Genomic DNA, 60,948 nt, shown 5'->3' with positions numbered 1-60,948 from the left:
AAAAAAAAAAGATGATTTGTAACAAAACCTCAAAGTTCCAGTCCTACAGAAGTAAAGTGATTCTGGATCATGACATTGCATTAAATTCAGTTCCTAAAATGTTTTCAGGTACTAGCAGGGCAGTTTTGTTTAAAATGATTACAAACTGCTGTAATTTCAAGAACAAGTTATTTCTAAGATCAATTGGATCTTATATTTTTGAAACAGTACAGCAATAAAACTATTTTCCACTCAAATGCAATGTATGTATATTATTCATACTAGGAAATTAAGCACTTTTTTAAAGTTTGAAGGCTTTTTGTCCAGCTTTAAGTTCTACACAAGACATCCAAATTCATGACTTCCATATTCAACGGCAAAATTCTCTATTGACAGCTTTTATTGTGTTACACAATATGTGAACAGCATATCTACAAAATGAGTACAAAAATGTATAAATTCCTCGTTAAGAGCTCACTGTCTTTTTTTAATTTGATGTCCGTGTTTGGTTGGGGTTGAGGGTGGTGAGGTGACACCAAACTCTGACAAAACACTGCGGTCCAAAATCTCATCCTTGGCAGCGGTGAAGCAGTGGATCCCTGGAAACATCATCTGGAGGCCTTGCCATTTTCGTGAACATCCATCCTGTAGGATGAGAAAATGTCAAGTCTGATTAGGACATAGGAAGTAATTTGCACACATTCAATGCCAGAGGAATATTACGCCCAGAAAGTGACAGTTGATAGATATTTCACACACACACACCCATTCTCGTCTTTGAGCTGCTGGTACAACTCAAACTTGTTGTTGACGGAGCTCACTCTTCCAACAAACTCTTGGTGCTTCCTGGAATTGGCTACAGTGATGCGATTGCTCCACATGGTGAGGAGCGAGACAGGACCTGAAGCAACAGTGAGATAAAGCCACAGATGAAAACACACATAACCCAGTAGGGCCCGAGTGATGGCTTAAGGCAGTTGGTATTTGCTGGAATAAGCTCTCATTGGCACACGCTCATACAAGTAGTTATCAGTGCTATTCTGACACTGATCTGGCTGGTTTGTCAATGATTTCATGGAGTGGCTTCTATTAGAAGAAAAAAAAAAAAAGTATAATAGTTAGTACCTTTTGCTCTCTCTGGAGGCTGAACCTCCTCCGTGCACAGGCGCGGCTTCTTGTTGAGTGGCTCTGGAGAGTCCGGGGAATCCTTGATCACCTCAGACTCCTGCTCTTCTTTATCCAGCAAACCCTTTAGTCTTCAGGTGAAAAAATAAAAAGACAGTGTGGCATGAGAGACTAGAAAATGTAGTGACACATCCCAATCCAAAAGCCACGGTAAAGATTATTTTTTGCTACTAAATTTAGGTTATTTACAGGAATGAATACATAAGACGTCCGAGCACCACTGACCTCTCCGACTCCTGCCAGCTTTTGTCGTCTGTGTCCTTGCTGCCATTTTTCTCTGTCTTGTCTTCCCTCTCCTCCCTCTTCCTCCCTCTCTTCTTCCTCTCCTCCTCCTCGGGGGGTTTGCTGCGACAGGCGATGATGCAGTCCAATACCCGCTGGTGTCTGTCCGTGGCTCCGGCGTGAGTTTTCACCAATGTCTCCAGCTCGTTCCACATTATACGATACTGTTCATCTCTGGGGAATGACAACAACAACGCAGAACCATTAGTGACTCTGCCGATTGTTTACTCTCATGAATTGTGATTTTGGAATAAATACCTCTTGGGGCCTTTGCCTCTGGATCCCACGGTGGAAATAGGGAGAGGGTCGTTCTTTCTCTCCATGTCTACCAGGTTGTAAACCGTCTTCTGGCAGGTCAGAACGTCCTCCTCAGACAAAGTCTCTTTCACTATCAGGTTAGCTAATGGAACCACCTAGTGGAGGAAAACAGTAAGGCACAGGAATGAAGGTTGAATGCTGTGGGCCAACAGGCAAAGGAGGCGTGGAAACATGGAAAACGGCATGGTGCAAATTCAGTATATATTTGGGAGCGTGATGAGAACTTCACTTGTATGATAAAAGTCTTTGGCGGATGGAAATAAGAGTGAACTCTAGAAGAACTCTGGTATCGCTGCATGCTGCTCACTCACTGCCTGCATGTTGAAGATGGTGGTCTGGGAGATGATCATTGGCCAGTATCGAGTGTGGCGTTCCAGCTGAGCTTTGGCCCTCTCAGCTGGTAGTTTCCCAGAGGGATCATGGGAAGACTCTGAAACAGGCATGAGCCGGTTCTCCCTCATAAATTCACCAAAATCCTGAAACAGAAAAAAAAAAAAAAACAGTTACCATTTGAAGATTTTTTGTATGTATATTGCAACAGTGGGTGTGAGCTAAACGTACAGTGATGCGGTAGTCTGTCACTCGGCCCCCACAGCCCTCGCTGATGGAGGGCGGGTCCTCCAGGGTGGAGCGGTTGCTGTTGAGCACGTGCAGGAAGATCTCGCCTCCGTGGCTGCTGAGCATGTGGCTGATGACCTTTGACCCTGACTTCCTCGGCTGCTCCAGCAGCACCGATCGACCTGTGGTCAGTTAGGAAGAGAAGTAGTCGACCAACAAGCCAAAAAGTTAAGTCTGCAGATCAATTCGGGGCAAGGAAATGTTGGTGGTCACAAGTAAATGTCAATTAAGGGGCTAGATAAAAGACAGATTAAAAAGAGGTTTTGTCCAGCTTACCGTTGAGGAGAAAGTTTGTTAAACATGATGAGGGACGACTGTTTACGTCTGTGGGGGAGATGCGATAGGCTCCTGTGCAGTAATGCAGCTCTGAGGGGGGGAAAGAAAAACAAATAGATTGGCTCAGTCAATGCTGCAATGAATAACTGTTCTTCACAAATACACCCTTCAATGCCTAAAGGGATATTTTCCACAAAAAAAAAAAAGCTTAATACAGTAATAAAGTTGTTTTCTAAATCCCAACTACTTCAAAATAAAGCTGCAACAAAAATCTAAAATGTAATGGCTAAAGGATGAAAAATGGGGAAAATGTCTCCCTGAATAGTGTTTAAAGCTTAAAACTCTTATCAAATGACAAATAAGAACTTCAGCTGTTTATGCCTCTACTGTACCTATGCTGTTGGTTCGTGGAGTGCACCATTTCAGTGTAATCGTGTCTTTCAGTCCACTTCCTCGACCGTGCGTCGATACGACCATGTCACAATTCGGTCCTGCAGATCACACAAGAGGAGAAGAATATGATCTGATTCCTGCTGATAACAAGGATGTCAAAGATCAGGATGTCGAATTCGTGCCTCATAATTTAAACAATTAAATCTACTTTGAGCCCAATTTATTTATTTAGGTTATTTAGGTCATAGAGCAAAGTGAGGATTTTGGCTCAAACCCGACTCAAATGCCTCGTTTTGCTTTCATTTCTTTATCCAAACAGTACTTGCCGCTTTTAAAGAACTCCAGGTGGGCGTCTCTGTGATGCAGGAGCTCAACGTCATAATTGGCCGACGTGTTGGCGTGCTGCTCTTCCTGTCCATCCGCCGAGAAAATAACAAATACAGGTCAGTATGAAGTCAGCTCCTAAAATGTGCTAACTAATACACATGCACAAACACACATTAACACTGCTGATTTCATGTTTCAAAGGCTAAATGATAATGAACAAAGTAAAAAAAAAGAAAAAGCTCTCTGGGTGACATGTTTTTTTTCTATTCACATTAGAGACTAGTATTTAACGTAAATGTCCTTAAATTCACACAACACCGAGCCTACACTTGTTAGACATTAATCATGGATTCCCGATCTTACAAAAGCAGCTTTATATAGTTTGGGCCCAAGTCCAAAAGTGGGGCCTGGCAATTGCTGATCTAAAAACTCTTTAAATCATAAGTTCTGATTTTAACAACTTTCTACACCTAGAAAAAATGCAGTTTTAGGACAGCTAAAAGGTGGAATCACGTTTGAAAAACTAGTTATCCAGACAGCACAATGGACCACACCAAGACACTGAAGGGGGAGTGAATGGGAACTAATGGGGGAAACAGAGACAAGTGGCAAATTTGGACAACTTTTAAGGTGTAACAACTGACAGACACTAACAGTATTTGATAACTCAGAAGAGGCAACACTGGTTAAAGATATTTGGACATAAAGACAGATGAATGCAGTGTTCTTATTCTGCATTTTATATCAGCCTTTGGCTGACATTGTTGATTTTCCCAGAACAATTTTAATTATTTCAAAACAAATGGTGAGTCAGTGTAGTTGTAACTATTTTTTTTTTTTTTTTTTTTTTAAAAGAGTTAAATTTCAGGTGTGCAGGCTTTACGCTTTTCAGCAGACCCCAAACTCTGCATTCCCTGGGTGTCCACATAAGACCAGAGTTGCCTGTCCTTTACTGGAGCCTCACCAGCAAACCTGGAGACCAATTGTCACATCAAAACAAATTAATGACACTGTAATGTAAGCCTGTTGCAAAAGTAGAGCTCAAAACATACATTGTACACTACGTGGTGTAAACTCTGACCCTTCCTCACTTTGATGTGTGTGTGATAAGAGTACTAACCTGGTCGCAAACATTTAATGTGGGCTAGCAAAACAGAAAATACAGCATGAAACCAGCAGCAGAGTCACAGTCAAATCAACATGCAGATGAGATAAACAAAAAGATGAGACTGTAAAGTTTCATGAGTATTTATCGATGAGGAAGGGCTCATAAAGATTAAGCAAGCAAAAAATAGTGTGAAGGCTGTGAGAGAAAAGGAAAAAATAAAACAAAGTAAAAAGAGGGAGTGGTTCACTGCATTCTGGACATGAAAACACTTGTACTAGCATAAAAAGAAAAAATATTTTCAAAGTTTATGTGAGTTTTAATCGTGGCGAGGCATGTGGCAGACGATGGGCAGGAAGCCCCTTACCTTCATGGGGATGTTTGTTATTGTGGTGGAAGCCAAGTCAAAGTGCTGCTGGACCAGGATGTTGAGTTTGGTGGCCAGGTGCCGCCCTGCACGAACACTGTGAACCTCGCTGGTGAGCAGGGGGGAGATCTGAGAAAACGAGAGGAAACTGCAGTGAGAACTAACAGCTGTGCCATGGTGCTAGCATTAGGTGTTAGGTTATCACACAACCTCATGTTCAAGTCTTCCTTGGTAGCACCCACCTCTTTCTTTGGTCGGTCAGACACCAGCGCGTCATCACCCTGTGGGTGGATGTGAATTAGAACCAGGTCACACTGCTGGATGGCCATCAGCCTAAAATACAAAAGTTGGATATAAAAAAATAAAAACACCAAATGAGTCATTTATCGCTTTCTCAAAAGTGATGAGAATCTCTACAAAAACACTGACGTATGTATAAGAGAAAGTTATCAATTCTGTATTTCAGCCTATTTTATCCTATTTCAACCACATTAAAATCATAATAATTTTAACGAGAGTGACCTTTCTTTATACATCATCCGATACTGACCTGTCTGAGCCTGCTGCCAGCTTGTTTTGTTCTAAAATAGTTTCTTGAATGCAGTCTTCCAACATGCGCACATGAGTATCACTGTATGATAAAACACAAAAAGAGCAATGCATTAACACAATCTTAAATGACATAACACATACCAAGAGCTTATTTTATAATTATAAACTATAGAGTAAATGATGACCATAAGATAAGACCATACATGTACACATACAATACATGTGAAGTACAAAGTTGCTAAGAGGCATATGAATCTATCAACATCTGGTCGATGGCTGCTGTTAATATTCCGCCATGTTAATGCCAGCGTTTACCTTTTAGCATTGGTTAGGCAGATAATACGACCCCTATTGGCAACTCTCTCAGCTGTGTCCATCAGAGTGGTGCGCCTCTCGTGCTGCAGCTCTGTGATCTTGCATAACGACTCCACGGCAGCAACCAGCCCGTGCAGGATGCTGCAACACTCGGGGTCCTCACGCGGGTTTGGTGGCCCAACAGCTGCCAGAGCGGACATGAGCTGCCAGACAGGAGGAGAAACTGCATAAACATATCGCAAGTCCAATTCTGAAGAAGACTTTTGCAAACATGTGGTCACTGGTGTTTAAATGTGGAAATTTGGAGCTGCTGAAAACATAGCTTGAACATGCAATGATAGTCACTGTATGACCTACTGTATACTAACAGTCATATTATATTGTAATTGTTACTATGTGACTGAGTTTTTGTGGGCAGTGGATTACCTCATGAGTGCTCTGGTCTTCCTGCCTCCAGCTATTCAAGATGTGGAACTCTGAATCACTCACGATGTAATTAATCTGTAAAATAAAGAGGTGACAGAAAATGTTGCCATTGGTTCACTATAACTACATTGACTAACCCTTTCTAAGCATATCTGATGTCAGGTTTCTTTCTGCTATATTTCATCTCTGTTTTTTGTTACATTACTTAGGTGAAACCAATGGTGGAGAAACCAGCTTGATCTAATTTCAGCCTGAGTTAAAAACAGGAAGCGTACAAGTTTGTGCAGTGGATAAACATCGTAGAGGATCCGGCAGTACTCCATGGAACACTCCACAGCACAGGTCCACAGGGACTTTGACACAGGGGCCAAAGGAATAACCCCTTGACCTCGACTCTTCGTCAGCACATCGCACTCCACCTGCTGACGACTTGACTCTGCCATGTAGGGACAGTGGTCCACCACAAAAACGGTCTTGTGAGACACTGAGAACATCTTCATTTTGCAAATCTGCAGTGAGTATCCTCCTGATCTGTAGGATAAAAGAAAAGCACACCAGCGTGAGATTTAAATAAATACATAAATCATACATAGAAGTCAACACCTAACTAACACCACAACAAAACAATGCCTGGGTATACAGCATGTTGTAGGTGTAGTGTTATCTGTATGACAGCGATCACATTTACATTAGATAAACACAGGAACATTGTACAAACATTATATACTTATAAAATGTATATTATACAACATACCACCACGTCATTAACATTTATTGTAATACTATGTATTAATAATATATTTAAATTATTTTTCAAGTACATTTACAGATACTAGGAATTTATCCTCTGCATTTAACCTATCCCACTAATTAGAAGAAGTGGGTAGCTATAGTCCCTAGTACGTCAAGGGCAATGGCAGAAGTTACCTAGCAAACTCCACACAGAAAGGCCCTGCCCGGACCGCGGATTGATACGAGTACTCCAGCATGATAACAGTATTACTTGACGTGGTTGTTGATAGTGGATAGCTACATCAACTACCACGTTTAACATTTCTAAATATTGCCTGATGGTCAGCGAATGTCAACTCACCTGGAAAAAAATAAAAATAAATCTTCAAATGGTCTGAACCGGCTGAAAACCGGGGTTGCTCAAGTTAGGTTAAGTTTTGACCAATAAAAGGACTATCTGACTACCGAACCAGAATTAGTCTCAGGACACGCTATTTACTAATAACTCAAAATCGTTAGCAAGCTAACATGACTGACGTTAACGGTTACTTTGCTAAAGGAGCATGTCGCTGGCCGCCGCGTTAGCCTTTTAGCTAACACAAGCCAGAATCATTGTTTGCTGATTCACGCTTATTAATAGCGTCATATCGTTACAAATTCACCCATTGTGGTACTTTTCTAATACTAAACGGAATATTTTATATTTGATCCACCTCCAGATGATCGTTACCTAACAATTTTTACACACTTGGAATGACGAGCACAAACAATACAATACAATTAAAAACCGTGTCAAGCTAGCAGGTTTGTTATTGGCGGAAATATGCATTGACAATATGTCCTGTGGTGTTCCGTCACCGTTTTCCTTCCCCTGATCACGGAAACTGGTTGCCAAGAGTGTGGACCGTACTGTTAAATAGTTCCTGACCCCATTTGTTACTTGGAGATTCAGCAAAAAAAAAAATATATATATATATATTTTTTTATGTTTACCTGTTATACAGCAACGGATTGAAACTTGAAATATTGGATTTGAATGTTGGCGTCGCCCCAGACAAATATGTTATCATTACGGGCAGAACGAAAATATATTTTTAAGATTCAACCAGCCGCCGCTGTGCCTTGGTGATTCCCATACTCAAACTATTTCACTCACTTTCATGTTTTCAAGAAAGAAATTGGGCTATATATTAAGACAATAACTTCGGCAAACAAAAACAACAAAGCTACAAAAATTGTAATTATGCTCATGTTTTTACTTAATTTATTTTCTATTTATTCTTTGCTGATCCCTGGCACATTTTGTGTTTATTTTATTTTTATATTTGCTTTTCTTGTGATTTGCTTTTATGTTTTGTTGTTTTATGTATCTGGTTGAAAATAAGTAAGGTTATTTGTTTGCATAACGCTGAGGTCGGTGATGGTGCTGATCTTGCCAAACATCTCGCACTATTATCTTAAAAATATGTAGTTTGTTTAGGAGAATGTTACGTAGGCCTACACACAATAATATAAAAGTAATAGGCCTAGATTTTCCACCACTTCGATGCCACATGTGTCAACGCGTCGGTATGCTATACAACTTCTTCAGAGGAAAGAAGTGGGCGTACCTTGATCTGTCTAATGTGGCAAAACTACATTAACACCCTCCTCCTCCTCCTCCTCCTCCTCCTCTTGTATTCTTCTCCGCCTCCTGCGACCCCACCCGTATGATTTTATATTCTCTCAAGTCTCAACTTGAGCAAAACGTTATGTGGCTGAGTAGGCTATATGTTGAGAAATAAAGCAAGAATGCGCGGAGGACGAGGCTGCGCTTTAAAGCCATAGTAATAGGCTCCAGCAGGCTGTCGGTAAAGTAAAGTTTAGTTGTTTTCGGTAATGTGATTCAAACCCCCCCCCCGACAAGGACTATGAGCGATAACGACATCTTCGAGATGGACTCCATGTGTGAGACGGATGAGTTCGAGGGTGAAACTGACGTCGGCATGATAGACGAGGAAGTTGGTAAAAAGAACGGTTTTGAGATTTGTTGTCTTGGTGTGCATGCTGTGTGGGTTAATTGGCGCTGTGTGGATTTGATCACAGCTATCTGGTGTACTGTAACGTTACATGTTGAAATAATACATCCATTATTATGCCATATACCATATAGGTTACAATGTGCCATACTCACCTCTGGGTAAGTTACAGTAGCATCCACCCACCTACTCATTCATCACTGGGCCTACTCAATAGAGATTCCTTAATGGGTGTAACCCCCCCCCCCTTTCTTTTCTTGAGTATTTTTATTTTCTCCCAACTTTTTTCACTACATTTCAGATGAAAATGCTCTACTTTTCACTCCACTACATCTATTAGAAATTAGGTTACTGCCATACATTGATTTTATATACAAAACATATGGTCAATTAAAAATTGCAGTTTTATTTACTACTCATCTGTGTTTAAAGTAGCCTAGTTTAAATTAGCTTCAGCCAATAGAAAATGACACTGACACACACCATTACACTGCCTTATAAGGGGCTTTTACTTTTGTGGGTTTTTTTTGTTTGTTTTTTTACGAAATGCATGGTTCATGATTTCCCTGTCATGTTTAAAGACTAGATGGTAATAGAAGTAAATGATCAAAAGCAATGAGGAGTCTGTTCAACAAGATCATCCCCGCTGCATGTGTAGCAGAACAACTGTGGAGGTGTGGTGTACACATTTTCAAGAGGCTTACACCACCATTTCTGCATTACAAATAAATACAGATAACAGTTGGGCAATCATCAGTTTGAAAGGAACTGCCCAAAACAGAGCGCTTCTGCTTATTTCATAAATGTCTGATGTGGGTCCTTAAAGGCTAGAACTGATAGCATCTCTCCACACTGTTTTGTTTCTTACATTCCTGACGCTAAAATCTGAAACAGTAACTTAACTTTGGAATAGAGTGACCATAGTGTTAGAAGCCTACACCTGCAGTACAGTATGTTGCAGTGTCTGTACAGCTGCCAGCCCCTACACTTGTCCTTTATGGGAAAGATTTCTCAAAACAATAAGCTCCTTTGAGTCTTGTCTTGCCTTGTCTTGTCCATAATCGCATACTGTCTAGTAATGCATGCATTTTTGTACTCACCGCTCAGTGAGAGACAAATGGTCCTTTGGGTTAAATTTAACAGTCGTGAGAAATATGTAGAAGGCCGTTGACCATATGGAAATGACTAATGCTTTTCACGCTGGATCACAAAGGGCATGCCAAAGTGTGCTTTATTTAACTGTGCCTTTTCACTTGTTATGAATTATTAACGTTCACACTTTGTTGCAACCTTTGATGCTGTGATAAAGAGTAAAAATCACTGGCTCAGATACTACTTTATTTCAGTTCATAGTTTGTTTCATGTGCAAAATAAATACTATGGTGATACAGGAAATCAGAACATGTAGCCACGACATTGTTGCAGTAAACCACGTAGGTTTGCCAGGGTTACTGTAGGTCAGTGCATATTTTGAGAGAGCTAGGTCTCCACTGCTGGAAGCATGTTTCAAATAAAACGTATTATCGGTTATCTTATTTGACATGCAAAACAGACAATTATAGGAACTAACCGCTAATACTTAAACAATATGTTAGGGCTGATTTTGTTCTTGTAAAATACATTACACTCTGCTTCTATCAAATGTCATCAAATGCCCCAGTGTTTGATGCAGAAAGCATTTCCTGTCAGAGGATAAGGACACTTAAGCTCGAAGATTTAAGTGTTTTCCTTTTAGATAAAATAAAATGTGTATCATGCACCTTCATGCTGCACAAAATTAAAAACAGAATCCAGTTTGGCACAGCTGTTTCTGTTAAAGGATTACAGTATGTTGGTTTGTTCTGCCTTTATTATTTTGTGTGTCATGGAATATGTTCTCTGGAGAGGAAGTGAGATGTTTGTTGCGGACAGCTTTGGGCCATTCAGTGCTTATCAAAAGAATCATACTCACTGTAGGTTACAGATGCTTCCTGATAAATAGTAAGCAGCTGTTAATAAATGTATTTATATGGTTCATGTCTTATGTCAAAATACTTCTGGACTTTTGTAGAATATCAAGCTTTGACTGTTAGCCTGCTAGAGGACTCTTCTGAAGGAAAATTTTTCATTTGATTATTTGAACAGTGATTCCACAGTGAAAGTTTCCCAGTGTGTTACTAAGGCCAGTGTTTTGAAAACAACATCTGTCTTCAGTTAAGTTTGTCATAGCTCTTCGCTTTATATGGAAAGATTACAGGACTTTCCATATTGGATGTAATGTCATCTGTTTAGTAAAAAAAAAAGAAAAGAAAAAAAGGGCTTCATAATGTAATGAGGCATAAAACAATGCATAAAGTAGCTGATGATATTGTTTTTGTTTGTGGTCAGTGGTGTGAATACTGAGTCCAGATTTCTTAATGAATATTTGCTGCAGTACATGCTGTTAATCGGCCGTGTTGACCACACTGCATTGGTGGTGGTGAGCTATTTCTTCTTTTTCTTTCCAGGGAGTAACGTAAGATTGTGTGAAAGGCAGTACAAAAAAAGCAGCAATAACAGCATGAGGTTTGGTAAGACAGGCTCCTAAAAGGAGGGTCACTGGTTCCAACCCTCAGACTGTTTTGGAAATGAGTAACAGTAACACTTTGTGCTGCTTCAGTGGGCACCTCTGAGGCAATACATGAATATTTTCCTGGTCTGACTATAGGAATGTTAGAATGAGCAGGGATGTGAAGGACTTGTCAGCAGCGCCTCCACTGGCACGTAAAGATATAACAAGACAGCCATGCTCAAAGCTCTGTGAGGCAGGATAGGCAAAGTGGCAGTCTGATAACAGTACATCAGCTGCTAGCCTTTATAATGTATGTAAACACATAACATCACTTGTGTCGTACTTGCTGTGTCGCTTAGCGTCTGATTAGCTTAGCTGTTGTTTAGAACTGGTTCAGTTAAATCAGAACCTGTAAAAGGTTTTAAACCATAGCTGGGTGCTAAGTTGGACGCAATTTTATGGAAATCGCAATATGAACTAGTACAATATCCAAATCGCAGGGGGGCGCACATTTTTTTTTAAAGGCAAAATATGTTTCAAACCATTCTAAAATAAAGTATTGTGGTGCTGCAGAGACATCCCGGCCTACAAATCATAACCTACAGACTAAAGAAAAAAATATTTGTTTTGGTACAGATCCTCGCAAAAAAATCACACTTTTTTTTTTTTTTTTCAATGAAAATGAGAATAATGATACAAAAATGATCATTCCCTCCAATATCGTGAATCATATCACAATCGCAATATCAGTCAAAATAATCACAATTAGTTATTTTCCTAATATTGTGCAGCCCTAGACCTGGTTGCTCTGTTGTAACAAGGAGAGCTTCTGCTGAACTGCAGGTAAATGCCTGTGTGCCCCCCAGGTGACTCAGAGGAGGGTCACATAATAATTGACCTCTCTAATTTTCCATTGAACCCTAGGAAAGGAAGTTGGTAGAGCTGCAAAGATTAATCGATAAGTTGTCAACTATTAAATAATCACCAACTATTTTGATAATCTATTAATCAGTTTGAGTCCTTTTTTTTATGAAAAAAAGGTTAAAAATCTCTGATTCCAGCTTTTTAAATGTTTTTGTAGTTTCTTCACTCCTAAATACAAATACTGATGACATTTTTCACCAAAAGACCAATCAACTAATTGATTAATCGAGAAACTAATCAACAGATTAGTTGACTATGAAAATAATGGCTAGTTGCAGCCTAGAAGTTAGAAATACCGTCTTTTGCCCCTACAATAATAACTGTTTACAAGGTAGTGCAATATCAATCATCTTGAAAATACAATAGAATTAACATAAGAAGCTGCATCCAGACTAGTTTATTGATAGCCATAGAGATTATTTTAAGAGGATGGAAGAATGAAGGGGATCCGTTAATCCAGAAGTGGGCTTGTAAGATGGCTAGGGTGGTGGCGTTTGAAAAAATTCAAAGTTCATGTTGCAAGTTTTATGTTTTGTATTTTATTTTTTTTAAAGTTAATCCCCCCCCCAAAAAAAATACAATAGTCTTATAGAATTACAGGGGCAGTTGGTCTTACAATACATCCATTATTTTAGTTTTTTCACGTATAGCCTCGGGTGAGTAAACAGCTCACAGGTTGCTTAAGTGCCTTCACTTCTGACAAACAGACCTCAACCAACAAAGTTTGTCAAATAAGCAGTAACTTTTCTCTCTTGCATTCAAAATTATTTCAGATGTGTTTTTACATAATATTACATTAGTTATGATACATCAATTAGCACTATAATAGTGTTGCCTTCATTAGATCATACAAAGATAAACATTTTAAACTTTTGGAAATGAATACAAAATAAAAATATCTGCCAGTAAACGTTGTATTTTATTAGTTACTGCATTTCCTTTTTGCATACATGCAGATAATGATACATCTGTGATATCAGCATTATCCACTGTCGAGCTCAAGGAAATATCCATCTAGTTTTGGGTTTCTTTGTTTATTATTGTGCCTGTATTCTCATTTATGTGTTTGTTCTTATTTTCACAGTTTACTCTGAGGAGTTCTTACCAATATATCACAGTTTTGAAGACGGAACAACAGTCGCCAAAGCACATCTGGTGAGTCAGCACAATAATGTTGGTGTCAGCTAAAGTAGCAGCAGATAAATGAAATGTATATATGTATATATACTGTATATATGGGGTGTAGATTGACTGATTGATCTTTTAATTGAGTTTTCATAGTGTTCTGGTGCCTAGCCTACATGCAGGAAGACATATCACTTGTATGTTATAAAATATAATTTGCATAATATATACCTGTGTACCTTTTTTTAAACTCTAACAAAACAAAAAAAAAAAAATAAAATTAAAAAAAAAAAAAAAAAAAAAAAAAAAACAAAAAAAAAAAAAATTGAATTTATAATTTTTTTTTTTATTTTTTTTTTTTTATTTTTTTCTAAAAACATTTTTTTTATTAAAAAAAAAAATATTACAAAACCCCCCACGTTGTGAAACTATGCATGTAGTTATATACGCTTACAAGATCTGTATTTACTCTGATTGTGTGGAGAGGAAGAGAGAGAAAAAGGGCGGGTATGATAATGTTTGTTGACGCTTCCTACTTTTCCTGCATGGCCCACATCGCATATCTCTTCCCAGACTCTCCACACACAGACCTTCCTCTCTTCTCTCTGTTCAGCATGTATGGTACTATGGAGGAAGAGGAGTACGAGTTTCACGCAGTAGACTTACCTGATGAGCCTTATTTTTGCCCTCAGGTAGAGTTTAATAACAAACCAGACTCCTTATTCTTCAATGACGGCGTGAGGAGGATTGACTTCATCCTGGTCTATGAAGATGAGGATAAGAAGGAGTTTGAGAAGAGGCATGTGTTCCAGCGGCGCAAGGTAGGTCTCTCATTTTTAAAATCTTTTTCAGTTGGGTGGTTCAGTACACTACATCAGATTTGTATTTTAAGTATTGCAAACGATGCTCACATAAAACTTAGTACAAAGTATTCTACTCACAAAAAAAAAAATCCGTAAAAGGTGATATGCTTTTTTAATAGTATTTGTAAAGTATTTTTTGTCTTTATTAGACGGCGTACAGTAGATAGATGACAGAAAGTGTGGGGAGAGAAAGGAAGGGGGTGACATGGCCACAGCCGGACTCAAACCTGGCAGCCTTCCAAATCCTGAGGTGTCCAGAGTTTTTAAATAAAGTTTTGGAAGCAAATCATTAGTCTTAATGAATAACATACTGTATTTCTCTCAATGGAAGTGGTAGTTTTCTCATAAACTGCCTTGTGTGTTTTATTATTAGACATACAAACTCTATTGTTTCTGTCTATTTGTAAAGGGAGTTTTCATTTGCAGCAGGATGGCTGTCTATGACTTTAAAGAGACTGCACTTGGCACTCAGAACATAAGTTAGCAGTAAACTAACGTTTGGCGTCCTGAGCAGAGAATGAAGTCACACTTCACATGAATATTGATATTTGACGAGTCGGGAAACGGTCTGTGGAGACAATCTCAGACCACTTTTTTTTTACAAAACAAATGAGTAAATTCAGTTGGTGCATGATTGAACAGAGTGAAGTGGTTTAACTACGTGTATATTTAGTGCATTACTATCATAGATATTCATCACAAGTCTAGATTTCAGGGATATTACACAAATTAAGGATACTGAGACTGAGACATAATGACATACCCAGATGTGTTGTTTGTTGCTACATGTACCATTGTCTTTCACAATAGGTTTCCAGTGAGGGATGTGTAATATAATGCTTAGATACACAGACTTTAAAAACCGTTACCTGCAGTGTTGAAACCGTAACCCTGCAAGGGTTTTTGAAGTGGAGACTGTGCCCTGTGGAGGCTTAAAATTATAGTTGGTAACAGTTGACAAAAGCTTAGGGGTTAAATGGGTGAAAAAATGTACTCCTAAGATAGATACATGATGGATATGCAGCACTGAATGGATGTGATGGGTGTTGGCATGCGTTGCAGCTCCCAGACGCACTTCTATAGAAGCTGATAAGCCAGTTTCAGCCAGTTCTTCTGAAAAAGGCCGGCTGGTAGAGCCGTTGCAAGTCCAAGCTCATGAGCTTCCTCACCACAGATCCACTGGGTCTGAGGCAACTCCACGTTCATAGTCATCTCAAAGCAAACTAAATCCACCAGGGGATGAGGAGTGCAACAGTCTCTAGCAGGCAACCCCTTTAATTTGTTTTTCCAGAAGCTAACCTGGTCAAGCATAAGTTGCAAAACCCCTTTTTTGAGCTTGACAGCTGGAGGGGCGTGGTTCATTTCAGATAGTGATAGGCTAAATTGTTATTTTAAAAGGTTACGTTATTGTCAAAATATTCGTGCACTTGTATTTCCTGTTTGTTAGGATAAATCTACCTGAAAGCAAGGTTGGCTAAACAACCTGATGGTATTTGACTTTTACTTTGTCAGCAGTCTCTCAACGGTATTTCTTAGAATGGGGCTGACATCATAGGGTTAAAAATGTATAAAGGTGTCACATTAAAGTTTGTATTCATTCGGAAAGACTGAATTGCCTTGGATGATGATGACACCAACTAATCAAATAACTCATCTAAAAGTTTAAAAGCATTTTGATTAGCTCCTTTCTATATTATTTGAATATGTTTAATACTTGTTCATGCTAATTCAGTGTGTTTTTTGGGAAAGCTGCTCTCAGTTCAGAAAGTGTACCCAGGACAAGACGTGCAGTAGTGACATTTGCGTGCAGTATCACCACTGTGCAGTGTAAATAATGCCTTGGTTATGGAAAAAATGTCCAAATAAATGAGCTGTGAAGTCTGCCATTTCTGCCTTTACATAAACATAATTAGAGGTCATTTGAAAGCAACAGTATTGACACATTGGATCTTATAAAGGTTATGAAGGTGATTATGTGTTGGCACATTATTTACATGCAATTCTACAATATAAATAAATAATGGACTTCCGTGTAGATACAGATGATCACCCTTGGCAGTCCTTTGACAAATGCTCACAGTATTTATACTGCAGGCTTGGCACATAAGTCATAACGTCAGGACATCCGGTACAGAAATTAAATCATATTGACCAGAGAGCATTAAATCAGAAAGCTCTTTGAAACCTTTTTTTGTGTTCTTCTTGTAGAGGCGGCGAGAAAACTTTGAGGCCAGCTTGATGAAGATGGGAATGGAGCTGGAGGCGACACAATCTGTAAGTAGATTACACTTTGTGGAAGGTTCTCTTACTGTATCGCATACTTAAAGCACTCCTTTGTGTTCTGCAGGTGACCGATGAGAAACTGATGTTTTTGAAAGTCCACATGCCGTGGGACACGCTGTGCACATACGCCGAGGTCCTGCACATCAAGCTTCCCATCCAGCCCAACGACCTGTCGTCTCGCCCCTCCCCATGGCGCTTTTTCTCCTTCATTACCAAGCACTTCTACCCCAACGAAGACCTGATCACCAAGGAGGCCGAGTTCTTCACCGCCCCCTTTGAGAAAAAACGTCTGGAGTACTTCCACATGAGGGACAAAGATGTCTTCTTCACTGCGGCCATGAGGAGCAGGATGGCAAGTTGTCACATGTTGTTGCAGTCAGTTCAGGCTGCCTGCCACTTCTTTTCATACTTCAGTTTTATTTTGAAGGATGTAGTTGTATGGTTGCAAACATCCTGTGCTCAACAGATGAATCGATTTCATGTGCACATATTATGCTTTTTGGCTTTTTCCCTTTCCTTTATTGTGTTTTATATTTTTTTTGTTCATGTTATAGGTTTACAAAGTGAAAAAGCCCAAAGTCCACCCCAAAGGCACTTACCATCTCCAATAGAAAACACTGTTCACAAACTGCTCCAAACAGCTCTATTGTAGTCCAGCCTTTACTTCTGTGACAAACGTGCGTCACTTTGTAACACACGTTATAATACTCGCCTAGCTGCTAGCTCGGCACGCCCTCATTCTCTGCTTCTTATTGGCTAGTTGTTCTTACCTAGCTACTGCGCATTGTGACTCCCAAAAAAGATGGTACAGAAGTGAGATGCCTCACTCTGTAGCTAGAACAGAGAGCTCAACACATAGGGGGGAAAAGAGGAGTTGCAGCAATGTGCAGTATAACAAATATATGGTGTTTTTTATTTTTTATTAATCCATGTAAACCTAATCTTGTACAACCTCTAAATGCAATTATGATTAAATAATATGAGTACTTTAAAACTCATAAATCATAAGAGCAGCTTAAGAATCATGTTTTCCAAACTGTATTATACTCTATGATTGTTTGATAATATTGTATAAACAGATTATTAGCATAAAAATGAAAAACCTCATCTTCTTCTAGGCGTATTACATCCTGAGTCGTGCCCCCTTTGAAATACGGGGGAGCATAAAGAAGTTTGGCGTCACCAAACTGCTGGATGCTGGAGTGTACAAAGCTGCCTATCCCCTCCATGACGTAAGTTACATCTTACAGTCATATTAGGTATGGCTTATGCTTTTATTTGGTTTGTAACAATCATATTTAGCATGGTATTATGCTATCAGTGAACAAATAATTTACTGAAAATTCCTACTGGATATTTCCCTGTTGGCTATTTCAGTGCAGGTTCAATGTCAAGTCCAGAGAGGAGGGCTGCCCCAACGAGCGATACCTGCTCTACGAAGAGTGGGCTCATCCCAAAAGCTTCTACAAGATGCAACCACTAAACCTCATTAGGTGAACACAGTCTTTTGTGTTCTCGTAACAAGAATGAACTTAAAGTAGGAGAATGACTCTTTCATTGCAGTGTTTCACTGAAAAGCCATCCGGCTCCGTGTCTTGTCAATGAAATGTGTTCCCCATGTGTTCAAGCAGGAACAAACAAAATCCTTTTTGTGACAAAGTGAATAGTAGAGCCAAAGTAGATAAAACATATTTATTTTTATTTTCCATAGGAAGTATTATGGGGAGAAGGTTGGCATTTACTTTGCCTGGTTGGGTTTCTACACGAGAATGCTCGCTCTGGCTGCCGTTGTTGGACTGTGTTGTTTCATTTATGGATACACGACTCAAGAAACCAGCACCTGGAGGTACATTTCCTCATAGATTTCAAATGTTGAACTTGTAAATAAATGATGTGTCAGATTTTGGAGATTTCCCTGTCTAATAATCTCTGTTTTGTGTTTGGATGACGGCAGCAAAGAGGTGTGCGACCCTGAAATTGGAGGAAAGATTGTGATGTGTCCACAGTGTGACAGAGAATGCCAATACTGGATGTTGAACAGCACATGTGAAGCTTCGAAAGTAAGTGTTATTTTTTTCAACGGTAAATTGGAATTTCAAGAAAGTCTTTCACTTTTCTACTCCCCTTAATGCCGCTCAATATGCAATGGACAAAATTAAGAATTTTTGTGTTAAAGGCAGTTCTTACTGCACAGTGCGTGATACAGTTGCAGACTTTGCATATATGTATATATATGTGTGGCCGCTATTATTCAGTGGCACAGCAACAGTTTTGTTTGGAACTGATTTGCATGTAAGCAGGATAGAACTGTGATAAGTTTGACAGCCATGTTTCTCTTTTTTTGCTATTTTCTTTTAGAAACTTTGCATATTTGATAACTTTGGAACCTTGGTGTTTGCAGTTTTCATGTCAGTCTGGGGTAAGTTGTATACAATGTCAAAAAGATGCCAGGTGGTGGCTTCTTTCAAGTTCAAGTTTCCCATAGAGCATATGCAGCCATGCTTATATCACTAACTTTGAGAGTTTTATTTAGAAGTATTCTATATCCACGACCTTCCACTTGTCCTTTTTGGCCGGATGCCCGTTACCTTCTGCTTTCTGTTGGAATTTTAAACTCCGGTGGATTTATGAGGACTATAGTTAAGTGCTCCTCAGATCTCTGCAGGGTAAATCCAGACAGCTAGCTAGACTATCTGTCCAATCTGAGTTTTCTGTTGCACGACTAAAACAACTTTTCAACATACACATGTTCCACCAAAACAAGTTCCTTCCCGAGGCTATTTTGCAGCCGCACCGGGACTCCGTGCGGTTTTTAGCACCGCCCAAGACGATTGTGATTGGTTTAAAGAAAAGCCAATAAACCAGAGCACGTTTTTCTCCCATCCCAGAATGCTGTGTGGACTAGCCAGACCCTCCTCCGCAGTGCTGTGGAGGAAGGTCTGGCAATGCAAGACTAATTTAGAAGTGACTATGTGAAATGTTTATTTTGTCCTCATCAGGCAAAACAATAACAGGAAGACGCAGAGAATACTGTGTATATTTAGACGTTTCCTTCTTTCTCATTATTGCCCTGTCTGTTTTCTTTCTTTAGTAACTTTGTTCCTGGAGTTTTGGAAGCGCTACCAGGCGGAGCTGGAGTACACGTGGGACACTGTTGAGTTTCTGGAGCAGGAAGAGCTGCCTCGTCCGGAATATGAGGCCAAGTGTATCTATGAGAGGAAAAACCCTGTCACAGGGGTAAATCACACACACAGACTATTTCTCTATTATATTATTTTACTCGTTTTGAAGCTAATAAGGTCGAACTAAACCAGCCAAAAAAAAAACAAAGATGGGTTTAAAATAGGGATTCAAACTGGTTTACTCAGTTTTGTTCAAAAAGTATCAAACTATTTGGGGATACTATGTTGACATAAATGATATTTTAAGTCATGCCATGATGTTGTTAAAGTTCAGTATTTCACAGTGTTTGTGTGTGATTTAGGTAAAAGAAAAGGTGCCCTTTACAGCCTGTGGACAATGTGTTCGGGTGTCGATAGGAATTGGGACAGTCTTTTTCTGGGTAATGTACATAAATGTCATTTTTATTTCAAATAGTTTTTTTTTGCTAACATTGTATTTTACCTGTTTGTAATTTACTAAGAATTTCCTATGAATAAAATATGTAATTTGGTACTAATTAAGGGATAAATAAAAATGTATTTGACAGAAAAGGTCGATTTAAACCAATGTAAATATTTATTCATTACTTATTTATTATTGAAAACTTAACTCTCCATATATATAGAATTGTTTCTGTAGCTGACATGGTGTGCACTGAATAAATGACTCTTAAGTTATTGTAATTGTTTATTTTATTAATTAGAAGTATAGTAATTGAACATAATCTCTACTTTACTTACAATTAGTATCAAATTCAGTGTTGTGTAGTGAAATAATTAATTACAGACTGATATAACAAAGTGTTATCTATTGTTTTTCAAAACAGAATATACACCATGAATCTATCATTGTACTTTGTCCCTCAGATTCTGTTGATCATTGCGTCCATCGTGGCCATCATCGTCTACCGCCTGGCTGCATTTTTTGCCTTCTCAGCTAAACTCCGAACTCAGGACCTGAAGGAGCTGGAACCCATAAAGGAGTATGTGACGCCTCAGATGGCCACTTCTGTCACAGCCTCCCTCATTAGCTTTGTTATAATTATGATCCTAAACATTCTCTATGAGCGCGTCGCCGTCTGGATCACCGACTTTGGTAAGTTTGAATTGTACTTCTGCCCAGTATTGACTTGCGTTGACTTGCATGTGTTAATCCTGAATCCTCTCTTATCTGACACAACAACAGAGCTTCCGCGGACCAAGACAGACTACGAGAACAGCCTGACCATGAAGATGTTCCTCTTTCAGTTTGTCAACTATTACTCTTCCTGTTTCTACATCGCCTTCGCCAAAGGGAAAGCGGTTGGCTATCCTGGAGATCCTGCTTATATCTTGGGAAAATACCGCAACGAGGAGGTACAGTTTGATCCATCTGGCTTTTACATGTCTAACTCACTCACCGATCATTCTTGACTCTTGCTTTGTGTCTTGTTGTCCTGTGTCCAGTGTGATCCTGGTGGTTGTCTGATTGAGTTGACGACTCAGCTCTCTATCATCATGGGTGGAAAAGCCATCTTGAACAACGTCCAAGAGGTCTTGCTACCGTAAGAAGTCAGAATATAAGACCAATTTTATGTCAAATATATAAAGTATATGTATGTGTGTATATATATTCTTTTAAAGGAATATAATTACGTAATACAATGGTAGCTTATATCTACAGGTGGATGTGTTAAGGCCACTGTCTAACCCTACACCAACTCTCCATTTTCATATTGAGTCACTCTTACTGTATATGATCTCTTCCACCCCTCCACAGGTGGGTGAAGAATTTGATTTTCCGCTACTGCGCCAGTGCGACCTCAGAGAAATTGATTCCTCGCTGGGAGCAGGACTACCAGCTCCAGGCCCTTACAAAACTAGGACTGTTCTATGAATATCTGGAGATGGGTAAGAGGAGTCTTCGTCTGTCACATTTAGGGCTAACTGAGCTAGCTGACAGAACTAGTTTGCTTCTATGTTGACTGATGTTTATAAGTGGTAATACGGATAATGGTTCAGATATTTGACCTGTCATGTGGTTGAAATGTTCAAATGCCGTCCCTCTAAAACTATTAATTTCAGATGTTACAACTTTTGATGCTGCAATGACTTCCTTTTCACATTGTTGACTGATTTTGATGCATTGTCTGCACTTGTTGACTTGATTGTTGTGGAGTGATATGGTGTTTTACTAGAGGACCAAAATGGAAATAAGCCTTCGGGCTTTATTGTGTTTTTATCCTCTGTGAAGTTTCACAGCTGCAGTGGGTAGAATGCAAAAAAAAAGAAGCCAGATTTTAAAGTAGAGTGAGACCTCTTCCTGCAGCTCTCCCCTCTCTGTTGCATGAGATGCATGAACAGAACAGCCAATAGGAACGCTCTCTATCTTATCTGTGATTGACCAGTCTCCCGTCACAGCTGGATTATCTAAAGCCTGAAAACAGAGCCAAGAGGAGATGCAGAAGTCTAGTTTTCTCTCCACTTGAGTTACAATATGCTGAAAGATAATTTTTTTTGGCCAACAACACAAAAATAAATGACCTACCTAATGGTGCAACCTGATTCAGTAAACTGGTTTGAAACTAGCTAGTAAGTAACCAAGCTTGTATGAGGGAATTTACACACAATAAGTATTCAATATACAAATACTTGGTGAAAATCTACAGTCCCTGTCTTTTTTATACATGTATTTTGTGTCTCGCAGTCATCCAGTTTGGCTTTGTGACCCTGTTTGTGGCCTCCTTCCCTTTGGCTCCGGTCCTGGCTCTGGTCAACAACGTGTTTGAGATTCGGGTTGATGCTTGGAAAATCCACACTCAGTTTCGCCGCATCGTGCCAGAGAAGGCCCAGGATATAGGAGCCTGGCAGCCCATTCTTCAAGGCATCGCTATATTGGCTGTTGCAACAAATGTACAATACTGTTTACACTGAGTTATTAGTTGATTAAGTACACTGGCAACAATTGTGGAAACAGCATAGATGATCAATTTTATGCTTTCACTACATGTTTTGCTGTCCTGGTGTCTCAACAGGCCATGATCATTGCTTTTACATCCGACATGATTCCACGGTTGGTCTACTACTGGTCTTTCTCTTTGTACCCATATGGAGATCACTCTAATAACACCATGCAGGGCTACATCAACAGCTCACTGTCTATATTCAACATCGAGGACTTCTCCAACAATAGCAAGCCGATGTGGACACCTTACAACATCACCACCTGCAGGTACAAAGATTGGCCCATCTGTGTGTGCTGTACAGTATTCAGTTTCCCCTTGTTGGATTGTAAAGAGAACACAGGTTTTCACTATCATCCATGTGATTTCTTTTTTCCAAAACCTTTGCTTTCACAATTAAATTAAATGTAAATTCTTTGAATTTTGGTTATAAAAGTATTTCCTTGACAAAATAATAACTATTGTATACATACCGATTCCAGTTCATTTTAAAGATATTATTGATGTTATTACTGTGATTATTAATTCCTTAGATATATGTTTCTAACATATTGGGAGTGAGAAAAATTCTTGAATTACACAATAATATGTTGCATCTGAGCAGAGCCAGATATACGGCTCCCACACTGTCTCTTTTATTCATGTAAGTTGCAAAAATGACCAGAGATAATGGTGTGATGAAAACTTCTGAGCAAAATTCAACTTCACATACACAGAAAAAAATGAAATAAGATGCCACATTTAATAGATGACTGGTGTCAGGAACAGTTGTGTGGCAAGGCATGTTATTGTTTGAACTTTTCTCCTTTAGGTATCGAGATTTTCGGAATCCTCCTGGGCACCCCAGGCAGTATCAGTACAACGTCTACTACTGGCATGTGATCGCTGCCAAAATGGCTTTTATAATTGTTGTAGAGGTGGGTATAAACATAACATAAAAATCATTCTGATACTAAAAAAAAAAAAGAATTATTTAAACATTGATAGGGGTGTCTTCTTCTCCTCACAGCACATTGTTTACCTTACAAAATTCATCCTGTCCTACGTGATTCCAGACGTCCCATACACTGTCAAAGAACAGATCAAACGAGAAAAATACTTGACCCAGGTCATCCTCCACGAGACCAACCTCAAGCTGGTGACCAGACGTTTGAAACCACTCGACGATGGGACACTCACGTGCCCGGAGGTGAACTTGACACAGGAGGAGATGGAACTCGATTTCTGATAGTAAAATGTATGGACGAAGAGATCAGACCATACTGTATATTCATGACTACCCAGTTTTTTTTGCAGCACCTACCCATATTATTTAAATACTGACCAAAACTTTGGGAACCAGTGAAAGAATTAAGACTTGGAACAAGGTATGGACTTTTATTATGGAAAATGTATAGCAATCAGTAAAAAAGAAGACATCTGAAGTTTCTTTAACGGGCTGTTGAACAAAGAAAGGAGAAACCACCGTTGTATAGTCTTCACCCCTGTCTACTGTCCTCAAACTCCATACTCTCATCAGGACAAAGCGTGTGAGAGGAAAAAGAACAGTGCATCATCCTCTATCACCTAAGAGTGTCTTTTTTCATTTTCTTCTCAGACTGACCAATATAACAGACAGGATGTTTTGTAGCTGGAAGTACACAAACTAGGTGTGGGACCAACAAGTGACATGGCATTCTTTTGCACCACCATACAAACTCATTGGTACGAAGTGTCCCTGTTTGGGGTTAGGTTGGAGTTCAATGCTGAATCTGAATCCAGTATTGGATTTTAATCTATTTAGATTTAGGTTTTAACCAGTTAAAACAACAAAAATTATACAGTAAATAGCTTTACTTTTTTATATTTAAGCACACAAACTCAGATAGGATGATGCTTATTAAGCTAAATGACTTGCTGGATGTTTTATGCATAGATTTTTGCAACCTGGTTTGGATGTTTGGATAGCATTTCACTAAACTGGGACTAGGACTTTTCATCTGTGTTGGCCTAAAATGTGAGATACAGTATGGCTGAAAGCTTCAGAAAAAGTAAGTGTGTAGACTTTGAGTTGAGATTTTTGTTTTTGTCAAAAAAATATTTTTGGGGGGCATTTTAGGCCTTTATTTTTATAGGACAGCTGAAGACAGAGAGAGTGGGAATGACACACAGCAAAGGGCCGCAGGTCGGACTCAAACCTGCGGCCGCTGCGTCGAGGAGTAACCCTCTATATGTGGGGGCGCGCTCTACCAACTGAGCTACCCAGGCACCCTTGTCAAAACATTTTATGGATATTTTTACTCAGAGTGTCTTCCAGGTTTGTGACTACATTACATGTACCTTGGCTATATCACTGTGATGGTTCACTCAATCAATTGAGCTTCATGCTGGGGGATCCAAGCTTTCACACACACGTAACCAACCAGTGCCACAGCTGGGTTTAATGCTGTACCACTTTCTAATGCAATGTTGATGATTGATAGAGAGGGGATTTTTGCACTTCCATTTTTGTTACTAGAACTAAAAAGCTGAGGGGATCTGTTGGAGAAAAAAAAGGCTCACAATGTTACGTTAGAGTTCGAGTAGACATAAACTAACTTTAGCCACATACAGTATATTCACTAAATGTGCCTCAAATACTTTTACCTCTGTAAACCTTTTAAACATTTAAATGTTTCAAAGGTTGTCATTATGTTGTTTGGATGGGATTCAATTACAGTACAGACAATTCAGAAAGTGAATTTATTTGACAATTCAAAAGTGATGCCATGTAAAGCTTTGATGTATTCAAGTTTACAGACCACAAGAAACTGAACACTTTTTCATCCTTTCACCAAATGTAGTTCAGTTATGCCTTTAGTTTTTAATTCAATTAATCAATCAATCTCAGCCCTGTGAAGTGGTTTAGTTGACGATGTGAGTGTAGAGAGTATAGAGAATAGAGAGTCTTTCTCTATTCATGTACTCCCATCTACTGTACTGTTTTGCACTTTTAACTTACAGAGTTCCAGACCTGTACCTGGCTATGACCACTGCACTGCACTGCACATCATCAACATGTTAACTGCAAGTTATATCCTGTGATATTATGGGAAATACAGTCATTTAATCTTCTTCTGTGTCATTGCTGAAATCATAATACATTGTGATTTGAACAATGGTACTATAACCAGGGTCCAAAATTAGCACCATCACAATATGCAAGTGGCTGTTAGATTTGCTATATTCACCAGCGAAATAACAATAGTAATCTATTGAATGGCTGGTAAAATTTGAACATTCACTAAGTTAATTTTGGACCCTGACTATAACCACCATTTATGGAAACAGTATCATATACCATGTCTAAAAATGCATTTCTTTCTTGTCTTTTTGTTTTAACGCCTCATAAAAATAAAAAAAGCTTTGCTTGTGTGTATTAAGTCTTAGTTTAAAGACTTAAATATGAAAAACATTTCCACTGTTGTATGTTGATTTAATTTTACCTACCTTCTTCTCACCTCGGATATATTTAAAAGTTTGCTATGTGTGACTTGTAATAAAACACAACAGTGATGTCACTGTAATGACAATGCCTGGAGGATGTTCCTACATCACACTGCAGCAAGATGAGAATTTAAACCACTGCAGGTTAGCGAAAACAAGATTCCCAGCTGCAGCACACAGTCTCTCTCTTATTATGACCATGTGTTTGAATCTACACCTCTGACAGTGACAAAATAAAAACATTCAAAGTTTTACAAGGACAGCATAAATTGCAGGGCTGTTGTTTTGGATTGTATCAGAGTGTACATGTGAACCTATTAAACCAGAGATTTACTATTGCATGAAACCATATGATGCCATGCTGTTACAATCTCCATTGCTCGCCTGATGCATAGTGCAAGTATGCATAATTTGCCTTGAGGGTTAGTGCAGAGCCTCATGCCAGAAACTATAACTATATAAGCACACAGTTTTTTTACACTCACAATTTCTAAACAAAAGCTGCCAAAGTGTCCTTTAGCAAGGCACATCTCAGGTGCTCTCATGCTGACACTCCTTGGTGCTTTACTTTTACACTACAGGTACCTTCTACTGAAATTAAAACATTATGCAATATTCAAAAAAATATCTAGCCTTAAAGTAGTACTGTATGTTTTAGACCAGTGGGTAGCTTTCGGTGGCTTTACGTTTCTACTACATTTTTGATCAGGCAGACTTGTCAACGCTCTAAGCACGCCATCTAGATGCGACACAGGACCTATTAACTCGCATGTACGCCTACTGTACGCGTGCCTGAAGTGGAGCAGTTTGGACGCTACACGTTTGTAGATTTTATTGTATTTGATCGCTAAACCAGACGGTTTCTACAAAATGAGTTCCCAGATTACTTGTGTCGGATGGGTGGCGAAAGGCATTGCCAAGGAAACCCCAGACAAAGTAGGTTATATGTTGAGCTAGCGAACGTTAGCCGACAGGCGGCTAATTTGTCAACATGGCAAGTCATTTAAATGACCAAACCTCTAAGCCTTTTTCTTATACATTTCTTTTTGGCTTTACAGATAATGTGTCACCTTAGACTGTCAAAACAAAAACAGTCGTATAATGTAATGCAACGCATTTTGTGTAGTAACCGTAGTTACAGCTATTACATTTTAATATAATTGAAAATACCCTGAATTATGTAATGCCACAAATAGGAAATAGGCACTAGAAGAATTACAAAGCTGTAGTGCCACCTATTTGTACTGTATGTATAATTAACACTGAGGTCACTAATTAGTCACGTTTTTTTTTTATATTATCTACAGCATTATATTTCAATTAAAATAACTTAAATTCAAAGGGTCTTTATTGGCATGAAAGTTTCAATAACAATGTTGACAAAGCATCAATGTCACCACAGACACACCCAGTTCATAATACTGCAAGAATATCAACATTGCAATACATTCATCAGTGGTCCATAGGCTCAAAACCCATTGTTTTACCTATCAGCGATAGATAGTGACTTAACAGACTTTTATTTAAATAAAAATCTTCGAGATTACAGCTTTACATTTTCCATTTAATTAAATTGGATGGGAAAGTTTAACAGAGTAATTTGAGAAATTAAACAATATAATTATAAGTAATTAGTGCTTGCTGTGAGTCTTTCCTTTTGACTTTTCTGATAGACAATGACCATATTAAATTCCTCTTATTAATCAGTCTACAGCTGGTTGTTTACAGCTTGACCATTATATTATCATTTGTTGTGAGCTGACATTTCCTATGGTGACTACCCAGTGTACAACTGTTTCACTAAAGACTTAGGCTAACTTGCTGTATTTAAGGTACTTACTTATTAACTAGGAAGATTTTATATCATACTGGAAATCTGAATTGGTGCTCCCCAAGCTTACCAACTTGTTTAAGCAGAGTTTGTTATTCCATTTCAGGTTGAGTTGAGCCAAGAGGAGCTACAGCGCATCATTACTGAAGCAAAACAGGAGCTGGGGTATGTTGAAATAAAAGAATTAAAAATTACTGCAGTGATATTTTGCTGTGAGTGCTGAATGGAAATAAAATATTACAGCTCTTCCCCGAAAAGCTGAATCTGGTGTCATGTTTCATGTTTTTTAATCTACTCTGCTGAATCAGGGAACTAGCAGCCGAGGATGACGAAGAGGTTGATGAAGGTATTGCATGTGAGGAGAATCCTGATAGTAATACAGCGGACGTTGCTGGAGTTTCAAAAGATGAGAATGAAGAAGGAAAGGAGGAAGATGACGAGCTAGCAGAGTATGGCCTGGATAAATATGATGAAGAGGATGCAGGTGAGGGGAACGGGTGTTTATGTCCAGTATGTGTTTACGGTATATCAAATTTCTACTCATTCTGTCTTACCTTTTGTGTCTATTCAAACAGAGCTGAGAGTCTTGATCTGACTGATCCTGTATCTGCTGTTTGTCTATCTTCAATTTAGCGACCGCTAGTCTCGGGGACAGTCTGGCTGGGCTTACGGTGTTCAGCTCTAATGAGGAGGATCCTTACATCACCATCAAAGACACAGTAGGTGCACTCAATGATCACATTCATACCGATTCAGTTATGCCTGATATCAGTCCCAAACATATAGCTGTGAAAATCCAGATAAATAGAAGAACAAATTTGTATTCTGGTGTAGGAATGTCATTTCACAAAAACAAGTCAAATCTAGTTTTTGCTGTGAATCTTAAGGGGTGATAATTTTGATACTTATTGTATCTTGTCAAAGCAAACTTGCTTAGCTGTCTCTGTTCTTCCCTCAAGGACCAATATGAGCGAGAGGACTTCCAAATCAAGCCCAGTGACAATCTCATCCTAACCGGCAGGGCAGAGAAGGACTGCTGCAATTTGGAGATCCATGGTAAATATCCTCATATGTGATATGACGAGATCACAGCGAGTTTTCGGAAGACACAGGAAAATATCTTCTTTTGTTTGGATATTGTTCCAGTTTAGATTTTTAGCTAAATGCATAACATATGTAAATGTAAACATATATATTGTAATATCTTTGATAGTTAGAGAATTCTCAAATATAAATTTAACACTTAATCTCTTTCTTTACAGTTTATAACTCAGAGGAAGACTCTCTGTATGTCCATCATGATATTCTGCTGCCAGCTTACCCACTGTGTGTGGAGTGGCTAAACTTTGACCCCAGCCCTGGAGAAGGACCTGGTAAGAAAATTCAGTTTTTCTCAGACAAACCTGTTCCTCTCCAGACCTTGCCTTGAACAATTAATTTCTAACAACAATATTTCTCAGCATTATATTTTATCTTAAAGTGCTCATATTATGCTTTTTGGCTTTTTCCCTTTCCTTTATTGTTTTATATATCTTTTTTTTTGCATGTTATAGGTTTACAAAGAAAACGCCCAAAGTCCACCCCAAAGGGACTTACCATCTCCAACAGAAAATGCTGTTCGCAAACTGCTCCAAACAGCTCTATTATAGTCCAGTCTTTACTTCCGTGACAAACGTGCGTCACTTTGTAATACATGTTATAATGCTCGCCTAGCTGCTAGCGTAGCACGCCCTCATACTCTGGTTCTTAATGGCTAGTTGTCCTTACCTAGCTACTGCGCATGTGCGACTCCCAAAGATGGAACAGAAGTGAGATGCCTCACTCAGTAGCTAAAACAGAGAGCTCAACACACAGGGTGAAAAGAGGAGCGGCAGTAAAACAAAAATATGGTGTTTTTTCAAAATTGAACCATGTAAACCTATTCTGGTACAACCTCTAAATACAATTATGAACCTGAAAATGAGCATAATATGAGCACTTCAAAGCTATAGTGCGTAGTTTCTGTCTCCTCCATGAGGAATTCTAAGTAATGACAACAATTCTGTCGGTGCATCCACATGACACAAGCCTTCCGTGAACGCTTTACCTCCACCTCTCTTCCACACAGTTGCTAGTAGCCAAGGAGGACACAGAGGATTAAAAAAAAACATGATGGACTCTTTAGAAGCGTTCATTATCTTTACTCGAGTTGCCGGTGTAAAAGTTGCCGGACGACACCAATATGTGGAGCTGATAGTCTTAATTAGCTTTGTAGCAACTCGTTTGGCAATGGCTTAAATGTAACGGCCGTTCATTATTATGAAAAAGTTACGCACCAAAGGTTTAAGATAACAAAAACTAAGAAGTATCTAATCTGATCTTTGTAATGTGCACACACCACTGTGCTTACCTGACCATGTTCTGCTCTGTACGCTTACTCCAGGTAACTACGCTGCTGTGGGCAACATGACTCCTCAGATAGATGTGTGGGACCTGGATGTGGTGGACTGCTTAGAGCCAGCCTTCTCCCTGGGGAGCAAAAAAGCCTCCAAGAAGAAAAAGAAGGGGAAGAAGGTACAAGCCTGTTCTTAGACTGTCTTATACAAGCCTCTGCATGCTGAGAGTGAGATCTGATAAAGTAAATTTAAAGGAGACATATCATTTCATAGCAAAAACTTGCCGGTGCAACACAGATGTCTTCTTACTTGATAGTTTTATTTCTTAAGGTGCATAACAGTGACTGACGTTTCGATGTAAGGTTACATCTTCATCAGAGTCACTGTTATGCACTTTAAGAAATAAAACCATCAAGTAAGAAGACATCTGTGTTGCACTGGCAAATTCTTTGCTATTTTATACTGTTGTGTCCTGCCTTGGTTGCACCGGATTGTTGTGGTCTGCAGAAGCTCAGAGAACTTCCATTTTTTCCTACATATCATTTCATATTTCATATCATTTCATGTTCATTCTTGTACTTTTTTTGTTTCTAGAACATGTTTACATGCAAAAACAATTTTTTCTCATACTGTATGTCTGAATATACCTGCATTTACCCTCCGTCTGAAACGCTCCGTTTTAGTGCCTGTCTCTTTAAGCCCTGCTATAGAAAAGCCCAGTCTGCTCTGATTGGCTTGCAAGAAAAATATGGCGCACTTTTGCAAAGCTAGTTCTCAAGCCGTGAGTGGAGATACTCAGAAGGGGGAAGGGGAGCCAAATCTGAATGGCCTGTTAAATCACGTCTTTTCTGATTGATTGAGGCAGCTCACAAAAATCTGACTGTGTTGTCTTATTTCACAGTTAGTGGGTTGGTAGGCACTGAAAAAGTGAGAAAACGCCTGTTTGTTTTTGCTTTTTCCAACATTTTAAATTGTTAAATTCTTCTTCTACACATTTTCAGCGCTTATTTCTACGTCCCATATTTTATGATATAAAACAAAAATTGAAAACGGGTCAATTTGACCCAAAGTCAACACAAGGGATATTTGTGAGTCTTGATCCATTCTCTTTTTTTTTAGGATATTTAAAAAAGATTTATTTTTTATTTTTGACACCCTTGATGGAAGACATGTTTGTCCTGCCCCCCTGCATTATTGGTTATTGGTAATCATCTATTATTACTCCTTGGTTAGATATCATTAACACATTGCTCCCTGTTATGGTTGATGCTAGGGGGCAGCGGCAGAGCCTGTCGAGGGGCACACAGATGCAGTGCTGGATTTATCCTGGAACAAACTAGTCAGGTCAGTATTCTGAGGCTGATATATTGCGAAACGCTATTAGAAAAAGGTTATCAAAAAATGCCCCTAATGCCAGTCAGACGTACATGTAGTTGTATAGACTTTTTTTAATTTGACCCTTGTATGTTGTGCTGAGATTTTATACATAGAATTTTGATGCACCATAACTGTGTATGTGTGCACTTATGCAACTCAAATTCATTATTTTACAGTAAAACAAATCCACCTTCTCTTACTTAGAAATGTGTTGGCCAGTGGATCAGCAGATGAAACAGTTATCTTGTGGGATCTTACTCAAGGCAAACCAGCCACAACTCTGCGCAGGCACACTGATAAGGTATTTAAAAGGGAACTTCATTATTTTTCAACCTGCACCCTATTTTTCCATGTTTTTGTGCTAAAGTGACTAAAGGGACAACAATTATCAGCCACGAAATAATTGGGAAATTACGCACTGTCAATGTACGTCCACTAAAAGCGTCTTTTTATTTATTTACTTTTTTTTTTTTTTTGCAACTGGCAGGCTCAGATTGTCATTATCCGTATCTGACTATATTATGGAAATGACCCTACAGAGAATCGTCTAAATATTCAGCCATGACATTGAAAATCATTTAGATGACACTAAGCTATGCTTTCTGTACTCCAACACAACAAACTCTTCCCGGCACTCCTCTCTCCAACTCACTCCGCTGTCTTCCGGCAACAGGTCACCTCTCACAAGATTTCAGAATGAGACTTCTCCTTTAGCGAGATTTGTTAGACACAATAAGAAACAGAACGGATCAAGCGAAAGGTAAAGAAAAACATCTAATTTCTCTGAAGGGTCCTTTCCATTATGTTGTCAGACAATTATAATAACAATTTGAGCAAAAACAAGCTTTTAGTGGCTGTACATTAACTGTTCGTAATTGCCCCATAGGATTATATTGCAGCCCGTTTGGCAGCTGCAGGGTTCTCGCTCAATCCTGGACCAATTTCAAAATAATTGCTGTCAGTGTTAGTCACTTCAGAAAACAGGGTCCAGGTTGAAAAATACCAACGTTCCCCTTTTAATGAGAAAAAATATTTATATAATGGATGTAATTCAATGTATTGTTGGTATTACATCCTCAGAATTTGCAGCCTTCAGCTTCTGGAAAACATTTTTTGTTTTATCTTTCAGGTTCAGACGTTATCATTCCACCCATTTGAGGCACAGACTCTGATATCAGGATCATATGACAAGTAAGTGAAATCTAGTATTGTCGTTAGTTTATAGAATGAGGTGAAAGGAAAAAAACTGAAGATTTTCTTTTCAGGACAGCAGTCCTGTTTGACTGCCGCAGTCCAGACAACAGCAATCGGACCTGGAGGTTTAGTGGTCAGGTGGAGCGTCTGACCTGGGACCACTTTTCACCGTGCAACTTCCTGGTATGTAATCATATTCTTCTCTTCCTATTTTAAAGTGCTCACATTATGCTTTTTGGCTTTTTCCCTTTCCTTTATTGTGTTATATATCTTTTTGTTCACGTTATAGGTTTACAAAGTGAAAAAGCCCAAAGTCCACCCCAAAGGGACTTACCATCTCCAACAGAAGTTGCTGCTCCAAACAGCTCTATTGTAGTCCAGGCTTTTACTTCTGTGACAAACGTGCGTCACTTTGTAACACGCGTTATAATGCTCGCTTAGCTGCTAGCGTGGCACGCCCTAATTCTCTGCAACTGACTAGCTAGCTGTGCTGACCTAGCTACTGCGCATGTGTGACTCCCAACAAAGATGGAACAGAAGTGAGATGTCTCACTCTGTAGCTAAAACAGAGAGCTCAACACACGGGGAAAAGAGGAGCTGCAGCAATGTGCAGTACAACAAAAAATATGTTTTTTTTTTTTTTATTAAACCAGATAAACATATTCTGGTACAACCTCTAACTACAATTATGAAACTGAAAATGAGCATAATATGAGCACTTTAAAGGAAATAATCCATCCACATTCCTTTTTTAATTTTTAAGCTTTAACAGTTGTAAATAATGATGATATTGCTGGTGTGTATGTTTTATGGACATAGTGCAATAAACCTTGTTTGTCCCTTTTGTGCTATTGCTCTCACAAGCTCAGCGGTTAACTTGAGTGTGTGTTGGTTGTGTTTCAGGCCAGCACAGAGGATGGATTTGTCTACTGTCTGGACGCACGCTCGGATAAACCTGTTTTCACCCTGAAGGCTCATGATGCAGAAGTGTCAGGTGTGTGTGTGTGTGTGTGTGTGTGTGTGTGTGCGTGTGCGTGTGCGTGCGCGCACGCGTGTGCGCGCGCGTGTGCGCTCGCGCAGTGTATTCATTATTTAAACAGCACAAATGATTTGGCACTTGTTGTTCTGCACTGTGTTGAGTCACTTAGGGATGGTGAAATGATGGGTTTACATTGTTGGTACATACGAGAGAACGTGCAACAACTTGTGGCTTCTTTATTTTTAGTCAATCCTTGAAAACATTTTGGTGAGCACAGTAAGTAACACCCAATGGAGCCAGCGAGGCCCGTCCTCTTACATGATTTCCACCGTGTAATTTGCAATGAGGTGAATGGTGAGTTTGGAAGAACTGTCTGTGAAATCTTGAATACACCTGCTCCTGTGAATTGTTGATGGACAACAAAGCACCCTGCTTTGGTTATAAGTTTACTTCATGGTGTAATAAATGTCTTTTAAAATGCACATTGACTGTACAATAAAAGAAAATTGCATCTAAACATTTCTGCAGGTTTGGACCTCAGCAGCCAAATTAAAGGATGCCTGGTCACCTCATCAGCTGACAAACACGTAAAGATTTGGGACATTTTGGGCAACAAGCCCAACCTGGTACACTCACGGGATATGAAAATGGTAAGAACTTGCATGAGCGTGTAGATCTCAGATCCTTTCACTCCAATCCGTTCTAGAATTATTTTGTTTGTGGTTGTTGAAAGAGTCAAAACAACTACCTTTCCCACCTGTGAACAGGGTGTGCTGTTCTGTGCGTCATGTTGCCCTGACCTGCCCTTCATCTATGCCTTCGGGGGACAAAGGGATGGCTTGCGAGTTTGGGATATAAGTGATGTTGCAGCAGGTAGGGTTTCTTTCTTTCCTTCCATACGATGTGTGCAGTTCACTGAAATCATATTAAAAGTTAAATAATTGTCTCTACACAGTTCACCAACTGACCTTTTTATTTATAAATCCAGTTCAATTAATAATGCTCAGATGCTATTATGATTGTTTGTTTCTAGTGGTTGGGGTGTTTGGCAGTCGAGAGCGCTTGGTGGCGAACACGGGATCCCAGGCATCCAGCACTGCAGCCACAGCAGAGATGGAAGTCTCCTAGTCACACTCTGGATGCATCACCAGCCTGTTAACATGAATAAACTGAGCAACATATCAAGCTGCTCCGCTTGTTGCGGTGTTCCTCATAGTGCAGTAGTTCAAGGGGTAAGGTGAATAAATTAAGCTGCATTCCTGAAGAATTTGAATGGTTTGCCAGAGTGCTAACTGGACCTAAAACACCTGAAAACGTGTTCAGCTTGTCTCTCTGCAAAGATAACAACAGTAGCTTTGCAAACTCAAAAATGTGTAAAGGAAAAAGAGGTTGTTGTTTTTTATATTCATATTATTGAATATTTCCAAGGATTTGTTTTAGATTTTCAGGTTAAAGCAGTGATTTGAATATTTGAATTACTCCGAATTGTTTATATTACTTTGAGATCTCTTTCAGTTTGCCTTTCTTTGTACATTTACAAATGTAATATGCTACTAAAACTATTTTCACATGAATTATTGCATACCTGGGTTTCCTGGTAATGAATGGTAAAATTAAATATCAAAATAAGTCTGTGTACTCACATCTGGCCAAAGTATTGAAAAATAAGACTCATTAAAATGCTGCATATTCAATAAATAAATACAGTGTATAAAATGTGTAAAACATTTTGTTATTTGGAAATTTGCAACCCTCAGATCAGTGGTGGACTCAGGCTGTCTTAGGGGAAGGGGTGGAAATAAAAAAGGCACCAGCTGCATGCGGTTTGGCACCAGCACCCAGGTACAGGCACTTTATTATGTTTTCTCCATTTAAGGGCACTGCAGGGTGCCTGCAGAGGTCCAGTAGAATTGCGTCTCCCGGTACCTACGTTCCTGCAGAAAAATGAGTACTGTTACGCAGGGTGCGATTTGCCAGGGGGGATGCATGGGATTTCCCCCTTTCTGGTCCACATATCCTTGCCTCTGCTGAATTATTTTTATCCCTGATAGGGACAAAACCATTCCCCCCTCAAACTGATCATACTTTGTGCTGCACCGCGCTAACCTCACCTGGATCGCAGACATAGTAACTCCAGTCAGGATTCAAACACAACAAACCTCATAGACTAAAAGAAACTTATATTACCACATATTTACCACATTACTACATATTTACCAAGGTCATTAGACAAAATAAAATACTTGATGGTAGGGCATCATTTGTGCATTATAAAGAGGGAATATGTTTTGTGGCAGACCGAAAATGCTGTCTAACAGAGTTTGTATCACACTATAACTTTTGCTTGGAAAGTAGTAACTTCTCCATATTCACCAAGGTTATTAGTTATGATCTGATGGCCTTTACCATCATAGTGGATGATGCACGAGGTACATAAGAAATAAGAATGGACAAATCTCTTAAATATGTTTTGTTTAAATACAGCTTTTAAATAACACAAAAGAAGTGAATAGTTTGTTTAAGCATATAGTGTATTACAAAAATAGTGGTTATTAGGGAAAGGGTTTGATTATTTTTTTATGACTGCTGGTCGTTTGAAAAGTGGAACAAAAATGAGGTCGTCTTGAGTGCTAGGACGGAAATATTATAGTGGTGCACACCCAAAAATAATTCAGCATGGCGTCAAGTCATTTGTGCAAGCTTCACAGTCTCTTAACGCGACTTTCTAACGGTTCCACACTACTACGTGTACAAAGTAAGTTGTGTTTTTTTAATTATTTTATCAGGTATTTGCTGGAGGTCATATTAGTTTATAACCTTTAGCGCAACGGTGGTGGGAGTATAAGCTAACAGAGGCTAACCTTGAGAGTATGTTTAGTAGGTAAACACTTTCATTGGCTAGCGCTACTTTTGTTTCCACTGTAAAAACCGTATTTTCTGTTAAAAACAACAAACAAAAAATTCGCAAGCGGGCGCCATAACTGTCTTAACCCTCATGTTGTCCTCGAGTCAAATTTGACCCGTTTTAATAGTTTCTACATCAGAAATATGGCTTTCTTTTCAACCAAATTCCCCCAAAATAACATGGATGGTTCCATCCGCTAATTGATGATCACTACTTGTATGGTCTACCCGGGTGAAAATCTGTGATCATCCATAAACGTGTTTCACTGACCTTAACAATTAGCCAAGATCATTCCTAATTCTGCTCATTTTACTCAAAAATGACCGATACTTTCATGTAAATGATGTTCATTCACCATCAATTCCACAAAGAAGTGTAAAACTAGTGGTAACAACTTATGAAGTTGGCTAAAAAGATATAACCTACAATTGGGTAATCATTGAGAGGCTACTTTATGCTTTATAAACAGGCAAACCGAACCGGAGGACAATTGCATTGTTGAAGGGAAGACAATACGAGAACATTAACTGTGTTCTGCAGGGGTTCATGCTTTCAAATGCGATGTATAATTTCTAGCTAAGATAAGTTGAAATGTGTCCTGCTAACTATTTTAATTGCAAAAGTGTCTGTCTCACCTGTTTGGTTTTCTGTTGCAGCATGTGTGGTGCCAATGCGACAGAAGTCCAGTGTCACTGGTCCTTCACTTGATGGCCCGAACTGGTAGGCTATGTTAAGAGTTGAAACGTTTGAATTCAAAATAATAGAGTGCACCTAGTCCCATTTAGTCTACTCTAGTTATGGCACCAAGTCTTGTTTAAACCTATTATGACTATTTTTATCAACAAATAGTAAATTTCTAGCTAATTATTAACTGTATTACACAAAATTAGAGGTCAAGTTGTAGATTGCGCAAAAGTGTCAAGTTTAAGTTTTTTATTATCAATGCATAACAATAACAAAAGCAGTCGTTGTCACTGAAAATCTTGGGTCTCAGCTGGGTCCCTCCAACAGTGCTAATTAAATTTGTATAAAAAAGATAATCACAAACAAACTAAAAAAAAAAAAAAAAAACTAAATGAGAAAAAAATGTCAAATGTGTGGAAGACATCCAAACAGAGGTGTAAACAGTTGTAAAACAGAATGTAAAACTACATGAAGTGATGGTTTCAGGTTAAAGTGACATGCGATGAGCTCAGAGCTCAAAAGTTCTAGTCATATGGTGAGGGACCAGATGAAGCGGTACCGTCTGCCGGACGGCAGCAGGATGATTTGGGTCTCTGATTATCCTGTTGGCCGCCTTCTTACATCGCTGGGTGTAGAGGTCCTCCATAGATGGCAGCTCTGTCTTGGTGATGTGCTAAGAAGTTTAATGAAGTGGAGCAAAGTTGCTGCACCTTGGTTATCAGGAGGTTCTCACTATTTTGTAATTAACATTTGGTTGTGCTGTATAAATGTAAGTGTGGGGACACACTGGTAGTTTTGTAAACTGCTAAATTATGCTAGCTGTGTACTTGGCCTGTCTGCAAAATATTATAGTTATTGTGAACCAAATAAATGAAGAAGAAACATAATGTATATATGTAAATGTAAATAAGTTTGGTTATAATCAGGACAATAACCTAATTTTCTTGAATTTAGCAATGTGGAAATTGGTGTGACCTCAGACGGGAAAACCATAGTGTGCTACCATCCTACTGTCGACATTCCCTATGAGTTTACCCAGGTAAGAGAGTGCTCTCTAGCCTTATGCGGTATATATCAATGTGTCAGTTGTCACATTATCTATTATTTCTACCAAAGAGAGAAAGCAGAAGCTCTGTGCTTTAAAATAAATAAATAGGGGAATTAAGGAATATTTTAACCCTTTTAACTCTAATTCACAGGTGTGCATGAGTTAGACTAATAAGAGTAATTGGTACAAAAAGATAGATGGAAATTGTTTCAGGATTGCTTGGAATTACCATATCATTTTAAAATATGCAAGAGGGAACCTCGTTCATGACAGTAAATCTTTGCAGCCTATAGAACGACCAGACCCCTTGAACACCCCGGTTGAGACCCACGACCAGATTTTAAAGGCCCACCTCAGCAAGGAGGTGCTGAAGGACAAGAAGGGGCCCACTATAGAGGAGCTGAGCAATATGTTTTTCACCACCAAACATCGGTGGTATCCAGTAGGACAGTGAGTACATAAATAACACAAAATTTGTCCTTTTATTCATTTATGTGCCTACATGTGGATATAGTACTGGCTTATCAGGATTAGATCAGTTGCCCACTTTAATATGGACACTTGGTGGCTTCCTGTAGTCCTTTTTCTGGTTATTCCAATTGTGCAAGTTCTCCCACTTAAAAAGATGAGAGAAGCCTGTAATTTTCATCATAGGTACACTTCAACTATGAGAGACAAAATGAGAAAAAAAATCCTGAAAATCACATTGTAGGATTTTTAATGAATTAATTGGTAAATTCCTCGGTAAAATAAGTATTTGGTCACCTACAAACAAGCAAGATTTCTGGCTCTCACAGACCTGTAACTTCTTCTTTAAGAGGCTCCTCTGTCCTCCACTCGTTACCTGTATTAATGGCGCCTGTTTGAACTTGTTATCAGTGTAAAAGACACCTTTCCACAACCTCAAACAGTCACACTCCAAACTCTACTATGGCCAAGACCAAAGAGCTGTCAAAGGACACCAGAAACAAAATTGTAGACCTGCACCAGGCTGGGAAGACTGAATCTGCAATAGGTAAGCAGCTTGGTGTGAAGAAATCAAATGTGGGAGCAATTATTAGAAAATGGAAGACATACAAGACCACTGATAATCTCCCTCAATCTGGGTCTCCACGCAAGATCTCACCCTATGGGGTCAAAATGATCACAAGAACGGTGAGCAAAAATCCCTAGTGAATGACCTGCAGAGAGCTGGGACCAAAGTAACAAAAGCTACCATCAGTAACACACTACACCGCCAGGGACTCAAATCCTGCAGACGTGTCCCCCTGCTTAAGCCAGTACATGGAGAGAGGGAGAGAGGGAGAGAGAGAGGGAGAGAGGGAGAGGGAGAGAGAGAGAGAGAGAGAGAGAGAGAGAGAGACTTTACTATATTATGCAGTATATAATTGTGAATCAGAGTTTAAGAGCTGAAAGAAAAGATGTTAGATATTGGTCAAAATTCATTTCCTTCTGTGTCACTGTTCACAGGTACCACATGAGACGCAGAAAGCGGGATCCCCCAAAGGACAGATAGTTGAAGGCCAAAGTTACAGTCTGTTTTATTGTCACAATAATGTATAATAAACTGTTCAATATTTTGTAGGTTGTCATGAGTTTTTGAGTCAGTGCCACTACAATGGAACAATTATATGGCTTTGAAACTTATACTTGTATTTTGTTTAGTCTACTTTACTGCCCTAGATTGTATGGCCTTTTTATAATTTATCCTGCAAATATGAATCTAATGGACTTGGTGCACCAGTAAAGCGTAATTCAAAATCCTGGTGAACAGATTGTAGCTGTGGAGAAAAAGTAAATAAATATTATGTATGCAAAATGAAGTATCATATATTTGAGTGTTTTTGTTCATGTTATATGCTAACCACTCCAGCGCCAAATCTGTATCAACAATCTACTCTTATAACTGACAGCGGTGCATGTTTAGGATTTTTGTATCTTACATTGTCACAGAATATTCTGGAGTTGGCTGAGCTTTAAGATGTGTTTTTATAATGTAATTATGTGCCTGCAAGTAAAACAAAACTGTAGACAAGTTTTGCATAGCGTAGTCAAGGTCCTGCACACTACAAGACACAAAGGTTTACAACAATGAGATCTAGAAAAATGTATCTCCCAAATAAGCAAACACTGACAAAAGCTCTTGCTCCTAAAAATTTATTTACAAGTTAGGTCCCTACAAAATGTAACTAAAAGAGGTTGACCCCTTCAAAGTGACTACATTACATATTTAGGTGGTCATTTCAAAGCTTTTTCTTTTTTTGTGGGTTGCACAGACAGACTGTACTGTACCCATACTTACATCTGTCATTATAAAACGTACTACACACATATTTTTCTAAAGTCAACCCATAGAAGAATATACCCTAAACCAAGCTCTTCACTTTCTTTTTTAAAGTAGCTGAAAAAGAGCACATTAAAAATGAACAAATATAAAGAAAAAAAGAACAATTATATTATTATATATAACAATGAACAGCAGCATATTTCCTTACGTCATTTGAAGCCACCGGAAGAGTGAGTTATCGGTCTCCGCCCCGGCAGCTCAGTCAATCCAACCTGAAGAGAAGGCGAGTCCACGGCTAAAAATAAAATAGCTAACACAAGATGGCCGGTTTGCCTCGTAGGATTGTAAAGGTACACTTTACACCCGGCATTGTATATATATCTTATATAACCCGTGTGTGGGTATTTTAAAGTTTATGTGGTGAGAATATGGACGTACAGTTACTGCCATTCAACGTGTAGCCTGACGTTAGCGCGACTAGCACTATTAGCTCTCATCTAGCTAGCTAGTTATCAAGCTAGCTCGCTGATCCGTGTCTGCAAGTGTTTTGTTTGCCACTTCCGTTTACTCCCTTCTGTCCTAAATGTGTTTTTTATTTTGGTTCGAGTAGAGTTGTTGTTGTTCTGAAAATTGTAGTTTTCACATCACTTGGCTGCTAATATTATAGTATGGATCAACAAATTCTGACAATTTGTCCTAGTCGCCTTATGAATGGTTTCGCTATGTTAGCTAACGTTAGGCTAGCAGCGGTAGCTCGGTGATTGATACACATGTCTGCGCCTATGTGAAACGCTGTCCTGGTGGTCTCAAAACATTCAAATGCTTGTATTTAAGCAAACATGTTCGTGCTGCTTCTTTTTCTATGAAACGAAACAATGATTTAGGGAGGAATCTAAGGTCTGTTGCGGTTTCCTCCCTCAACCTCACCGCAACTTCACTGGGCCAGGCCCGGCAACTGTGGGCGCGATCAGCCTGTTCCGCCACATCTAGCAGCTATTTCTCGGATTAAGCTGGTTTTCTCAGCCAGTAGCATACCGCTGACGAACTGAAAACACGACATAAGCTTCCACTATGGGAACCTGTCGTTGTTTTCCAATCTTAACGAAGACATTAACAATATTTACAACAGGATTTAAATAGTTTCCTTCTTGTTGACTGCAGATGTCCCGGTGCACCTGCTTTATTATATGCAGAAATATGGAAATTGTTACAATTCTTGCTTTTAGATTTCCATTGTCGATTATCCCTTAGTGTCGCACAATACTTTAAAACTCAAAATTCTGCAACTGCGCTTTTGATAATAGAATTTTATGCGACGTTACACGACAAACTGGAATCATCTGTTAAGTGAATTATTGTAATCAAATGCATCATAAAATAAATTTGAGCTAAAACGCTAAGTCGATTAATCAATTTTTCGATTGACTGAAAATGTATCAATAACTATTTTGATCATTATTTAGCCATTTTAGTCAAATGCTCGAAATTCACTGGTTACTGTCTCTAACTTTGAATATGCCGGTTGAGTTAGCCTTATGTGATAGTAAACACAATGTGTTTGGGGTGTTAGGGTGGACAGGACAAGCAATTTCAATTCCTTTGGGTTCTGGGTAATTATGGACATTTTTAAGTTTTTTTACATTTTATATACCAAAGAATTAGCATTAGTTTATATATGGCACTATTGGTAGCTGCATTCCGAAATTGATAATTTTATTTAACAAATTAAAAGTTAAACATGCTGGGAACTTCTTTTTGTGTGTATTAATTAAAGTCAGTCATTGTACAGTACATCAGAAGTGTCCCAGCCCCTTAGCTACCTTCTAGTTTCTGTGCTAAACAATAGCTTGTGGAATGGAATGTGCTTTTGTCTGTATGTGGCTGTGAGTTTGGAAGTGTGGGTGTGTGACTAAGCAGGGTGAAGTCTACACCTACAGCACTGTTTTTCTACTTAGAATTGTCAATAATAGTGTTATGTATTTCTCATTCTGACTACACTCAGGAGACACAGCGGTTGATGGCAGAGCCTGTTCCAGGGATCACGGCTACTCCGGATGAAGGGAATGCACGTTACTTCCATGTGATCATTGCAGGGCCTCAAGACTCTCCTTTTGAAGGAGGCACATTTAGACTTGAACTATTTCTTCCAGAAGAGTATCCCATGGCAGCTCCCAAAGTACGATTCATGACCAAAATCTACCACCCCAATGTTGACAAACTGGGAAGAATATGTTTAGACATTTTGAAAGGTAAGAAAACAAGATAGTATCCATTCAATTTCATAATTTGTTTTCCCTGGGTAGAATCAATGTCGAACCACTGTCACAGCTAATTGCAGGATTGTGAAGTAAAACATTTTGCTTGCATGGTTTTCTATCAAACCCTAAAATTAGCCAAAAATAAGCAGCACCATAGAAAGTTAAAGCTACAACTAGATAATATGGGGGGAGGGGGGCTGCCAAGAATCTATACAGTCTAAATGTGAGCTGGTAAGCCAAAATAATGATCAAACGTCAGCTAAAAGCTGTGCAGAGCTGTGAAAGCTGGGTGTTGATTCTCTGTGGCATTATTAGTACTTTCCACCCTCTAACGTGGCACAGAGCCATTTGATTCACTATTTGCATTTTAAGTAGTACTGTTTCATTGGAAATTCTCACAGTTCTGTAAAAAACTTGACCATTTTATATTCTGGATGTAGAGAATATTTAGATAGGGGAAAATAGAAATTCACAATAGCACTAATTACCTTGTGACACAATATAATATAGACTACACCTTTTTATTTGCTGTTAGGTTGCAGTGCTTTGCGTTCTCTAAACGCCACAACTCAGTGACTTAGCTGGCAACTACCAAATCAATCAATGGAGCAATGCATGTATGGTGACCTCACATCTGACTGGGAGGTTTACACATCTCTGTCACCGAATTGCAAAAATAGTGATTATTAACACATTATTAGTCTCCAGCCGTGTTAGTTTTTATTGTCAGAATGAGATGAGAATTTTTTTTTATGAGATGAATGAAAAGCAGCTGTCATAGCTGCAGAAATCAATCTTGTGGTATAAAGCCACAGTAAGCAGAATTGATTAGAAGCGTCAAATCAAGTTTTGGGGTAAACAAACTCGAGGTAATGGTTATTTGACAAGAGCAGAACAGACAACAGCAGCAGGGTTGCTAAACTTGTTCTAAGGTAATAAAGAAAATATGAGAACAGACTGTGTGGCACAGTGATCTGCTGTTTGACACTAGCTCATATTGTTTTGATTCATTAGATTTACTAGAGTTTTCCATTATCAAGTAGCCTTAGGGTAATTTGGATCTCAATTAATGATGGGCTTCATCTCTCACCCATGAGGGTTGCTGCTCGCTGTCACTGGCATGTTGTGGCTGCATGGCCATCTTTATCTCCTAAAACCAATGCCGTATCGCCCTGAAGTTTCCCTCGTTTTTGCTAATTTGAGCTGTTGTTTCTCTTTTTGCATCTTTTTCCAGATAAGTGGTCTCCTGCCCTGCAGATCCGCACAGTGTTGCTATCTATCCAGGCGTTATTAAGTGCTCCCAATCCAGATGATCCCCTGGCAAACGATGTTGCAGAGCAGTGGAAGAAAAATGAAAGCAATGCCATTGAGACAGGTGAGGATGATATTAATATTTCTGAATTAACGCACTCAGGGTGAGCTGTACTGAACTATATTGCCAGTGCCACGGGTGGTCCAATGTGATTTAGATTTGTCTGGTGTTGCTATAAATGTAAAAAAAAAAACAGTCAGCTGGTTGGGACCAAGTTGACAGCATAATCTGACTGTAAATACAGACAAGTATGGTAGTAAGAAAACATGGTTGAAATTGATGCCATTTTTAAGTCTGTAAATCATCTGAGTGAGATAAAAGGCTCTCAAATTAGAGCAGCACAGTCTATTGAAGACAGTTCTGCAAATCAAAGAGATGCTGTTCTCCCAGGGTTGAGAGTATTGATGGTTTACAGTTGTTTGTCCCGTGATGTCCATGATGAAGGACCCTGTAAAAAAACAAAAAAAGCTTAGAGGCGTGTCTTGATGGCTGGGCAAGCACTGCACAGGGACAATAAAATAGTTGTACAACAATTTTATTGTAACTGTTAAGACACTGTTAAACATGTTACAAACAACATTGTTAAATGTCTAAGAAGAAGCCAGTGTCAGAATGTGTAATAAAGTATAGGGCTGTACGCTACGAATTTTGTCAGTTGAATCAGATTTGGCTGTCCAATACAAATGTTCGTTCTGTGGCGGAAGCCTGTTTTGACAGTTTGCAAGTGCATGGTGCGCAGACGGCTTTATGACATAAAGGCAACAGCAAGATGCACAGACCAGCGTCTGCACTCTCCTCAATTAAAATAAGTGTTAGTATAAACACAACACCATCACCCCGATGTGCCAATCACTGGAACGAGACAAAAAAAAAAACAGTCCAACAGTCCAGTCTTCTCCTCCCTACAGTGCTTAACCAGCCTTTAGATACAAATAATTAAAGTTAAATTAAAGGGAAAAGAGCTTGGATGTTAAACAAGAGCTTATTCATTATTTTACCTACTTTAAAAAAAAAAAAGAAGAGCAAATGCAGGCTACTCTTTTTGCACTTGCTCTGTTTAAAGTTTTTATTTTTGTATTCCTCCTGAATGTGACTTTATTTTGTGGTTGGGTTGATACCTACGTCTGGCTTCAGGTTGCACTACAAATTCATTTTACTTGAAAAGTGCAGTGTTAAACAATTTTAATAGAGATTTGAACCTTGAACTGGGAAGAAATTGGTGAAATTGGTTTTGTGTAAATTGTTAATAATTGAACAATGGGAAAATAATCGCTAATTGAAAAATTAATTGAAAAATGAATCGTTAGATTAGTCGACTAATCGAAAAAATAATCGCTAGATTAATCATTTAAAAAAGAATCGTTTGGGACAGCCCTAGTGACAACTAATGAATGCTAACTGCAGAAATGTGCAGCAACATTTTTTGTCGACCCTATATATCAAACTAAGATGCAGTGAGCTGTAAATTCCATTTCTAAGCAGATCGCAGAAGATACTGTTATCTCGGAGCCTGACAGTGAAAGCCCACCTTGACGCGGAAGCCATTCTGTACAGTGTGGAGGAGCAGGATGGCTTTGTGACCGTCACAGAGAAATGCACGTCTTGTGTGAACACCCAGGCGTGCGATCAGGCACGGATCTAGCTTCACGGCGCTTCCTATTCTGGTGTGTTTGTCGCGGTGACAGGGCAAAGCCGCTCTTCCTTTGGGCAGTTGCCTCCCACTCACTCAGACTCACCCTGGGTCCAGGTCCGCAGCTGCCTGTACCGTAAAAAGCAGAACAGCGTGAAAGGAAGGAGTGCTCACTCTGCAGCTACTTCTGTGGACCGAAATGTCCCCAGAAGTAGCTGCACACTCTGACACAGCGCTGTGGAGATAGGTCTCTGAGCCCCGTGATAGCAGATCAAATTGCTTGGTTTGTTTGGCCATCAGTGCAAAACCCAAAGATATTCAAGTTAAAATGATATAAAACAGAAAACCAGCAAAACCCCAAAGAAGGATATCTGGAACTTCATATTAGTAAAAATCAACAAAAAACTATTTTGATGATCAATTCATTGTTTGAAGTAATTTTAAGGAAAAATACCAACGAGTATTGGTTTCATGAAATGTGAATACTTTCTAGCAATTTAAATATGTCAACTTAGGTTTTGGAAAATATTTCCCGAGAATTTTAAAGACCAAGCGATTGGTCCATTGATTGAGAAAATAATTGGTAGATTATTCGATAATAATAAGTATAATCCTTAGTTGCTGCCCCAGCTGGAACCAACACAATGTTGGCATGTTTGCCTGATAAACTTTCTGAATGATAAATTGTTCATTAAAATTCTTGGTGATTAATTCTCTATTGATTGACTAACTGGTTAAGTGATTTCATTGTTTTGGTTGTTTCTTTAGAAATACTGGGACATTTACTTTCAGCTACCTGTTGTTGTGGGAGTTTGTTTGATCATCTGCGTTCACTCTGCAACACTTTCCTTATCCACAGTCCTGCACCATACACCCCTCACACCCTTCACCACCATTTTATCTTTGTGTCTCTCCCCCAGCCCGATCATGGACCAAGCTCTACGCGGGCAACACTGAAGTATAGAAGAAGAGAGTCGAGGCTTCTGAATGTGATTCACAAAATGTACTCCTATTCTGTCAACATTCGAATTTAACGGACACAAAAAAAAGAGAAAAAAAAGATTATAAGTCCAAATCTATTTGAAAGAAATGACAAGATTTACTGCTGCAGACCTCTGGGTGACTTATTTTCCTCTCTGATGCGTTAAGTGTGTGTTAGCCTTTTCTTTTTTTTTTTCCTTTTTTCCTGTGTTGCTATTTAAATGCATGGACAGAGAACAACACCCTCCCCACTACAGTCTTAGAAAATAACATGCAATATGTTGTCCTGAACCAGGCACATACTGGTACGTTTGCAAAATATACTTGCATTAAAGCTGTTGTTCTTTTAACCCATTTGTCAACACATCTGTATGTCTTTTGTGAGAGATGACATGTTCTGTTATTTCAACACGTAGTGTGTACAGCTGTCTTTTCACTAGTACTAGTAAGCAAATGAAAAATAGGAATATGATGACGTTTGTCTTTACTCTTTTTAGGGAATACGATGAGTTTTTGGAAAAAAAAAGCCCTTAACACTCCATAAGAAGGTTAGTGTCTGTGCATACCAACTCGTCACAACACTGAACATTTAGTTGGTGGTGCAGCAACTGTAGTGTAAAATCATTTCATGTACACATGGGGCACTTAATACTGAGCACAAAGGTGAAACTCTAATATGTTCAGATGATATCATTTGTAAAACTGGACATAAAAGCGAGTACATTTTAGAGGCTTTCCCACAGGATGTACTTCCTAAAACCTTCAATGCCACATCAAAGACACTTTCTGTAACCACAGCACCTTTCGAGTTAGATTTTAAAGACGCTGTAATTATACACTGAAAAAACAGAGGGGGTCTCAGAGGGCAGAAATTAAGTATTTTCATCCATAGACGACTGAGGGAGGTTTATTCCAACATTTTAAATGAAAAATAAATTTAAGGATGCCCCGTCGGTTGCTGTATACCTGCCAAATTTGCAGGTAGAGAATACACAGTACTGAACAGCCACAGCTAACATGTAAAAGCATCTAGTCCATGGCTAGTGTCAACTTGGGGCCCTAACAGATGTAATTTGTATCTCTTTTCATTATTTACATCTTAACAGTTGTTTTACGTTGATAGAAAAGACAAGAATATTGTGTGATTAGATGCCTGGGCCCAATTAGATGAGGACTTTGCTTATAATAATCTAAAATCGATGATTTAATGTCTTATTTGGTTTTTTTGAAAGTTAACATCTGTTCGGCAGCAGTATAAAATTTTGCCTTTTTTCTCCACTTATCAATTTTCAGTAAAATAGACAGTTTGGGGAGGGTGAGCAAATTACGTCCACATGCTTTTTAAAAAGCCATTCCCAACACATTTAGAAAGGTAGAATGACACACATTGTTCGTGCTGAAAAGGATCAGTATGCATGTTGTAACTACTATGATGTGTTGAAAATGTCCTTTTTTTTAAGGGTGTAGGTCGAACTGTTTTTGTTTTTATTTTATTTTTTTTAACCGTCTGTCCATGCTATCTATGTTGCCTGTTCTCTATTTTATTTTCAGTGTTACTTCATTAAAAAGGCATGTACCATAACCAAACTGATATCAGGACAGTTAAAACCTAGTTTTTTCTTTGGGGTGTTTGTAAGAGCTGAGCTGTTACGGTGTCTTTGAAGGGAAAGTTTAGGCTTTTTTTTTTTTTTTTTGGGGAAGGTTTTGTCGATGGTTGCAAAGTTGTCTTTGACCCTTAGATGGTCTCACCTGCTTTCGCTCTTTCTATGATAACTGATCTGTGATGATTATGCAAGTGCATTGAATTAATTGGGTCATTGTGGTGGCAAAAAAAGTGATATTACAAATAAAAAGTATTCAACATTAAAGGCTATTACAGATTTTGTTTTGGCTAGAAATTCCCTCAAGTGTCCCTCAATGTGAAATTTTCAAATTCTAGGTTGGGATTTGTTGTTGACCTGTAGAAAAGACTTTAAAATCCTTAAACTTTCCTTTTAAAATGCTCAGGTTTAGAGGGATCAACAACAGTTGGTGACTAAAAAGGCCCATTGCCCGTAGCTTAGACCCTCTGTGATCATATCGCTTCTGTATGGCTCATCTGAGGGAGAACTATAACGCTATGTTGTAGTAAAATTACTTTTGTTAAATTCTTTTTTTGGTTGATCTCTTGTCTCGCTTTTTTTTTTTTATTGGATTATCGCAGGCTTGGTGTTGCCGTAGATCGGTTTTGTGTCCCGTAGTCGCCCAGAATTATTAACCAACTGTTTATAACTGCTACATTTACTCAAGTCTGGAAGATGGAGCACGGCTTAAAACCTGGTTAATTTATTGTTCCTGAGGGAGTTGACGGTAATCTAAACCAAGAAACAGTCAGTCACTGGATTTTTTTTAAAGCGTCTACATAAAAAAAATATTTGGATCAAACTGATAAATCAGCTCCCCTTGTGTTTTGTCAGTAATTTCAGGACATTTGCATACATGGCTCTTCAAATACTCTGTAAATAAACCGAGTTGAGTGAGTAAGTAATTAAGTAAGTAGAGGCTGGTCTGGTTTATGTTTTGTGGGGTTTGTGTTCCCTTAAAGGAGAGACGTTACAGAAAAGATCTAATTTAGGGAGGGGGACTGCTATGAATTACATACATTTATGTATCGTAGGAATTAGCACTGTAAGAGTGCATCTTCTTTTTTATTCAATTTGCTGTCCGCTTTTTAAGCCACTACCATTTGATACTTTTTATAGCCGCCCACATAATTTGATTTAGGTGTCTGGGTTCCTCAATAAAGCCTTAATCAGAGCAGGTGCATAAATATTTTGCATGAATGGTATGAAACTGAAGCATCCCTGAGACAGCCGGATACACTTGGCACACTGAAAAAGCCTACGTTACATTTGCAGGAAGAAGGACCGTTCATGTCCAGCCGAGGGAGGCATTGTCACTTTAACAGTGGTGAGTCATACAAAATACAGCGCATACTGTTATTTATTTGATTTCTGTTTTAAAGGGACGAGTATTTAGCCTGAGCCTATCGAGACTAATTGATCTGAGGGTTCCAGGTACGCTGCAGTAGTTCATTTCATAGATTCACGCTTTTAAACATACGAAATAATTCAGCTGAAATGGATGACTCTGTAGCCTTGATAGCACCTGGTTAACAACTGCTTAGAACCATTTCCCAAATTTGTAATAAATAGATCCTTTTATAATAGACATTTTGACTTGTCCACAGAATTCCACAAGATGGCGCTACACGCATATTTTACCTGGATCAGACAACTTCACACCTTTTGGTTACTAGATGTGAGGTACTGAAGAATGATTATATATTTTGAGATGTGGACTTTTTTCAGGGTTTACATAAATTTCTGTTAGGTTTCGTTAAATCACATCCTCTCAGTAGTAACCCATTATGTCACAGGTATTTGTCCAGTCAAGATTTTCGGATACCTGAGCAAATGCAATCTGTTTACTTAATCTTTTGCAATAGTTGTTACAGCGTCTGCCTTCCTGCAGGAGGCACCCGTCCTGGAGGCCCATGTTTTTGTCTTTTCATGTTTCCTGGCCAGAAACAAAGGTTTTCCAATGTTTTACAATCATGGCTTTGTTTATATGGCAACAGTGTGTCATTCAAGCTGGTATGCAGCCACTCTTTGAGTGGAATTGCAGGAAATGATTCCCCTCACTATCTGAAATACCTGACTAAACATTAACTAGTCTCATAGGCTGTTGTCTCTCTTGCACCGTCCATTGGAAGAAAAGATCTGGTTGAAGTGAGATTGATGTCATTCAACATAACTTAACCCATTTATAAATATGAGCTCATAATAGCCACCACTGATACAAAAAGCAATACATGTTGGGTTTATATTAGGTTGATAACGGCAGAACTAACAAATTGAGACATTGTTAGTTACTATGGCCTCTGCTTTTGAGTGAAGTATAATTTGTACCTCAGTTCATAGTTTGTTTTTTGACGGATGAATGACCTTTTGAAAATAGAAGCATGAGGCGCTCGAGAGTATGCTTTTGAGTGTGCCTGAAACCATCATCAAACTTACTGGGGCAGAGGCGCTTGTCAATACAAATACTTAACACTTCTGCACTGATGAGTCCCAAATGCTGGGTTGTAGCCAGGACAAATTTAGAAATGTTGAGGCCAGGTCAAACCAAACGCAACAACCTCCCGAGAATGATTTTTAAATATTTAGATTTTCCGTATTTTCTTTGTTCACTTAACTATTTTCTGAGATTTAAATTATCCAACATGAACAGAATATTCACCGGTTGTGAAAACAAATCTCCCTCTGGGGCAATAAAGACTAGATCTGAAGATCTACGTAATTTCTGTTTCAAAGCCTTCTCCACACTGCCAGTACTTAAACTATGGTGGGGAAATAGTGTTTTCAAATATAAATATCTGCCTGTTAAATACTACCATCATTTATTAGCAGCCTTAATCACCTTTGAGTAAGATATGTCAAAATGATTGTTTCCCAGCTTACTATAGAACATGCCTTTATTCAAGATTGATTAATGCAAAATACAAGAAAGTACTTAATAAATACAGCAACACTTAACTGTACAACCCCCCCACCCCCTTTTTGTAACCAGATATAAGGACATTTCGGGGCGAGGTGTTTATGAGCTGGACTATTTCTTGGCTAGTAGTACTTTCCTGGAGTCTCCGCTGGCAGTAGTCCAGCACATAAGCCCTTGTACATTTTTTGTACGGATTAAACAAACTACATATGATGTGTTAACTGGTGAGCTTTAGAGGCGGTAGGCAGATTTTGTTACCCTTGGACAGAGCCAGGCTTGCCGTTTCCTCCCGTTTCCAGTCTTAGTGCTAAGCTAGCCGGCTGCTAGCTGTAGCCCCTATATTTAATGGACTGAAATGAAAGTGGTATTGATCTTCTAATCTAACTTGGCCAAAAAGCAACTTACCCAAAATGTCAAAACTATTCCTTCAAAATAGACTAGGCTATTACTCTTTTGACCAAAAAAGATAATTGCAAGCAATCAACATGGAGTTCGGAAGAGCAGAACTGCACGTTTTAAGTATATGCTTCCCCTGTGTAGGCTACAGTTTAATTTGCCTTTAAAATATAATGGATGAAACATTCCAGTTTTCTCCGAGTGCAATGATGATAGACAGACTTCCTTAGGTCAAAACATAGAGCATGTTAAGCTCCTTCTATCAGCCAAATATCTTCCTGTTATTTCCTTTTATCACGGAGTTACAGGCGATAAACGAGTTTTGATGGGCGGAAGTAAACTTCATTAGCGGTTACATTTTTTCGATTATTAATGAGTGTTTTTCATTTAAAGGTTCGACTACGTGCTTATTCGGTAGACTATTTAGTGTTCTCCACAATCCCAGACTTTCATATTGCATGCTTGTTTACAGGGAAATTAAAACAGGTTATAATGGCATGTGTCTATGTCGGGACGGTTGAAACAGCATCCCCGACCTGGCTGTAACTCCATGTATTTTAAGAAAATGCACAAATATCTGTGTTTATATAATAATTTATGGAGGGTAGACATGGAAAAGCAGTTTTAGAAAGATGAAAATATATTTGGGCCCCACCAGGTAGGGGGTCGAGTTTTCCCATGTTATCCTATGGAGACTGATGGGCTGTGGGTCGTTAAGGGCACTTATTTGGATGTGACCTAACTCACGTAAAAACCTAGTGAAACGCCATTTTACACAATTGAAACCTGATATAAATGGGAAAACGTACTGTTCTAGCTATAAAAATGGCAGAATCATCCACAGTGCATGATATTTCAAAAACTGCTTCATACACGCTTCCAGGTGACGGCAATGAGTTGTTAACAGATATTCACGAAGACGTATAGCCCAGCAACAATCTATCTAAAATAACACCTTTTGGGAGTACCATTCAAGATATGTAGTAAAATATTTAAGTTTTGGGAAGTTTATATGGCTTAAACTGTATGTTTCATTCGTTATATTAGCTTTCAGTGCTGCTGATACGATCGCTTTGTAACTTACGTTTAAGTAAAAAGTGTTTCAACTGTCCCGGCTCTCCCCTAACTGTAATACTTAACAGTTTATCCTTACAGTTAATGTCACAGATTGCTTTTAAACAGTTCACTGCAGCACATGTACTATTTGAGACTGTAATTACACTTGCACTTGAAATAAATTTTGGCCCCAATACAGTAGTTAGTTTAACACAGTATAATTTATCATGTCAGTGTATGATGAAGAGCTACAGCCACAGTGATCGCTGCCACAGATGACGTGGATCCAGCATCCTAAAAATAGCCCCGCTCCTCTGACAGATCATGTCTCGCTGTGATGGCTGACTGCAGGTGAAAACATTGTTGAAAAAACATCCTGTTCTGGCAGTCGCGTGTCATCGGCGTCAGCACTTCTATGAAACCAGACCTGTGTTGGTCAGTGTGGTTTTTGAAATGGTGTGTTTGTAATGAGAGCTGATGGTAGTATGTTCTGCTTCGGTTCCCTTTCATTTTTTCTACTCTTCTTTCCCTCTTCATCTCCTCATCTTCCTCCTCCTTCCCTCTCCTCTTCCCCCTTTACCTCCTTTTCTTTCCTCCCCTCTTCCCCTTCCCTTTTCTCCTCTCCTCCTCCTATTCCCCTTTCCCTCCACCGATCTCCCTCTAACTTACGTCTCCCCTCATCTCCTCTCCTTTCCCCACTTCCTTTTTCTTCTTCTCTCACTTTACCCTCTTCTCATTGCCTTTTTGTTTCCTCTCCTCTTACCCCTTTACCTCCTCTGATTTCCCACTTGTTTCTGCTCCTCTCCTTTCACATCTCCCTTTCTTCCTCTCATCTATCTTACTTCCTTTTCCTGTCCACTCCTCCCCCTTTACCCTTCTCTACCTTCTCTCCCCTTTCTTCTTCTCTCCTCTCTTTTTTCCTTTTCCCCCTTTGCTTCGTCTAACGTCCCTCCTTTCGACTCTTCTCCTCTTCTTGTTTCTTACCTTTCCTCTCCTCACTCTATCTCTCCTCTCTGTCCCACTGCAGATGAAGTGCAGGGGTAGGCCTACTGCAGTCAGAACCCTCGCACATTTACCGTCCTGGTGTTAAATAAACATTCTTATTACCCTCCCATGTGTAAAACAAACAAACATCTAGATCTAGAAGTATCTACAACCACCACTCTCATTCTGTATCTCTATCACTTTTTCAAGAGTTAGATTAGGGATTTCTTTTTACAGCTGTTATACAGACAGCTGCAATGGAATACTAATGTAGGCAGTGCTTAGCTTGCTGTAAATGTAAATTAGGAAGGAGCCTTTTCAGCAAATTTTAGAAGTTCTTTATTTAGGAGTATAAATCCTGTTCTTTATATGTAACTACTGTATTTGATGACTTGACCTGCCATGACATTTGGTACAGACAAAGCCCGTCTACAGAAAGCCTTTTCACTCCCTATTTAGCCCCATTGTACCGAATTTGTTTGCAGTTCCACCAGAGTTCCACTGGGGGTGATCGCAGGCGAGTGCAAAATGAATGGGACTCTATGGAGCTAGACGGCTAAATTTGTCTCTTTCGCCTGATTGCCGTTGAGAAATCAGATTTGATTCTAGATTTTGCAAGTTCAACATGGATTATAGGTCAAAAGTTGAATGAACGAGTACTTATGTCCTTTCGATTTCTTACAGGTTGAGTCGTTGTTGTCCACACACTAGCATTCTGCTAATGAATGCTGATTGGTCAGTGAAGGACTGATTACCACCAGGGATCCCGCTGGACGGCATCCGAAGCGGAACCAGAATGTCAGAGTGAATATTTCGGCGTGGTCTTTAAAACCTTAGCAAACCTCTTTCTAGCACATGTATTAACAGGGAGAGCCTAACCTGTCAGCTGTGTTGTCGATGCCTTGAGAGAAGTGAGTCAGAGCTTGCCGTAAAGCAGTATCTTCGGCCGTACGATGTGTGATGTAATTGACATTTTAAAAGGCTTTTTCGAACAAAAAAGCGACTTAAAAAAAATCTAACACCCAGCAGTGTATTTTCTTTGCCTCCCCTTTCAAATGCAACATTCAAATTACTAGACAAAAAATGATATCCTGAGAAAAGTGGATTTTGAGGGCTATAGCTCCATAGAGTCCCATTTATTCTGCACTCGCCTGTGAGCGCCGTATAGTGGAACCAGAGTGGAACTGCAACCAGTTCAGAAGCCGGAAGTATCGAGAGAGTGGAACATCTTCCCTTATTATAAATTCTTTATACAGACCATGTATAAACCGGTACAGACATTCATGGCCCTCTCAGGATGAGTTGTAACGATTTTGGTAATCCCTTACCTTTTATCTAGTTACATCATCAGGTCAACACTTTGTTTCAAGGAAATACCTGCAAAACTACTGTCATTTCCCTCAGCTCTACTTTGTGTTTAGTGCTGGTAGATGTTAGCATGCTAACCAGCATTGTCACTGGGAGTGTGTTAGCATGCTGATGTATGCATTTAGCTGAAGGGAATTTTTCCAATATATTTTTAATGCATTTTTTCATTTTAATACATTATTTCTTGTACAATACGTGTGTTTGTGTTTTTGTTTGCCACTCCTTATTCTTGGTACTAGTAGCCGTTTGTGTTTGCCACTCCTTATTCTTTATTCCTTATTCTTGGTAGTAGTAGTCATTTAGTTTTCCAGTCAAATGCCGGAATGTACTGTAAAAGTTATTGCACAAGTAACAAACTCCCTCACACTTTTCTGCTCCTCCATGTCAGCTCAAACACTTAGAAATCAGCCTGGACCCGTTCAGCAGCCTCCTTTTCTCATCTTTCATCTCACCTCCCTCCATTCATCTCCTGATTATTATTAAGATGCATGGCTCACGCATTGTAGGCACATATGAAACTCAGTGTGTGGTTTGAGATGGTAATCTACAAGTTGAAATTTGCAAGAGTGAACATCCTTCTCTTCCCTTAAAGCTTTAGTGCGTACATTTTTTATATTAATGAACGTCCATTACATTCAAGCCATTGCCAAATGAGATGCTACAAAGCTAATTAAGACTGTCAGCTCCACACAACTCTCTCAGTATGGCTGTGTTCAGAAGATTGTGTCGTCCAGTGACTTTCCCGCGCAGATCTGATCAGATACTGGAAATAATTATGTCTGAGCACTGATCTTGTCAGATGTTGACAGACACACACACACAACACACACGTGCATACTTTTCATCATTAGGGGCTTGGTGGTAATCTCGCCCAGCAATGTTAAAGAATGTAGAGTGAGCAGGGTTCTAATTTGCAATAATGACCAGCTCGCTCTACATTATCCCTTACATAATTAACAGTCTCCATTCATTGAATCTCTTTATGGGGCCTGAGCAGGGAAGCCACCACCCAGATATGAAAATAAACCCACGACTGTGCACTAATAGATCGGTATCGGTCAACAGTATCGGTGGGGAGTCACACCAGTGTAAGTCATGCTGGTGCTGACCGTGCTGATCAATAACCTGTCAAATTGTGTGCTGACAGGAAGGTTTAGCACTCAGGGTTCAATATGTCTTGTCTGTGTGGCTGTGTTGTGCTGGAGTGGATTTCTATCGAGATTAGACTAACACAGGCTAGAGATTGGCCGATTATTGGGACACCAGGTTGCAACAGCTGACAGAACAGGAAAATCAGCAAATAATCACATTTGAGAAGCTGGAACCAGAGAATTTTGGGCAATTTTCCCAAGATTTTCATTTAAATAACTGTTAAGTCACAGTTAGTGACACAGTTAGCTTCTGCTAGTGTTGCGAGTAAACAGTTACTATGGCCGAACGCACAAAGTAAAGAGCGATGACTACGGACAATAAAACTTAATAAAAACAAGTCAAAGTGAGATCCCAAAACACACCTGCAATTACTGCTTATTGCCATAGGTGCCGCCAAAGAGAACGTAACAAAGATCTCCAAGAAACTGCTGTTGGCAGTGGTGTGAGATTAAGTGGATTTACTTTACAAAACTGCACACAAAGTTCAAATATTGCCCTGTGAGGTGGTGATAATAGAGTTTTTACATGCACCTAAGCCCTGCTTCCTTTGCACACTGTCACATCGTCTGGCACAGATGGCACAACCACAGAATCAGGGCTGGTTATTACCAGGTCATTATGATGATTATACTTTTGGTTGACATTTGGTAAACACTAGTAAATCTCTATCTTTAGCATAATTACACTGGCAAATACAATAGTATTTATAATAGTACCTGATGTGACCTGATTCACAGCAGTTGTTATGTAGCAGCAAACAACAAAAATGAATCGTGATTTGGCCCTTTTTTCCCCCAACACAACAATGACACTTGCTGCCATACAGTATTTTTCTCTCTCTCTCTCTCTCTCTCTCTCTCTCTCTCTCTCTCTCCCCCCCTCTCTCTGTCTATATTCAGGTCATGTTTTCTTACATAACAGCTCATTCATAAAACAGCACCACACCTCAGGGAAGGGATGAGAGAAAGACTGTAGACATATGCTGAGACATATAGAAAACGGCTCCACAGGGAGGATTTAGCTGCAGTGTTATATAGCTGTGTAATGTTGTGTCACGCCATGGTGAAATGTACAGAGATAAAACATTGTCCTCCTCCTCCTATTTTATTAAAGTGTGGGTCATATAGTTCCCTCACTAGACAAGGTGCTTCAGCGTCTGGGTGGCCTTCTACCTCTTCTCAACAAGTTTTTTTGGGAGGAAACCCTGAAATTAAAATGGAAAAATGGGTCCTCTTTAGGTTTCTATGACAATTGACTAGATTTTGGTGTTTTTCAATCTAACAATATACAAATAATATGCTTTTCATGACCAGGGCCCTCTGAGAAAACTGGGAGATGAGGGAAAACAAAACTGAGAACCATGCACATTATGAGAAAAAGAACTCCAAAATTAGGCTAAAGTGTACAATAACAAACTTTAAGAACTACACAAACATAAACATGTTGGTCAAAAGACTATCATGCCTTCTACTTGCATAAAAACAGCTCCAGGAAAAAAAAAATATATATATATATATATATTTACATATATAAACTAAGATAAGTAGAGCAAATGAGTCACCATGGTCCAACAAACAGTCTTCCAATTAAAAAAAATAAGGCCAGTCAGTGTTGTCTGTCCACAGATAGATCAATGAATTTGTTGAATGACAGAAGACACACTCAGACAGGGTGACAAGCTCCTTAAAAATATCCAGGTACATGTAAGACTTGCCTTCTGTTGGTAATAATAAAGTGTTCAATAACATGTGCTCTGACAGGCCTGTTTGTTTTGGCCACATGCTGTAAGGCAGATGTAAAGTAGATGTTTGAATTCCATTAATTCAGTGAATGATTTTCATGTAGTTCATCCAGTGTCACCTACTTTATTTCCTGACCTTCAGTATGAGGGCAAAACAAAATCAGGCCTGTCAGAACACATAATACTGAACAGCATAATGGCTGACTTATAGTTTTTTTCCCACATTAGCTTATGTCTGAACTGATGATGGTTCTTGAGCAAAAGCAACACCTTGCAACACCTTTCTGTCACTTCCTTTATGTAAGCAAACTATGTCTGTGCAGTTGGCTTTTTTGTAAAGATTTTAGTATGCATGTTTTTTTTTTTTTCCTTTTTTTAACCATATGCACCTGAGCTACATTTTTGGACACAAAACCTACGCAGACGAAAGTTCAATGTCAGATTATAATATTGCAAGGTGTATCATTTTATTTCATCTTCCGCTAATCCTTAAAGCTTGAAAACGTCTCACTTTATTTATACTTTATATTTAAGCCTTTTTCATACAATAATAAGCAGCATTTAAGTCAGTGAACTGATATTTGTCCCCTTATGTTAAACACCCAAAGGTTAACCTCTTCTCTCAAAGTGTCTTACTGGAGCAGTGCCATCTATATCTTTTGGAGGAAAAAGTAAAAAAAAATAAAAAAAGATGTCTGTTTTTATCAATCAAGCCACTTAATCCTCTGATGTGTCAGTAGAGCTCAGAGGTGACAGTGTTGCTCAGGGCATCTCTCAGGCATGTGTAGAAGCTACTTGTTTAGGGGAATGACATCTTTTGCAGCCTGCGTGTGTCATCACTGTGGGGTTTTGTCTCAGTCAACTTTCCCACATTCTGGCAATCACACTGTCCCTGTCTGGTTTTGTTTATGCCCCTTAAAGCCTAATCTTCACATGATTATAGAGAGGCTGTGTTTTTGTTCTACCTCAAGGAGACAGAGGCATCATTGTGAGAGGAACATTTGCCCGCAGGTAGCCTCAACAGTCTGAGCAGCAGCAGTTACCAATAGCATCACATATGTCTAGTAGTCACAGTGAAGTCATCCAAAAAAAATGTCTCATATATTATTTTATGTTGTTCATATTCTATTAATGTTCTTTTAATCTGCTAATAAATGAAAGAAATGCTATGACCCCACCCTATTTGTCCCTGTCTTTCTGATTACACTTCATCCCTAAGTGATGTTTACCCGTGTTGAATCTTTTTCAGCCACAACTATCATGATGACAGGCTTCAATATGCACCAACACGCACCCATTGTGTCCTTCAGCCCTCACAACCAACTTATATTGTTATTATTGTCGTTCTTGCATCTGCAGCCTTGAGAACTGTGTTTATTCTGTTGTATAAACTGAGAGATGATGATTTGAGTTGTTTTCCACGGTGATCTCACGGAGAGGCTTTTAAAAAGAATGTTGTGAGCATCACACATGAAATTCCGTACATCTACAAACCTACAAAACCTGGACAAGAAAAACCCTAACTTGATCCCAGACTCTCCCCTATTAGCCCTATGTTCCCTCAGCAATAGACCCGGCCCTTCCATAACGCGCTTTTGGGGTCCTCCAAAGGGCGGGCCCCCCTCGTTGCTGCAGAAAATAAATACTGATCATCTTGGTTTCAGAGAAATGTCCTTATTCAAGAACGAGGAACATCGGAGTGATAATGGGGTCTGACAATGATGATCTTTTCAATACAAAAAACAATATTCTATCTCACTTTAATGTTACACTTTTAATAAAAGGTGAGTTTGAGTGTTTGTCTGTCTGACAGATGGACACACATACAAACAGACAGTGGCGAAAACATTACCTCATTGTCGAAAACTGATCTGAGGGAACATACGGCTGAGGGAACATAGACATGCTCCCATAGCCACCAGTACCAACGTCAACTGCTAACTCTCAGACTACTGGGCTAATAACAATTAAGTAAAGTTGAAGATATTATTATTTCTTTAAAATTGAATTTGTGGTGAAGATAACACTAGGCTCAAGACAAAGCAAAAAGGTTCTCTGAGCATCCTGTTGCTACATTGGTGGAAGGCATGGATCCATTAGCAGAGATGTCTCAGGCTCTATTATTCAACAGTGACAGCAGCTCACATCCATCTTAGCAACCTTGGCCGGCTGTCAGGAGCTTACTTCATCATTGGATGAGCGCCATCCCATGAGAACATTCACCTCACAGTGAGCATCTGCAAACAACTGTCCTATCTGTGTTCGTCATAGTAGATATATAAAGGAAGGCTGAGTTTACTAAAGCTTAGTTTTAAGCTGAAGCATCTAATAACGGAGACATTACATGGAAGCAGATGGCCCAATCTAAAAATAGCCTGATAGCTACTGTATGATTATCCATGCACTAAATTTAGGAGTGAATAAATGATGCCTTGTTGTTGTGTCTTGACCCCAACTTTAATATCTTTTGTGTTAGAAGGCATTCCAGCTTTTTGTGGCTCTAATTTTCCCCGTCTGGCAACAAGCCTTTCCCTCACAGGCCTCACGTCTAAAAGCTCGTAGCTGAGGTCAAGGAAGAAATTTATGTGAGCTAATCAGCTCAGGATTTTTTTAAATGTGTGATTGGAGTTGTCTGCAAATACTGAGTGAAACACAGACAAATGAA

The 60,948-nt window shown here is 39.1% G+C and overlaps 5 protein-coding genes across 6 annotated transcripts; 4 read left to right on the top strand and 1 right to left on the bottom strand.

Annotated features, from left to right (window-relative positions):
* Positions 1-357: 357 nt before the first annotated feature.
* On the bottom strand, positions 358-7,092 carry ints13 (integrator complex subunit 13). Its single transcript, XM_039791616.1, is given in 17 exon segments — positions 358-624; positions 745-880; positions 1,105-1,235; positions 1,390-1,620; positions 1,705-1,859; positions 2,076-2,240; positions 2,326-2,504; positions 2,659-2,748; positions 3,051-3,149; positions 3,369-3,462; positions 4,851-4,979; positions 5,093-5,183; positions 5,401-5,481; positions 5,718-5,920; positions 6,144-6,218; positions 6,419-6,674; positions 7,071-7,092. Coding segments are annotated over 16 exon segments (2,121 nt in total). The 5' UTR covers positions 6,644-6,674; positions 7,071-7,092; the 3' UTR covers positions 358-587.
* A 1,488-nt stretch (positions 7,093-8,580) lies between these two features.
* On the top strand, positions 8,581-26,266 carry ano6 (anoctamin 6). Of its 2 annotated transcripts, XM_039791288.1 has the most exons (20): positions 8,581-8,879; positions 13,432-13,502; positions 14,165-14,293; positions 16,544-16,609; positions 16,683-16,970; positions 17,737-17,850; positions 17,996-18,111; positions 18,330-18,464; positions 18,573-18,678; positions 18,977-19,037; positions 19,710-19,855; positions 20,103-20,180; positions 20,647-20,875; positions 20,966-21,135; positions 21,226-21,323; positions 21,539-21,669; positions 22,466-22,671; positions 22,794-22,990; positions 23,533-23,638; positions 23,731-26,266. In XM_039791288.1, the coding sequence occupies exons 1-20, from the start codon at positions 8,786-8,788 to the stop codon at positions 23,947-23,949; spliced, it is 2,760 nt and encodes a 919-aa protein (XP_039647222.1). In that variant the 5' UTR covers positions 8,581-8,785; the 3' UTR covers positions 23,950-26,266. The 2 variants fall into 2 exon arrangements, with proteins under 2 accessions (XP_039647222.1, XP_039647223.1); XM_039791289.1 differs by lacking the exon at positions 8,581-8,879 and having other exon boundaries at positions 14,169-14,293.
* A 674-nt stretch (positions 26,267-26,940) lies between these two features.
* pwp1 (PWP1 homolog, endonuclein) lies at positions 26,941-35,614 on the top strand. The gene is made up of 15 exons (XM_039791291.1): positions 26,941-27,122; positions 28,124-28,182; positions 28,326-28,501; positions 28,651-28,736; positions 28,977-29,073; positions 29,280-29,390; positions 30,440-30,570; positions 31,666-31,736; positions 31,974-32,070; positions 32,899-32,960; positions 33,035-33,146; positions 33,867-33,957; positions 34,471-34,592; positions 34,710-34,815; positions 34,976-35,614. The coding sequence occupies exons 1-15, from the start codon at positions 27,057-27,059 to the stop codon at positions 35,068-35,070; spliced, it is 1,482 nt and encodes a 493-aa protein (XP_039647225.1). The 5' UTR covers positions 26,941-27,056; the 3' UTR covers positions 35,071-35,614.
* Positions 35,615-36,564: 950 nt separating this feature from the next.
* On the top strand, positions 36,565-40,160 carry mrpl42 (mitochondrial ribosomal protein L42). The gene is made up of 5 exons (XM_039791293.1): positions 36,565-36,697; positions 37,504-37,567; positions 38,486-38,570; positions 38,866-39,029; positions 40,050-40,160. Exons 1-5 carry the CDS (start codon positions 36,619-36,621, stop codon positions 40,093-40,095), a joined length of 438 nt encoding a protein of 145 aa, XP_039647227.1. The 5' UTR covers positions 36,565-36,618; the 3' UTR covers positions 40,096-40,160.
* A 912-nt stretch (positions 40,161-41,072) lies between these two features.
* On the top strand, positions 41,073-48,915 carry ube2nb (ubiquitin-conjugating enzyme E2Nb). The gene is made up of 4 exons (XM_039791292.1): positions 41,073-41,216; positions 42,869-43,115; positions 44,359-44,499; positions 46,987-48,915. Exons 1-4 carry the CDS (start codon positions 41,187-41,189, stop codon positions 47,028-47,030), a joined length of 462 nt encoding a protein of 153 aa, XP_039647226.1. The 5' UTR covers positions 41,073-41,186; the 3' UTR covers positions 47,031-48,915.
* The last annotated feature ends 12,033 nt before the right edge of the window (positions 48,916-60,948 follow it).

The sequence above is a fragment of the Perca fluviatilis genome, chromosome 23 (genome assembly GCF_010015445.1).
Source record: "Perca fluviatilis chromosome 23, GENO_Pfluv_1.0, whole genome shotgun sequence".
In the NCBI taxonomy this organism is placed as follows: Eukaryota; Metazoa; Chordata; class Actinopteri; order Perciformes; family Percidae; genus Perca; species Perca fluviatilis.
This window is presented reverse-complemented; position numbering and strand designations above follow the sequence as displayed.

Bases quoted from the DNA above. Each gene is read 5' to 3' on its own strand.
- ube2nb (XM_039791292.1), top strand. From the start codon at position 41,187: ATGGCCGGTTTGCCTCGTAGGATTGTAAAG. The intron at 41,217-42,868 runs GTACACTTTACA...GACTACACTCAG, and splicing joins TGCCTCGTAGGATTGTAAAG to GAGACACAGCGGTTGATGGC. The intron at 43,116-44,358 runs GTAAGAAAACAA...ATCTTTTTCCAG, and splicing joins ATGTTTAGACATTTTGAAAG to ATAAGTGGTCTCCTGCCCTG.
- ano6 (XM_039791288.1), top strand. From the start codon at position 8,786: ATGAGCGATAACGACATCTTCGAGATGGACTCCATGTGTGAGACGGAT. The intron at 17,851-17,995 runs GTAAGTTACATC...TGGCTATTTCAG, and splicing joins CTGCCTATCCCCTCCATGAC to TGCAGGTTCAATGTCAAGTC. The intron at 21,670-22,465 runs GTAAGAGGAGTC...TGTGTCTCGCAG, and splicing joins CTATGAATATCTGGAGATGG to TCATCCAGTTTGGCTTTGTG.
- mrpl42 (XM_039791293.1), top strand. From the start codon at position 36,619: ATGGCGTCAAGTCATTTGTGCAAGCTTCACAGTCTCTTAACGCGACTT. The intron at 36,698-37,503 runs GTAAGTTGTGTT...TTTCTGTTGCAG, and splicing joins CACACTACTACGTGTACAAA to CATGTGTGGTGCCAATGCGA. The intron at 37,568-38,485 runs GTAGGCTATGTT...TCTTGAATTTAG, and splicing joins TCACTTGATGGCCCGAACTG to CAATGTGGAAATTGGTGTGA.
- pwp1 (XM_039791291.1), top strand. From the start codon at position 27,057: ATGAGTTCCCAGATTACTTGTGTCGGATGGGTGGCGAAAGGCATTGCC. The intron at 31,737-31,973 runs GTCAGTATTCTG...TCTCTTACTTAG, and splicing joins TCCTGGAACAAACTAGTCAG to AAATGTGTTGGCCAGTGGAT. The intron at 32,071-32,898 runs GTATTTAAAAGG...TTTATCTTTCAG, and splicing joins TGCGCAGGCACACTGATAAG to GTTCAGACGTTATCATTCCA.